Raw genomic sequence first — 60,948 nt, 5'->3', positions numbered from 1 at the left:
GAGAAGAAGAAGAAGAATATGTACAAATGATGACAAAGATGCAATTTAAAATAGTATCTTTGCTACAGTGTTACATCTGCATTGTAAGAGTTGAGTTGTTTTTATGGTTAACTTTGATTCCCTGGGTCTTTTCCTGTGTGTTATAACTTTTCGATATATTTTCATGTGCCTTATATTTGCTTTGTGACTATGTGTCTTATTTTGAAAGAAATATTTACACGTTACCATAGCGACCAGAGAGCATTAAGGGGCAGAGAGGAGGATGCTACTCTCAGTGTTGTTGGCGCATTTCAGGAGGACTAATAAAATAAAGGACTAATAAAGTTACACAATTACAGTGAATTTGCATTTATTATTATATTTACAAGATACCACAGATTTTGTCTTGGTCAGATCATTTTATTTTGTTGTGTTTATCTGCGACAGCTTAAAGGCTGGTCCGTGAAAATGTTGTCTGACATTAAACCGGTCCATGGCGCAAAAAAGGTCGGGGACCGCTGGTCTAAACAACACTGGATCATCTCGAGTTTGGTGCCTTTCTCATGCTTGAATGGTTCATAGATTTATGCTAAGTGGCTTAACAAACAAAAGATTTCTCTGGAAGTGGTCAGTTAAAAGTTGCTTAGGCTGCTGCCCCCGCGACCCGGCCCCGGACAAAGCGGATGAAGATGGATGGATGGATGGATGGTCAGTTAAAGGACTAGAGTGAAAGTGACCAGTATCAAACGCCACTATCCAAAGAAAGCCTGGAGACCTGCTGCTCAAGAACAAAAAAAATGCAATATTAAATTTTTGCAGATGTGAATGTCAAAATATTTTGCTCGGTTATATTTATATCAGCGGTGCATTAGTATCATTGAGTCAGAAGAAACTACAGTGTGTGTCTAGCTCTCAGGGAACTGATGCAGCTGCTACCTTCTGTGCATCCATATAGCATCAGACTGTGGATACAAACACTACATCAGAATCCTCTGCATGCTTTAATGCTGGATTTTGCTTGCGTCAAGTAAAATATAGAGTGTCACCATACTTGGACAGCCTATAGGAATGGCCTGTATCAGATGCATGATGAGATGAAACTTGACATCTTTGAGCATCAAACTAAAGAGTGCTGTTGCTGCAGGGGATTCTTTGGACTTTGAAGAACCTGTTTTGCGTTTTTTTCATGTAAAATGAGCTGAAATGAAATCCTTACAAGACAACTTGATATTCTTTATTTGTAACAAAAATAGAATAGTGCAGTAATTTACTCAGTGAATAGCTCTGGTGTTACATCAGTGAAACGTTTGGGTGGAGTGAATTTAAGCAGCTAATATGAGCCACCACTGTGGCCAATTTGGACACTTCCATCCATCCTTATTCACATAACAGGCAGTTTAGGCACATGTAAGCCTTTTATTGGACGTCCATGTAGACAAAGTCTTTGTGCAGCAGGTGGCGCACTAATCAGCCTGAGTGAGAGTTTCCTTCTTGTCTGTGGTCTTCAAACTTTAATGAGTATCTGACAGACAGAAAGAAAAAGAAAAGTGTTAACCACACACAGCATCCACTGACGCCACCACCTACCTCTTCCTGGCTTATTGTTTAGGTTAACAAGTAACACAAAGAAAAACTGAGCTTTGTAGATTTTCACAGACCGAGTTATTGCAGGGAAACCTGCACGCATGCATGAGGTATATGTTGAAACAACTTGGTGCACCTCAGAATAACTTCAGTCAGACTAGCTGCTGTGTGATTGAACGTCTGCATGCCACCACAAGCCCAGTTGTGAAAGTAACAGCGGAGCTCAATAAGGGCGTTTCGTCATAATTTTTTTTTCTCTATTATTTCTGTTCTTTCCAGTCTGACCTCATACTTCATAGGAAGAGAGTTAGAGGTCAGACCGGTTGTACAACAAGCCTGGTTTTCTACCTGATCTGTTTTTAATGAATATTCCTGTTTGATTTAACAGGAACTGAAAGTAGTCTGAAACTATGGGCTCAAAATGTGGTCAGAAATATTTTGTACTTGTAAAAAAGATTTGTGTGTGGACTTAGCCAAAAAAAAACCCTGCAAGTTACAAGTACGAATTTTGACCTTATTTTTCTTCCTTTCATCTGATTGGTCAATGTCATGTTAATCACAAATTAAACAATCCAATCAGAGAACAGATGGGTTTGCCTGTCGAGGGGCGCTTTTTTTGAACTGCAGGTCTTTGAAGGGAATAAATGCCCTTTTACATGCCAACCCAGCGTTTTCCTTCATCACCACGAAGGAAAACAGTCTGTGGTCGTCCGAGTTCGGTGATTTTTGTGTCACAGGTCTACGTGTTTAATACAGGGACTTCCACAGCCTTTTCAACAGCGCTGCGGGGTGGGGGCGGGCAGTGTTTTGGAAATGACAGTCTTCATTACAAAGCTTTCTCCATTATGAATTAGCATACATGTTTTTATTGAACATTTGAAGAACCAGCAAAAAAACCAGAAACTCTTGTAGAGAACATAAAGTCAGAGATAGAAAAGACAAGGAGCAGGTGCATCTAGTACAGGTAGAGCAGCTGCAAAAACCCACAGAGCCCAGCAGCCAGCGCAACAAATTCTGGATCCTTTGCTTTTAGTTAGCAGTTAGCATTAGCAGCACATCCTGCGTCCGATGTGAAAGGACTTTTATGCTGCGCACTGTGACTCACAGCCATGGTCCCGGGTCAGCCCTGACGTTGTGTTAAACTAATCCTAAAGTAATAATGTATTTCTAACCACTGATATAGCACAACTTTATCCTTTCAACAGCTACTGAAAGTTAGGGGACCTAGCTGCTATCGGATATTTATATAGCGATCCTCCAGCTTCAAACTGTATCACCCTTCAAGGACCTGCAGTTCAAAAAAGCGCCCCTCTGACAGCCAAACCCATCTGTTCTCTGATTGGATTGTTACATTTGTGATTGACATGACATTGACCAATCAGATGAAAGGAAGAAAAATAGGGTCAAAATCCGTACTTGTAACTTGCAGGGTTTTTTTTCTAAGTCCACACACAAATCTTTTTTACAAGTACAAAATATTTATGACCACATTTTGAGCCCATATGAAACCACAACATTGACTCTTTTCTTGTACTAGTTGCCACAACTCCTGTTTCCTGATGATCTTCAGTGCACTCTGTGGGAGTGGGGGTGCAGCCGTATGTGAAGTGGCTGGGACACTGATGGGAGAAACTGCTGCATCCAGAGCATGTGGCCTACTAGCACTACTGTGAGCTGACCACAGTGGTACTGAGTCCGTTTTAAAGGTTCATCTTAAGAATCAGCAACTTGAATGACAGAAATCCAACAAGATACTTTGATCACATACGTTTCATAACATCAAATTACATCATGTGACATAAGAACAGGGAAGAACTGTTTGTTTGATGGCTGCTTGCTTTTAGTTTTGTGCATTTCTTTTTTTTTTACTGTTTTTATTTATTTATTTTCTTACACGAGATTGTTTTTAAGTGCATAAAAACACACTTAACACAAGTATTTGGGTCAGACCTCACTCAGCAGAGCCCAGACATCGGAGTCGGAGTGGACCACCAGGCGCAGTGCAGAGACCGGCTGCAGTGCTGCTTCAATCTTTCCTTCAGCTAATCCATTCACAAATTCACCTGGAAACACACAGCAGTAGGTTGGTTGTGTGTGTGTGTGTGTGTGTGTGTGGGGGGGGGGGGGGGTGTCTATAAAAAGCACAGGTAACAGAGTAACTTCCTTTTCTCATATAATGCAAAAGCTTTTTCAAACATGCGAAATACTTAGTGCTGTGAACACGTTTAATGGTAATAAGAACAAACTAAGAACAGCTGCTCAGAGCTTTGGTGAAGTACTCTCCCAGAACAAGAACACCACAAAGGGACTGGCTAACAGAGGCAGAACAGTCCTGATTATGAAGGATCCCTACAAGGCTGTGACACCATCAAACTACTGGCCAATTACCTGCCGCTTTATAACAGGGAAGCTTCACTCAGGCATCACAGCAGAGGTTCAAAGCACCAGCTGCTGGTACAACAGGTAGAGCAACCTGAGCAGCGGCTAAATGTACAATAATATTTCCCTTTTAGAATAATAAGTAGCTACTTCATCCTCGGCCATACAGCGTTTAATAGGAACCTGTTGGCATGCTTTTCCTTCTTCATTAGTTTCAACCCTCTCCAGGCAGGCGTTGCAGATTTACAACAGTTAAAAACTAACAACCTGATTCCCCCACATACATATTTTATGAGGTTTTTTTACTCAGAAGTACCACTGCAGGACTTGGTTGTGCATTAGCAACTAAAACTTAATTTGAGCCTGAGAGGGTTAACACAGATGGTTGATGAATAATGTGTGATTGCTGCTAAATGTACGATAAATGAGCGTTTTTGAGACGCTGGGAGCCCCTTCCTTTGGTTTATGCACTTACCAACAATGATGAAGCCATTGCCCGACTCCCTGTAATGAGGAATGGCCACTTTGTGTCTTGCCAGCACCTAAAAGAAGAAAACAAGTATCTCAGGTGTAAAAGGCACAACAGTGACATTTGCCTATCATTTGGAGTTCAGCATGATCAGCAGGAGCTGTGGTATTCCAGAGACAGCGGGTAACGTATTCCCCACAGAAGCAAACATGGATGATTATATTTTAAAAACTGTGCCACAGACGAACAACAGACCTCAGAGTCGTGGTCAATCACATGACCACTTCAAGATGACAAAGCAACAAGGTGACATATACCAGGTTTTAAATTGTGTTGATGGGCCAGTAAAACCAGAGTCATGATAAAAAAATATGTACGCGTGTTTTTTCCTGAATAGTTTCGTCACGTTTAACGTCTAAAGACAGCGCAGCGAGCGCTCTCTGCTTATGAGCAAAACATAAAAAACTAAACAAAAAACAGCCCGTTCGTGTTGGTGGAAAAATGCACCATGTCGACCAATCAGAAATGACATGGCAACATGATGTTTGGTTGTTTAGGAAGAGAGAGAGAGAGAGAGTTTTGAGATGTGACGTTTAGCGTGTTTGGAGTGTGTAGTTCATGTGTTGTCTTGTGTAGTTAGTGTGTAGTGTTGTGGATAGTTTTGTGTTGTGTGTCAGAACAATGAGGCGACTGCTGTCTCCAGGTAGAAACAGGAGTGACACACCTGCTGCTGTCAGACCTGCAGGTATCAGGCTGTGATGTTTCCTTTATAGTGGACAGAAATATTTGGAGTGGCACAAATAACTTGTGTGGCATCTTATTGAAGAACAGCTGATTGTTCTGTAAATAGTTTATTTTATTTTTTTAAAAAGGGTAAAAGGTAAATGGCTGCAAATATCTTTGTTGTTTGCAAAACTTGTGCACATGAAATTTAAAGTTATGAAATATGATTCAATAAACATGTTTGTGGTTGTTACAGTAAAAAATATAAAATCCGAGTAGAAAGTTATATTTTTTGTCTGATTGTAGATCAATTGTGTTACTACAGTTTGTCAAAATGAAAACATAACTGTAAATTCAGACACGTGAGGAAGAAAAGTGGTTAAAAATGGCCAATTATACCCTGGAGCCCAGAGGGCTAAACTTTTTTTTTTTTTTAAAGTAACACAATAGTTACTTTTCAAGTAATTAATTACTTTTAGAATCTTCTAACTCACTAACTCAGTTACTTTTTTGAAGAAGTAACTAGTAACTATAATTAATTACTTTTTCAAAGCAACTTGCCCAACACTGGTAATGCTGCCCATGTTTATGGAACAATTACGAACTTGTAAATTTATGTAACGACCACACGTGTTGTCTTTTTGGTTACCTTACTGCTTTGGCATTTTTACAGGTTTTTATGAAGTCCTATCAGGACATGTAGTCAGAGTCAACGAGTAATATAAGGGGAGAAATCATGCGATTATATGTCATCATTTGAAAGTGTAAACTCAGTACAAGCACTAGTACCGTTTCCAAACTGAAGGTGTGCCAAGAAGACGTCACCACAAGAAGACTGAGGACGCGCAGGCAGTCTTCTGCAGAGTTTTAGTCAGTTTTAAGCTGAGGTTTGCGCGACATATTCCCGACAGCTCTCTACCCATACAATCAGAATAGACTGCACACATAGGTGCCATCTGTCTCTGATGTCATAGCACTTCAAAATGAGAGATGGCTCAGGGTCATGTGATTTAGCCCCAACTATAAGGTTTATCCAAAAGTTTTGAATCTAATCTTAAAAGAAGAGAGGATGTCTGTCTCCCAAATCCAAACTGGTAAGACATCATGGTATTAGAGAAATAACTCTCTCTCTGTGCTCCCACTGCAGCATTTTGAATTAACTGGAGGCTTTTCAGGAACTTTTAGAACAACCTAATCCTGGTCTGCAGCAGTCCAGCCCCAAAGCATCGGCATCACTCGGAGACAGGATATACAGTGGGGCAAAAAAGTATTTAGTCAGCCACCGATTGTGCAAGTTCCCCCACTTAAAATGATGACAGAGGTCAGTAATTTGCACCAGAGGTACACTTCAACTGTGAGAGACAGAATGTGAAAAAAAAATCCATGAATCCACATGGTAGGATTTGTAAAGAATTTATTCGTAAATCAGGGTGGAAAATAAGTATTTGGTCACCTCAAACAAGGAAAATCTCTGGCTCTCACAGACCTGTAACGTCTCCTGTAAGAAGCTTTTCTGTCCCCCACTCGTTACCTGTATGAATGGCACCTGTTTGAACTCATCATCTGTATAAAAGACACCTGTCCACAGCCTCAAACAGTCAGACTCCAAACTCCGCCATGGCCAAGACCAAAGAGCTTTCGAAGGACACCAGGAAAAGTATTGTAGACCTGCACCAGACTGGGAAGAGTGAATCTACAATAGGCAAGCAGCTTGGTGTGAAAAAATCAACTGTGGGAGCAATCATCAGAAAATGGAAGACATACAAGACCACTGATAATCTCCCTCGATCTGGGGCTCCACGCAAGATCTCATCCCGTGGGGTCAAAATGATCATGAGAACGGTGAGCAAAGATCCCAGAACCACACGGGGGGACCTGGTGAATGACCTGCAGAGAGCTGGGACCAAAGTAACAAAGGTCACCATCAGTAACACACTACAACGGCAGGGAATCAAATCCCGCAGTGCCAGACGTGTTCCGCTGCTGAAGCCAGTGCATGTCCAGGCCCGTCTGAAGTTTGCCAGAGAGCACATGGATGATACAGCAGAGGATTGGGAGAATGTCATGTGGTCAGATGAAACCAAAGTAGAACTTTTTGGTATAAACTCAACTCGTCGTGTTTGGAGGACGAAGAATACTGAGTTGCATCCCAAGAACACCATACCTACTGTGAAGCATGGGGGTGGAAACATCATGCTATGGGGCTGTTTTTCTGCCAAGGGGACAGGACGACTGATCCGTGTTAAGGACAGAATGAATGGGGCCATGTATCGTGAGATTTTGAGCCAAAACCTCCTTCCATCAGTGAGAACTTTGAAGATGAAACGAGGCTGGGTCTTCCAACATGACAATGATCCAAAACACACCGCCCGGGCAACAAAGGAGTGGCTCCGTAAGAAGCATTTGAAAGTCCTGGAGTGGCCTAGCCAGTCTCCAGACCTCAACCCCATAGAAAATCTGTGGCGGGAGTTGAAAGTCCGTGTTGGTCGGCGACAGCCCCAAAACATCACTGCTCTCGAGAAGATCTGCATGGAGGAATGGGCCAAAATACCAGCTACTGTGTGTGCAAACCTGGTAAAGACCTATAGTAAACGTTTGACCTCTGTTATTGCCAACAAAGGTTATGTTACAAAGTATTGAGTTGTATTTTTGTTATTGACCAAATACTTATTTTCCACCCTGATTTACGAATAAATTCTTTACAAATCCTACCATGTGGATTCATGGATTTTTTTTTCACATTCTGTCTCTCACAGTTGAAGTGTACCTCTGGTGCAAATTACTGACCTCTGTCATCATTTTAGGTGGGGGAACTTGCACAATCGGTGGCTGACTAAATACTTTTTTGCCCCACTGTAACTTTAGAGATGCTCTGTGGATGAAAGCAGCGCTACATATTTGCTTCATTTGGACCCTGAAGGACAAGATTTCTCTCAGTGTTGCTGGAGGCTAAGCTAATGCCATCCTGGTTAGAAACAATGTTACTAAGATTTTTCAGGTCGAGTAACATAATCTCAGTTTTGTCTGAGATCAGAAGTAAGAAATTAGAAGTCAGCCAGCCTTTTATGTCTTTAAGACATGACTTTGAATCAGCAGTCCAACGTTTTTTGCGCCACGTGTCGGTTTAATATCAGACGGTATTTTCACCTTTAAGCTGTCTTTGATAGGACAAAGACAAAAACTGTATTTTGTAAATATAATAATAGCAAACGTGAATTCACTGTGTAATCGTGTAACTTTGTTAGCAGCGCCCTCCTGAAATTCGCAGACAACACAGAGTAACATCCTCCTCTCTGCCCCTTAACGCTCTCTGGTCACTATGGTAACGTGTAAATATTTCTTTCAAAATAAGACACACAGCTACACCACGGGAAAAGACCCCGGGAAACAGAGTTAACCATAAATTTCACACCTGAGCCCAACTCTCCCGGCCCGGTACCAAACGGCTCACAGACCGGTACCGGTGCCCTGGTTGTTGGGGACTGCTGCTTTAAATTGGTGTCATCCAGCTTCATAGCTCAATACATCTGGGTATGACCCGCAAAAATAAAATGTATACATATGCAATAAAATGTACATGTTTTTTTTCTTTGTGACTGGAACATTTTATTTGTGGTGAAATTCATTATTAGTTCAGATAAAACAGGTAAAAAAGGAAGACTTGGCCCTGACTGTCAGCCTGGCAACAGTGCTGAAAGAAGCCTGGGGTTATCTCATTTTACTACATCAGTAGCCAGTAGTAAAATGACCTAGTCTGTGGAAGGGTTTTTGTAGAGCTGCAAACTATCCTTCCGTGCAAAACAAAGTTCTTTTAAATGAGTGCAATGTCATTTCCTCTCCAGTTTTCAAGTTATCTGTCTTACATCAGGGGATCAAACCTCTGATTTCAAGCTTTTTTCAGAGGAGCCACAGTTTTCTGCAACGTATGCAGTGAGGATGTAACACGAGATATTTGACTTCTGAGAATAACATTTACATAGCTGCTCTACATTATTGTGGCATATTCTTCCACTGAAGAAGATAAGAAGGAAGCACCTTTAAAAAAAATTATTACCATGCTTTTTATTGTTTTTTAATGTCTCTGTAAAGAACTTTGAATCACCTTGTTGTTGAATTGTGCTATATAAATAAACTTGCCTTGCCTTACAGCACTTTCCTAAAAAAAAAGAAGAAGAGTGTACTGAAACTGTGCAGTCCATTATTGTAAAATGAACGTTACTGTCCAGACAGATTTGGGTTATTGGTCAGTTTCTATGTCGTGTGTGATCAAAACAGTCAGTCAGTTCATTCATATTTAGCAAAGAGTAACAATGCAGTGTAGGGGTTGTCATTTGGCGCATCCACGTGAATGTTATGAGCAACAATTCAGGTAAAAAGTCTAAGAAATCAGACAGAAACAAACCCAACTTCTTCATGTGTTAGAGGGTAACAAGGCCAAGAGTGAGGCTTTCAAATGAATCATGAATCTGTCAAATTATTTGGATTTCTTGATAATTCTTTGAGTAAAAATTTGCTGCCACTCGTCCTCAGCCTGTGCTGTGAGGACCCAGATAGCGGTTTAGCAGAACTCTGGGAGGGTTATTCATTTAGACAAATTCATCCAGCTGCAGCCAGGTTTTTGAAGGAAAACAAAATAAATCTGTATTTTGATCAATTATTAAATCAGTTATTAACTTAGAAAAGAGTAACATAATACTGGATAGTCCACATTTGATCATTTTACTGTTTGAGTCAAAAGTTCTATTTAGCTGATCTGGGAACAGACACGGACTCTGGGAACTAGTGATGTCATTCTGTTAAAATACATAATGGCAAAAAGAAACTAGCCCTCGCAGTCAATCACGATCACTTATGAGAAGTTTAAAGGCCTCAGCTGCTTATGCTGTGTATCTTAGACAAACTATAGAGACTTGGTGTAATTTCCCCGGGTACACTCTGTGCTATGAGGCCTGATCAGACATCCACAATTACTTTGCTTCCACATCTGCAGCGTTATTGTTTGAAACGGCTGTTTTATGGTTGTGATCAGTTGCACAACTGTGGGATTTGTCTGTGCGTGACTGCGACTGAAAAACTTGTTGTGAGTGGTGATAGTTTCCATCTTATCTATTTTAATTCTTTTTATCACATTATCCCTCTGTTCAGCACTTTGGCCGACACTTGATGTCTTTTAAATGTGCTCTATAAATAAAGATGACTTGACTTGAGTCACTTGGATGAGATGAAACGTTTCTCCCACTGACACTGCTGTGTGCAGATGAGCAGAATCAACTGTCCTGGCCTTTAAGGAACCACATCTAGCACTGGATATTTCATAATAAAAAATAAAAACAGAAATCTTGTTCCAATCCTTTGTTTGTTTGTTGTTATTGTGAACTGAAAAGCTTGTGGACCTGGAACTAAACGATGAGGTTTCCCTCTTATCTTCCACACAGGGATTCCATGTCTGTCTAACTTTACTCAAAGGCCACCGCTGGCCTGACCACTTTTCCCCTTCAGCGTGACACACACACACACACACACACACACACACACACACACACACACACACACACACACACACACACACACACACACACACACACACACACACACACACACACACACACACACACACGGCTAAATAGAGGCAGCAGGCTGATAGCAGATAGCTTGTTGTGGTAGATGTTTCTTGTTGCCTTGCTACTCTTTTCATCAACACCCGAGATGAAAACCAAGACCCACTCAACCGCAACATTAGAACTAAAGAATACACGCCCAGAAAATAAGCACACGCACACACAACTAAGGGAACAACTAAGCTGTAGTGCCTCTTCACCTCACTGTACAATACCTTGTGCAATACTTTTGTAAATAGTCAACAGTGCAATAGACTCAATACTTGAAATGTGCAATTCACTTGTATTTTTATTTTTATTCCTATTTATTCTATTTATCCCCTTCGTATATTTTATTTATATATGTGTGTGTGTGTGTGTGTGTGTGTGTGTGTGTGTGTGTGTGTGTGTGTGTGTGTGTGTGTGTGTGTATATATATATATATAATATTCTGTAACTGTAACTTCTGTCAGTGTTGTGCTTTTGGAAACCGAATTTCCCAGAGGAACCCACCCGAGGGATTAATAAAGTTCTATCTTATCTTATCTTACACACGTTACTCACACTGCTAGGCAGTACTTCCACCGTTGTATTGAAGAATTTATCTCCATTGGTCTCGATATTTCCACTGCGAAACAGGTACCTGCATTGTTAAAGAAAAGAGCACAGGTGGAATATAAATACACCAAACTGGTAACATCTACACACAAAGATGCTCCTGGGCTCAAATACTGCACGCAGCATTATTATCACGTCATATCAGTTTCATTTCTAAATTACATTTTCCTTTAAACTGGCGTTCATGTTCATTTGTGCAATGAAAAAAAAAAACCCCCAACAAACTTCAACCTATCACTTTAAACTTTACTGCTCTAACATACAGAAATGATTCTGAATAATAACTGAAACCTGTGCAAAGATGTTTTAAACTGCTACAGCATCACTTGACAGGAGGAAAATATTTAAAATTGAACAAAGAAACTGTCATTTTTCTAGTTTTCGTCTTGATGCATTTTTGTAGTTGGTTCATATTATGGAGGGAAGTCATTCTTTGGAACCAAGCAAACAGCTGTGTGACTACCAGACAGTCCTGTCAGCACAGGATCACAGTCTGGCACATGTACTGTACAGGAAAAGTCATGAAGCTCATACAGTTAGAATGTTGACTTTCCAGAAAGACGTGCTGCAACCAATCATCGATTTTTGTTCGACCATAACAGCACAGGTTTCACAAAACGAGTGACATACTGACTCTGATGCTCCAGTTTCTCTTTACTTAGTAGCACAAGGAGATTTAAACATTCTTAGGAAATACATCACACATTAAATAATCAGTTCTTATCAAATTTGGTAGAGAATATGAGTGCTAGCGTTTTTTAAAAAGATTCTCAGATTACTATCTGAGTATCTTTTTCCTGTGCAGTATCTTTGATGTACTTAAGACTGCGCTCTTCTGGAGCCACTCGCCCAGTTTGGGCGTCACTGCCCTGAGTACTCCAATTACCACGGGGACTACTAATGCGTTCACCTTCCACATCTTCTCTCGCTCTTCTCTCAATCATTGGGACTTCTTGAGCCACCCATATTCCTTCTTCCTGATATCTGTTAGTTACACATTTTAAATCTCATGTTTTGAAAGCCCGGTTGGTTAGCCATCACCGTTTGTCTGTACATGTTCCACAGAATCTTAGCTCGGTCATTTTCAATCACCCTAGCGGGTGATAGTATACCGATGTTTCGGTATACTATGGCAGCCGCTTGGTTATGGCGTTCCATGTATGCTAGCATCTTGCACCAGCTTGCACCTGGGGTCTTGCCTGGTGTGATAGATCCCAGCCTCTGTGCTGTCAGACACTTCCTCTACCTGGTCCATTATGGTTCTTCTCCTTGCTCCTCTTCTTTCTCTGGTTTCTCACCAAGCACGTGGTTGGTTGTGGCCATCTTCCTGATGTACTCCTGGGTTTCTTGGGGATAAGGGCGGTCCGGCCTTAATTTTGGGTGCATCTCATCCGGTAGCAGCTGGTTCCTTTGTGCTGCTAGACATTCACTGAGTGCAGTTAGCTTCTTTAGCCAGCAGGAGTGAATCATGTCAGGGTGTGCTGCTGTCCAACTCTTTATAGTGGAAACCTTTTCTTGGATTTCTGCCATTGTGATGGTTGGTCCTGTTTAGGGAGGTTGCTGTGGTCTATTCTTAGATCCACTAGTCAATAAGGATTGTTGTTATACGTTGTGTCCTTCTCCTATATGTTCTTCCAGTATTGCTCTGTCTCCAGACTCTATGGGGTTGTTCTCACATTGCTTCCCTACTACTGAGAGTACAGCTTGGATAGTTCAGTGGGGCAGGGCTGGTTTATTCTCCTGGGTCCTATCGGTCTTGTTCAAGCAGTTAGCCAAGGCTTTGAGTCTTTGTTTGACTGTCTCTAAGGCCTCAGGTAGTGGCAGTTTGTTGTACAACAATCTGCCACTACAATCTTCATTAATCCTTTCTGCCATTCTGATAGTTGACTAACCTCCCTCCATGCAGCCTTGATTTCCAGTTTTCCATGGAGGGTACGGCTCCTTGTAGCCGTTGTTCATCTTATTGTCAAGCATCTGAATGATCACCAGTATTGGGGAGTAATGGAATACATGTACCGCCGTTACGTATTTAAAATACAAACTATGAGTAACTGTATTTCGTTACAGTTACCATTTAAAAAGGTGGTATTCAGAATACAGTTACTTTGCTGAAATAAAGGGATTACACGGCGGTCTTTTCCTGTTTCATATGTTCGGCTATGCCCTCTCTATTTTTGGTTTCCACGCCCCAAACAAAACACGCATTAAGAGGCTCTAATGTCTGTGACTCAATCTCGCCGCCCATGTCACCACTGCTTGCAGAAGCATAATGACGTGAAGAAATATGTTAAAGAATTATTCACAAAAATGATTTAATATGAAGGCAGAGTGTTACAGGCATCGGCCTAAAGCATGCAGCCTGATGGGCAGTGTAGTCCGTGCTGCAGGGAGAATGGACTGCCCTACCCGTTATGTGTCTGTGAGCGAAGGAGGGAGAAAAAGGAAAAGTACGAGCTGTCACCGAGCAGAAACGGGAGCTGGAAGCAAGTAAATATAATAATAACCACTGCAGCCAAGAAGAGTGCCTGACGAGCCCAGCTGTAAGTAAGCTATTAAGACTCGACTGTACGCTGTGTTCGTGTTTTCCTCTGAAACAATAAGCTCCATTGGAGCAGCCTTTCAACGCCTCTTTCTAAAACTTGACCCAGACAACAAAGTAAAGCTAGTTTTCGGCTACGAGCCCGACGTATTAGCCAGAGGTCCCTTTACTACGGTTTGGAGCCGCGGACCTGTTTTATATACGCGAGGAATCGTTTTCTATACGAGATCGCTGCAAATATATTCAGATTTAAAAATCTAGTTGGTATTGATATGGAGAGTAACCTTCAGTAAAAGTAATAAATCACACAGCAATAGTACATTCATGTAGTTGTAAAAAGCAAGATAATATATTAAGTAATCCAAAGTATTCAGAATACGTTACTGTCACTGAGTAACGTAACGGAATACGTTACAGAATACATTTTGGGGCATGTAATCTGTAATCTGTAGTGGAATACATTTTAAAAGTAACCTTCCCAACACTGATGATCACTGTTGCTGTGGTGTACATCAGTCAGTTTCAGTAATGGTCACAGTAGGGATTGTTTCTAATGCTGCATTCACATCGTCTAGTAGACTTTCAGAGGGTACTTCATGTTTTCCAGCTTAGCCATGACCTTCACTTTCGGGTCAGCTGCTCTCACATTCAACACCTTCGACGCACCAGTTGCTATTAGGGCTTGGTACCCAATCTCTGAGGGTGGTGATAATGACATTTCCCCCTGACCCAACATCCTAGCTCTGCCTTGCCGCAGCATTTGTGCTGTACCTTGTCATCCTCTAGCTGCTGCTTGTTTCATGCGTGTGTATGAATGAAAGCAGTTTGTAAAGCAGTTTAATGTGCAGACTGGGTCACCATCATTTGTGTTTTTGTCCTCTTCTTTTCTTCTTTTTTTTTTTTTTTAAATAGAAAACATTCATTTGCAAAATTTACGGAATGTATGGAAAATAACTAAACAAACTAACCCAGAAGTGTAGACTGGCTGGGAGAAGTTGAAGAGGATGTAGTCACCCTGGAGGGGAGTTATTGCCCAGAAGAAATCTCGTCCTTCGTAAGCACTTTTCAAACTGTGCGTCTGGTAGTGTTTCAAAGTGCTGCTCACCTCTGCAGGTGGGTTATTGTGAGCCTTGTACAGCGTCTGCTTCCCAAAGTCTTTGTCCTGAAGTGGATAAGAGAAAGAAGAGAAAAATATCTTTGCACATACCACAGCACATCCACAGGCGAGAACACTTAACAGAAGGCCGCTGAAGGCCCCATCCAAAGTTGTGTTTCTTAATGTTTACAGGCCTCCCAAATACTGCACAGACTTTTTTAATGACCTCAGTGAACTGCTGTCTGTGATCTGTGTTGATTTTGACTGTGTAATTATTGCTGGGGATTTTAACATTCATGTGGACAACCCTCAGGACAAAGGGACTAAAGACCTGAGTAACACTCTGGGCAACTTTGGGCTGACTCAGCATGTAACAGAGGCCACACATAATAGAGGACACACTCTTGACCTACTGATCTCCAAAGGCCTGAGCATTTCAAAGGTTACTGTGTCTGATGTGGGCCTGTCTGATCATTACTGTGTTTTCTTTGAAAGTAAAATCTCAGCCCACACAAATATATCAACAACAGTGATCACAAAACGGTGTATAACTGAACACAGTAGTGCAATTTTTAACCAGGTCTTCCCATTAACACCTGACCTGCCCAGAGGGTCAGTCAATGAGCTCGTCAATAGCTTCAATGCTAACATGTTAAATGTAATGGACACTATTGCTCCCATTAAGGTGAAGGTTATCTCTGGAAGGAAAAAGTCTACATGGAGAAACTCCACACTGGTGAAAAATGAAAAAAGAGAGTGTAGGAAAGCTGAGCGCAGATGGAGAAAAACAAACCTCCAGGTTCATTATGACATCTATAAAGAGAAACTTCACAATTATAATTTACAACTGAGGAGTGCAAGGAGGTCCTACTTCTCTGACATCATCACTAAAAACAGCCATAATGCTCGGGTCTTATTTTCTACAGTTGACAGGCTAACAAACCCTCCTGTGTCAGTGGCAGCTGAACTTCATTCGACCATGGCCTGCAATGACTTTGCCAAATTCTTCACTGAAAAAATCCAAAAAATTAGACAAGCAATTGGTACATCAACAGCAGATCCAGGATATGTACTGTGTCCACCAAAAAACTGTTTAAACACCATGAAACAGTTTCAACCTATTAACAGCAAAGACCTGGAGGACATCTTAGGTCAACTGAACTCCTCCTCCTGCTGTTTAGATGTCCTGCCAACAAGTTTTTTCAAAAAGGTCTCAAAGACTTTAGAGTCAGACCTGTTACAGATCGTCAACTTTTCTTTATTATCAGGTGTGTTTCCAGAACCACTAAAAACTGCTGTAATCAAACCTATACTGAAAAAGGACAATCTTGACAAGACACAAATGAACAACTACAGGCCGATCTCAAATCTCCCGTTTTTAAGTAAGACCATTGAAAAAGCAGTTTCTCAACAGCTCAGTTACTTCTTAAAACAGAATAATTGCTACGATGCCTTCCAGTCAGGTTTTAGACAGAACCACAGCACTGAAACCGCTCTGACCAAAGTGTTTAATGACATATGTCTGAATACAGACAGTGGAAAAATGTCAGTCCTAGTTTTACTGGATCTCAGTGCAGCATTTGATACAGTTGACCACAACATATTACTCAAACGACTGGAGAACTGGGCAGGTCTTTCAGGAACTGTACTAAACTGGTTCAAAACATACGTAGAAAACAGGAAATACTTTGTATCAATAGGTAACTTCACATCTGAGCAGACAAGTATCACATGTGGAGTTCCCCAAGGTTCCATCTTGGGACCCCTTCTGTTTAACATCTACATGCTCCCACTGGCACAGATTATAAACAACAACAAAATAAACTATCACAGCTATGCAGATGACACACAAATATATATCACAATGTCACCAGGAGACCGAGGCCCTGTACAGGCTCTTGGTAAATGCATTGAGGAAATCAATGACTGGTTGTGCCACAATTTTCTCCAGCTAAACAAAAACAAAACTGAGGTAATAGTCTTTGGCGCCAAAGAAAAACGATTACAGGTCACCAGAGAACTTCAATCTATACATCTAAAAACCACAAACCAGGCGAGAAATTTGGGTGTAGTGATGGATGCAGACCTAAACTTAGAAAAACACATTAAGACAATAACAAAGTCAGCTTACTATCACCTCAAGAATATATCAAGGATAAAAGATCTGATGTCTCAACAGGACCTGGAAAAACTAGTCCATGCATTCATCTTTAGTAGGCTTGATTACTGTAACAGCATCTTTACAGGTCTACCTAAAAAATCAGTCAGACAACTACAGCTCATTCAGAACTCTGCTGCTCGAGTCCTCACTAAGACCAAAAAAGTGGACCACATCAGTCCAGCTCTGAGGTCCTTACACTGGCTGCCTGTCCGTCAGAGGATAGACTTTAAAGTTCTGATGCTGGCCTATAAAGCTCTGAATGGTTTAGGACCAAAATACATCAATGACCTCCTGACCCAGTATGAACCTTCCAGATCCCTCAGGTCATCTGGATCCAGTCTTTTATCAGTTCCCAGAGTCAGAACCAGACACGGAGAAGCTGCATTCAGCTTTATATATATATATATATATATATATATATATATATATATATATATGTGTGTGTGTGTGTGTGTGTGTGTGTGTGTGTGTGTGTGTGTGTGTGTGTGTGTATATATATATATATATATATGTGTGTGTGTGTGTGTGTGTGTGTGTGTGTGTGTGTGTGTGTGTGTGTGTGTGTGTGTGTATATATATATATATATATATATATATATATATATATATATATATATATATATATATATATGTGTGTGTGTGTGTGTGTGTGTGTGTGTGTATATATATATATATATATATATATATATATATATATATATATATATATGTGTGTGTGTGTGTGTGTGTGTGTGTGTGTGTGTGTGTGTGTGTGTGTGTGTGTGTGTATATATATATATATATATATATATATATATATATATATATATGTGTGTGTGTGTGTGTGTGTGTGTGTGTGTGTGTGTATATATATATATATATATATATATATATATATATATATAAATAAAAAAAACACCCAGCACGCCCCTGCGGGCGGTTTATCCTTCAAGCTCGGGTCCTCTACCAGAGGCCTGGGAGCTTGAGGGTCCTGCGCAGTATCTTAGCTGTTCCCAGGACTGCGCTCTTCTGGACAGAGATCTCCGATGTTTTTCCCGGGATCTGCTGGAGCCACTCGCCTAGCTTGGGAGTCACCGCACCTAGTGCTCCGATTACCACGGGGACCACCGTTACCTTCATATATATATATATATATATATATATATATATATATATATATATATATATATATATATATATATATATATATATATATATATATATATATATATATATATATATATATAAAAGGGGTGCAACGATATTCGTATCGATATTGAACCGTTCGATACAGTGCTTTCGGTTCGGTACGCATATGTATCGAACAATACAACATTTGTAATTTATTTTATCAACTTTCCTTCTGACGATGCTGTCTGTGTTGAGCGCTCAGTGAATCTGCATTCGACTACTCCGCCTAGGCTGCACTGTCGAGCCTAGGCGGAGTAGTCGAATGCAGATTCACTGAGCGCTCAACACAGACAGCATCGTCAGAAGGAAGAGCGCAGGGCAAGCTAGCGAGACAGAAGTTAAGCTCTCCTTGTAACAGGCAAATTGAACCTCATTCAGATCTGGCGTTTGGAATTATTTTGGTTTTCATGTGACGTATGACCCTGAAGGTAAGCGAGTCATGGACTAAAGTAAAACAGTATGTTGGATGTGCCATGCAATGCTCAATTACATTGGTGTGAACTAGTGTGTTAGCGCAGTTAGCTCGTTAACGTGTTGGCCGTCTAGCCCCATGCACGGAGCGATCGGCGGTAGCTCGTTAACGGAGATTTGCCGTGTTGTGGCGTTAAGGTCATTTCAACGAGATTAACCTGAAAGCACTAGTGGGAACACAACGAATATGACTGCACATTTACGCCGACATCATCCTAGTGCAAAGACAAGTGGAAGCAGACAAAAACAACAAGCACGCATGCTACAAACTTTACCCGAGTCATTTAGACAGCCGTTAGCACAGGATTCTCCTTATGCTGCTGAGAATATAGCCCAGAAGAAGCGGATAGTATAGCTTTTATTTTGGAAAGAGACATTTCTCTGTAATAAACTCTCTTTTCCAAAGATGAGTGATTCCTCAATCAGATACAGGGCTTGCAATATCGCTAGCCCGACGTCCCGGAGCTAGCGATTTTTTCAGTCGGCTACCAAAATCTATCTCTTCCCTGCCCGTCGGGCTATTGTAGGAAAAATATATGTCAATGCTTTTGCATTCTTTCGGAAATGTAGCTGGGTAATTATGTCATTGGCATCGGTGAGCCACTGTCAATATGTGACATATTGAAGTCGTGTTTGAATTTGCGCTTGTTTATTTGCTTTCACTTTGCAATCGTGCGAACTGTGTATAGAGAGCGACAGCACTGATCTGTGAGTGATGATAATTTGCGCACCAATTCCTCTGACATCATCTTATTAATCGTTAGCTTACTATGCAAACATGACAAGTGAAATCTCCCGCAGCAAGCTTAAACATGTGAGAGGTTGATCGCGCAGACAATCGCTGAGCTTATGTGAGTGAGCGTGTAAAAGCATTTCAGTTCTGCTGAGCCAAATAAGACAGGTCAGGGTGAAGAAGTGACAGCCAAAGAAAAGCTTACCACAAAACGGAGAAGTTATGACAAATCAGACTATAAGGCAAAAAGAAAGTGCAGCTTTATGGTTTCATGGACAAAAGAATTTCTGTGGCTGCAATATGATGAGCTAAATAACCAGGGCTGCACATAAGTGGTCCGCAGGTGTGCATTCGCTGTCAAAATAAAAAACACGCACAAGGGTTAGGGTTAAATTTAAAAACTGTACTTTTGAGTTAAAATGTATATTTATAATTTTAATAAATGACAAATAAAAAATGCATGAACATTTTTTTTGTATCGAAAAAATATCGAACCGTGACACCAAAGTATCGAACCGAACCGAACCGTGAAAAAACCCTAAACTTCCAACAAGCACCGAGTAGCTACGACGTAATGGGAAACTCACAGAGAAACTCACGGATTCTTCCACTGACCGCAGCACACCTGCACCAGGGTAAACCTCCGCCTACCGCACTCCTGCTTTACAGATGAAAATAGAGCAACAGGACCGCTGAGTCTTTGACTTTATTTATTTTCTGCTGTGTTTTACTTGCATCTATTTGAAAGACTGAGTGTAAACACAAAAAATATTTTATTTTATGTGCTGGAATGTGCAGAAAATAGGTTTAAATGTTAAACTAATTTCTTCCAGTCAGAGAATGTTGCATATAATTAAATCTTTGCTTGATGCATAAAGTTAAAAGATTAAAACTAATAAAACAAGTTTTAAAAAAAGAGACTTTTCCATTTGATTACATTTTGTATGATGGATTATGCAGAAAAAGTAGAACTGGGCTGAAAGATCTATCACTTTATCACCTCTTCAGGTTGTAAATCGTGTTTTTAAAAAGTAACTAAGTAATTAATTACTTTTGAAAATAAGTAATCAGTAAAGTAACGGGATTACTTTTTTGGGGAAGTAATCAGTAATTAGTTACTGATTACTTTTTTCAAGTAACTTGACCAACACTGATTCCAACACCCTGAATCTTTTCTTTTTCAGCCCTTCAGTTTGTTTCTGTGCTTGGTGCCGTTGTCCTGTTGCATTACCCAAATTAGCCCAGGTGTTATCTTTACATCTGGCCTTACATTCAATTGGAATAGACTTTGGTATAGGGAGGAGTTCATGGTCAACTTGGTGGCTTCACAGATGGTATGAGGAATACATGTGGATGCACTGCGTTTTGTTTTCACCAAATATCCCCAATGGCTCTGACAGATAAACCTTCATATCCATCATGAAACACGTTTCCTGGGAGTCAAAGGAACTTTTTTTTTTCTTCTTTAGGTCACGAGCAGTTGTCCAAGCATTTCACTGCATATCGTACTGTGTATGACTGTGTATGTGACAAATAAAATTTGAATTTGAATTTGAACTATTAAATCCGGTTCTTTTGTATTCTTTACGGCCAAGAAAGACACAGCTCAGAAGTGGTCCTTTTACTTTAAAAATGATCTTTATTTTACATATCCTTGATATGGAGACCTGAACACAAAACACACAACCCCAGGTCTGAAGCACAAACGGAGGTATTTATATACTTGCTCTCTACATCACACCACTATAAGTTTCAATCAAAGACTCTGCTTAGTTTCACTTTCCGGCTGCAAAAGCTTGCTCTGCAAAAGCATGCAGTTCCCTGTCAGTGCTTTTTGGCACAGACTGTACTCAGAGTTAGGCCTCTCTTATATTAAAACAATATAATCAGCAAATACGCATTCGGATTATATATTCAAACCCCAACAGAACTCTCACCTTCAGATGCTGCAGTTTCCCGGGCAGAGAAGAGTGGAGACCAACATGCTGAAAGAGGGAAGGCTTGTACCTCTGCTTGAGTAGTGCCTTCTGCTCTGTGCAGTGTTTCTATATACAATATGAGAACATGTGAGTTTGAAACGCACTGTAAAAGCTGCTCTTTACAACAACAACAAAAAAAACAAGCAATAGGAAAAAATGTACTGTTCAATGCTTTCTCAGTACTGGAAATACCATGCTTTGTATAGACAAGAGGTGTCATCTACATAGAGTGTGTAGAGTCTGAGTCCCAGATCTATTTAACCACAGATTTATTTAGAGATTTATGCTCCATTTTAACAAAAATCCTCAACAACAACGTGTTTTTTCTTATTTGTAGGGCTGTAACAAACAGCAAAGTGTGTAAAAAAAAAATAATGAAGTGGTCTGACTCTTTCCCAAAACACAAATGAATCTATACTTTGCATTTCTTGACTCTTGATATAACTGACTTACATCATCTTTCTCGGGGTTGCAAACCTTCACCCACAGAATGTGATCCAGCAGCCAGTCAATAGGTTTGTCTCTGTGAAACATGAGGAAGAACTCGGCGATCATTGGGAGGTCCCGGGTGCGAAACAACTTGCCTGGAGAATCACACATACACACAAATGCATTCGTGTAATATTACCTAAAAAAATCCACACACACACACACAAAAATTACTTCAGTATTTTACACAAAAGCACACCTATAAATCCAAGCTGGGAGAACTCAAGGTAGAGCCATGGCTTTGAAGCTTCGTTTGTGGCGTAGGCCTTCATCTCGTCATAGTAGCCCGACTTAGCAACAACATCATCCTCTAACTGGAAATCAACAGACAACAAATAATAATTTGCTCCTTTATCCTTTTTCTTAGTTATCCTAAACGTAACAGGACTCTGTGCTGCACTTAGGCATTCGACCACACATTTTAGATCTGCTTAGCTTGTTAAAAACAGACGTGTCAGGAAGTAGACACTATTTATAAAAAGTTTAAACATAAGCACAGCTACAGCCCAATCAGACCACTCCTGGTGAAAAGGAGAAAGAGTTTACAACAGGCTATCATTTCAGACTTTTGTATTTCACATTTCTGTGATGTCATCTTTGGGTCTTCTGTAAGCATTTATAGTCTGAGCTCATCTGCAGTGCCCCTACCCAGACAAGCAATGTGAAAGCGAAAGATATATAAGGAAGAATTATAACATACAAAGCTACTCTGGCTGATATCACAAACAAATAAATGGTGCTAAAAATAACTTTCCTGAAACATGATATGCAAAACACAATAGAAATAAGGTGTTTAATAAATAATAACTAAAGTCTGACCCTAACCTGAACATAAAACGTTCCTTTGTCTTGAGCGTAGAGCATGAGGAAGCTGAAGTCCAGATTCTGTTTTGTTCGCCATCTAAAATCAAACAAGAAGCACAAATATAACCCGAGCAGAAATTCACTCACCTTTTTGGTTTTGGTACTCACTGTGTGTTTATACACCACTCTGCATTCAATAAATAACAGTTTATTGTTTAACACACCAAACACATTATAAGTCTCCTACTCTTCATCATTTATTTATTAGGTTATGTAGTGTATATGTTGGTTTTGTGTCCTCTGTGCCACTGCAGCAGCACCTACTCTATTTTCTGCACTATAAGGCGCTCTTAAAAATCCTTTAATATTCTCCAAAATCAACAGTGCGCCCTATAATCTGATGCGTCTTATGTATGAATTCTGGTTGTGCTTACTGACCTTGAACCGATTTTATGTGGTACACGGCGCTCAAAAATCTGTCAAAAAATGTTTTAGTACGACTTTGGTTGCTACGAAGCCGCACAACTTGATGGATTGTTGGAGCATTACGGCTACCATAGGCAGGAGCCTCGCGCAGTAATCTGGGTCCTAAACTCCGTCATTCTCAGGTCCCAAAGTCAAACAAACACTGCAGCATCACTGAGAGTTAAAAACTGTCTAAATTCTTTCATCTTTAATAAAATGATCAGCGTTCCTGCTTTACCAGGTGTAACAATTAAGTTTAACATCCAGGCATCCATGAACACAGAATGTATTAAATTTAACGGAGTTAGAAGTTAGCAGGAAGTTAGCTCGCTAGCTTCCACCTAAACATGATATAGCATGTTCTGACTGACAGATTTGTGAGAAAATTCAAACGTACAGCTCTGCTATCACTTCCAACATAAATGAAACTAAACAGCAGTGACGTTTGTAGCATTACTAAAGTTCGGCTACCTGGTATATAATGTTGTGCTACGTGATCGCTGGCGACACAGCTATGCTAGCATAACATAAACACAGTGAAGCTGGAGGATGAACGCTAACTTTTTTTCCCCACTTGACAAAAATGTTAATGCGAAGGTTCCCGATGGTTATGGACAAATGCAATTGCATGGCAGGATTCTGTAATGTATAATCTGGTGCGCCTTATGGTCCGAAAAATACGGTAAAAAACACTTCAGAATTACCATCACTGACAAAACATTTGTAGCATTTCGAGACTGCATCATGTGATTTTGTATATGCACCGTACTTGACTCTTTCTTTGGAGTCTCCAAAAGTCTCCTTAAGGCTGGTGAAGTCAGGGTAGTAATACTGTGAAGGAGAGATGACCTCCAGCAATCCAGACTGCACCTCCTTGGGAAAACTGCAAAGAATGAGCTAGTTAACTGCAGAGATCAACATCAAGATACAAAGGAAATAATAGACATTCTTTGTTAGTATTTAGAGGTTAATCAAACAGTTATGTGTATGCTAACAAAATATGTAATAACAAGTCTTATGAACTGTAGGGCGTTTCATTCTCACACTTTACCTAGCTGTCCTGAAAAGTTCTTCCTAAATCACAGATCAAACATTGTATTTGACCAACAGGCGTTTAGGTTAATCAGAGAACAAATTCCTGAAAACATATGCTGGGAACCAACTTTCACACTTTCCCGTTGCCGGGAGGAAGAGCAGCAACAACATTAAAAACCTGTTTTGTGACAGCTTTTGTTAGCATGTAGTAGAGGCTAATGTAAAGCATCAGTGCACATAGACTACACTGAAGCATTTGCGTAAACAGAAATGTAATCAGGCGTTTCCAGTTCCATTTTACCAGAACATCTAATTGAGTTCAAAAAAATGAATGAATGTATGAAGATAAGTTTTATACACTCCAGTGATACAGTCATTTAAGATTTGGACATTTCTTGTGTTCTCTTTGCATAAAATTACATGCCAATGTGTAGTTTTGTGCTTACAGATTACCCCTGTTATCTCAGGTTTATTTCTTTTAATCTGTGGTTGAATCTCAAAGAAGAGAAATGGAAATGTAGCTGCCTAACTTTTCCTTTATTTGTAAAGCGATACATAAAACAGACCATTTCCATGTTGAAGTTGCACATAAAGAGAAATACTTCCCCAGTAGACAAATCTCACACATATGACCATCAGCCATAGTTAGTCCATGGCTGACTAAAGAAAAATAGATTGGTGAATGCCCACATGCAATACAATCCTACTGTAATAATAAACATCTTATTTTTATACACTTACAGACAGAAACAGCAGTCTGCTGCTGGTGCTGCAAGCAATAAAGAGCATGAAACTTAAGTCTAACGTGAACACTGATACAACAGAGAAACTGCCCCATGGGAGGCAATCTAGCTCACTTACTTCTTCATGATGGTCTCTGCTACACTGTTCACATAGTCTAAGTTTGTCTGAAAGACAGAGAGAGAGACAGGACTGGGTCAGTAATGGGGAGGGGGGGCATATTTGACTGAATTAATATAAAACCTGAGCTCCTCGAGGCTTTTGCAACAATGAATACACGCTGGTGCTCTTACAGACTGAGACTGTAACTGTGTAAGTCCTTTGAAGGCCAGACATATTATCAGTTTCAGTTTGGGGGTTGATAAAGACTCGTTGTGTTCCTGTTTATAGTTTTTGTTACTCACAAAAAAAAAAAAAACAATAAAAGAAAACCCCAAAGATGAGCAGGTATGAAAATCGTTAGGTGTTCATGTGTCCTTTCTCTCAGATGTCTAGCAAACAGCACATTATAGTCCATATGCAAGAGCACTCTCAGTGAGTCAGACTGACATCAGAAAAAAGTTCTTTAGTGGCACTGTATAACAGCTGTGTGTCACATCTCACCCAATAAGTAAATCAGCATGTGGGAGCAAAGAAGGAAGCAAAGGTCATTCTGGTCCTGAATACTTATTTATGGTATTTATTTATGATTTATTATAATTTATGACATGCAATTGAAATTAATGGTTTGCAGTAGGGAACAATTTACCTTGTTCACCACTAAATTATGGTGTTTGAGTTCAGGAGTGTTATGAGGTCAGGTGCATTAGGATAGGCTAACAAACACTGATGTGCCTTAGGTAAGCCAAGCCAGCTGCTACACTTCATATCAAGGAATTTATTATAGGCAAGCTAAAATTAGCTAGCATAAACTGGAAAGGAAAAAAAACAACTTTAATCCAATGAAGCCCATCTGAGTGAGAGGGGAAAACCACATCCCCACAATGTGAAACTTTTACCACTGTGCTTGAGATTTGGTGGTTGTTTTTTAAAGTTATCAGCTAACTTTATAAATTAACCACCACCACATGAATGCACCGTAGCTAAGTTACATGTAGCTGGCTAACTATACCTTAGCATAATTGCATCGCAGCAGAAATTAAAGTTATATAGCAGGCCAAATTACTTCACTGGCTAACATAACTCTTCTTAGTAACTTGTGTTTAATATGAAACTACACTGTGTCTAGCAGGAAATGATCCAATGATTCAAAGCAAAGATATAAATAACTTACATTTGTTTTGTAAAGTAACAGCAAACTTACGGACAGTTAGCCAGCTAGAGTGTGTGTGTGTGTGTGTGTGTGTGTGTGTGTGTAACCTCAGCAACAAAGACGATGATGAGGAGATCCTGGCACTGTGATGAAGTCAGGCTAAATAGCAGAGAGCTAAGCGTGTTGACCAGGTAACTTTGCTTGTCACGCTTCACAGTGGGAATGCCAAGCACCACGGACACTGAGAGATGACAGGATAGAGAACCAGAGAAAAACTATAGTCACTGTCTGCTTCCATTAGCACAGCAGATGTAAAACTGACTATCCCTTATTTGACTCTTGCATTCACTTTATTTATTTATTTATATACACATATACATATATATATATATATATATATACTGTCAGTGCGCCCCAGGGTGGCTGTGGCTACAATGTAGCTGCCACCACCAGTGTGTGAATGTGTGTGTGAATGGGTGGATGACTGGATATGTAAAGCACTTTGGGGTCCTTAGGGACTAGTAAAGCACTATACAAATACAGGCCATTTGCCATTAGGGTTGCCAACCGTCCCTTAAAATACGGAATCGTCCCGTATTTCGAAACAAAAGTACACGTCCCGTATTGAGCTAATAAGGGACGCACTTTGTCCCGTAATACAGTGAGAATCAAAAGTAGTCTATAAATGTTAATGGAATTAACGCTTTGTTTGAAAACATAATTCCCAGCCCCTCTCCTGCTTTGTGACCAATGAGCTGACAGCACACTTATGACAATTCGAGTATGACAATTCAGATTACCGCTCATCTCATTGGTCGAGGAAAGGTCGCTTACGGAGAAAATACCGGAAGACAACAGATGACCACAACAAGAAGCATGGCCAACAGGGAAACAAACCCCGACACTGCGGTGCAAGTCTCGGATGACAGTACACCTAAAGCTGAGCAGACACTGTGCGATTTTTTCAGTCGCGTTATTCAGCTCCTGCTCAAACTGCACGATTGACTCGCAGGGGTTAGAAGTTGGTAGGTCACGATGCAGGTCTCACACTATACCGCCCGATGCTCTGATGCGACCTGAGTGCTCACACTGTGCCAACATAACATGAAGGTTATAACAGAAAATCTGTCGCTCGCTCTCTCTGTCTTTCACTCACACAGACACACCACCACCATCAACTTTGCTAAATTGCTAATGAAAAACATGATCAGGCAGCTGTGATTGAGCAGCATGTAAATCCAACTATTTTCACGGTTGTTGTGGTCGTGATAATTTTGTGAGGCCACATCGAAAAGGCTCGGATGAGCTTTCCAAAGTTCTACAAGTTGTGCCTCCATCACTTGTGTCCAGATCACACGCTGCACAGCCGTGCTGCTCCGTCTTTTTCACCGACGTTTACGTGTTTGCGCGTGAGCAGTGTGAGCGGCTCACGAGCGATTGATGATCGGGAGCTGGTCGTGAGGTGTTAATCACTTCTCGTTACCCCACGTATACTACACGACGCACGATGAAGGCCAAAATCGGTCCGATCACTCAAAAATCGGCTCAAAATGGGCCTAAAACCGCACAGTGTGAGCCCAGCGTTAGAGCAGCAATGTTTGTTCCCCTCAGAGAAAGGGAAGAATGGGAAAAGGAAAACACCTGGCTGGAAAACGTTAATATGGGCATGTGCAGTGAATATCAGCGCTATGTGGCCAGAAGTGTGATAATATAATTTATTTTGTGTAATAAACAACTGCAAGGATGGATGATTACAACAAATAGATGACTAATACATAAAAGTAATACATAGATGAATAATGATGATGAGTTATGATGCGTAATCATGGGAACAAGCGGGTTTACAAACAGGAGCAGCTGATTAGCATTAGAAAAGCTGAAATAATACCTCAGCTGAAGCCAATTGTACTAAATGCACTAAATGTGCACTGTTACAAGAATATTTTTCTTTCTATTGTTTTCTATTATTTTAAGTTAAGCAGGACAGAGTGCTTTTAAAGAAAGATTTACTTATATTCTCAAAAGTTAAGCATGACAGGCTTCTGTTTAAGAAAGAGACCTGTTTTACTGTGTTAATGTTGTCATTTTGAGCTAAAAATAAATGGCTAAATGATCATTTGTTTCACATGTGTTCATATCACAAAGAATAGAATACACATCTACTTAAATCAACTTCAAGTCAAAGGGTTAAAAAAATAATTTCACACACAAAAAAAGAGCTAGAAAATTCACCACACTGGGAAGGGTGAAGACAACTGGGTCGCCCGGCCCTGGCCACGAGGTGTCCCTTATTTATTTTTCAGGGAGTTGGCAACCCTATTTGCCATACACACACACACACACACACACACACACACACACACACACACACACACACACACACACACACACAAACAATCCTACCAAGATTCATTGAATAGTAGGGCTGTGCATTTTTATTAAATGTGAGGGCTTCATACCTCCACGACGTCCCTGTCCCAGCACTACATTAGGTACAAGGCTGCCCGGATGGAGTCTGAGGTGGGGCATGAAAATGTAAATATTGGGCTGAATGAATGTTTGCAAGCCTGTAGGTTGCTTTTCTGTTTCTGTAAACACAAAGAAAAAGGGATAGAGGCATGTGGTGTTATAGTTAGCACAGTTAGCACACAACATGCTAATAGGCCAGGTAAAAATATATGATTAGCTTTCATATGTATTTTGTTTCCTATACATACAGGAAACTAAATAAATAGGAATTATGGCAGACAGACAAAATTTGAGACCTGTGCTCCTGTGTCAACCATCAACTGCAACTTCTGTAGATAAACTGCCCGTGGTACATTACACAGAGAGAAACCTGGGTGATCTCCTTATGTTTTACAAGTCAAATGACTTAGGTCCACATTTCTTTTGATTGTGTGGAAATGCTTAAACAAAGTACAGTTTCAGCTAGAGGTCTCTGTTGTGACTTTTTTTTTTTCTTCATTAAGCCAAAAAACACCAATTTCATTAACCAGATTCAGAGAAATCCTAGAAATACTGTGTATTCACCATTGCATGAACACTGACATTTTAACCCTGGAGAAACCATGGGGTCAAATTTGACCCCATGGTTTCCTAGTAAACCAATGGGGTCAGAGCCGACCCCATTGGTTCTCCAGGGTTAAGAAACATTTACAAAGTTTTAATAGGGTTGAGGTCAGGGCTGTGGCAAGGCCATTCTGAAAGAATAATGTTAGCCTGCTTCCATTCTAAAAGCAGCTTTGCTGTGTGTTTGTCCTGTTTGAACATTTAATTGTGTCCAAGTTTCAATCAACTAGCTCTTCATCTGATGTTACGTTAAAGAATTTAGAGCTAGTCCTCCTTCATTGTTCCGTCCACTTTGTGCAATGTTCCACTACCACTGGTGTCAAAAAAGCCCCAGAGCATGGAACCGTCACCACCATGCTTCACATTTGGCTTTACTGTTTAGGTTTGAAAGCCTCACCTTTACTCCTCCAAACATACCTTTGTCATTACAGCCAGATAGCGCAAGCTGCAAATTCCAGTCAAGCTCGAAGGGATCAGTTTTAGAGCAGAGGCCTTTTTTCTTGGCACGCCCTCCGTCCACAGCAATATAAAACTAACTTCAGTTCGGCAGGCTTGAGCCTCGTTGGCCTTTGAGTTGTTCTGAACCAATTTCCTCTCATCTGAGAGTGACACTTTGGGTCTTCTTCCAACTGAATAATCTGTACCAACTTACAGTTGTTTGAATTCATGACCTTGGAACCTCCAGTTGCTTAAAAATGTCTCCAACAGATCTTCCAAACTACAATTTTTCCCCTTAGATCTTCGCTGAGTTACTTGGCCTATTATTCAGTCCAATAAATGCCATCAAACAGTGCAGTCGAACGAACTGCCAGTTTGAGTCAATCGTGATCACTAATAAGAAATGAACAGGCCTTGGCAAGTTCAAAGATGCTGTAGAACTTTAGCACCACGATTGTCTTTTTTATTGTTTTTTATCATTCTTATTACAAAGTTAAGAAATCTGTGTTTAAAGTTGAGTCCAGTGTTGCCTTACACATAAAAGAATGATTCCCAGTGAGTGGAGAATAGCATTGGTCAGTACATGCTATCCAGCATGGACTGTGTTCAGTGTTTTCAGCTTTAGGTCTGTTGATGCTGTGTACTGTATCCATGTAGTTATCTTTTTTGTTTCTAATATCTTGCTCTTATGACGCATTTCCAAAGACATTTGCCTTTATTCAAAGTCATAAAAACAAATAGTGCTGGGTTCTCTGCTACCCACCTTTAAAGCCTGTCCTGTTGTGGACAGAGTAAAGATAGGTGTCGTTGCCAGTTTTGGAAAGGTTCCTTAGCTGTTCCAGGATGCTGCTGAGATCCTGACTGACCTGCCCCCCCAGCTCCTCGGCCACCAGCAGACGCTTGTACAGGATCTGCAGGTCAGGCATCACTGTTGAACCTGGATGCATACAGCAAAGTTTAAAGAGTTAAGACACACTAGTTGTCAGCAAACTGACTGCTTATCGGCTTAATTTCTAACTTAAAGTCACATCATTCCATAATAACCGCCCACCTTAAGCAGATATGTCCCTTCAGATGGTGGAAAGCCTAACTTGAGTCAACTTTCCTTATTTTATCTGAATGACCACAGAAAACAAATAAATATGCAAATCTTCAAAGAAGTTGGAATCAGTAAGCTTTTGTCATCTTTGCTTGGGAGCTGGCATTTCAGCATCTCCCCATATTTTTGTTTTCACAATGACATTCATGTTTCTAACAGACGCTTCTCTCTCTGTTTATACACCAGGCAGCTCTATTTATAGTGCAGACACGTCTGCAGCACTTGAAGAGATTCTTGTTTTCAATCACTCCAATCTCTTTGTTCAACTGCTTTCAACTCTCCGACATCAACGTTCACTCACGGAACATTTTCATGTAATCAGTTCACACTTTGTGCTTTTATCTGCCACTTTTATAAATGACAGTTGATTACTTTTGAAAGGACATGTTACACGTTCAACAATCAATTTTTTTTATATGCATGAATGACTTTGAGTTTTCCTAAGCTGTAGAGGCTCTTAGGGTCACATTAGTATTAGGGATGGGTACTGGGTTCTGACATAAATGGTAGTAACCAGACCGAAAAGCAGCGCACATTTCGGCAGAGATGGGCGGTAATGCGTTACTTGTAACGACGTAATGGGAAACTCACAGAGAAACTCGCGGATTCTTCAACTGACCGCGGCACACCTGCACCAGGGTAAACCTCCGCCTACCGCACTCCTGCTTTACAGGTGAAAATAGAGCAACAGGACCGCTAGTCTTTGACTTTATTTATGTTCTGCTGTGTTTTACTTGCATCTATTTGAAAGACTGAGTGTAAACACACAAAATATTTTATTTTATGTGCTGGAATGTGTAGAAAATAGGTTTAAATGTTAAACTAATTTCTTCCAGTCAGAGAATGTTGCATATAATTAAATTTTTGCTTGATGCATAAAGTTAAAAGATTAAAACTAATAAAACAAGTTTTAAAAAGAGACTTTTCCATTTGATTACATTTTGTATGATGGATTATGCAGAAAAAGTAGAATTGGGCTTAAAGATCTATCACTTTATCACCTATTCAGGTTGTAAATCGTGTTTTTAAAAAGTAACTAAGTAACTAAGTAATTAATTACTTTTGAAAATAAGTAATCAGTAAAGTAACGGGATTACTTTTTTGGGGAAGTAATCAGTAATTAGTTACTGATTACTTTTTTCAAGTAACTTGACCAACACTGCATTTCGGTGCTTAATTTCGGTGCTTTTTTTTCCTGAGCTGTGATACACTTTGGATTCTAGCCAATCATTTTACGTTTCCGAGGATAGTAGGAGGGCCCAGGTACGTACGTTCTTTTAGAGCCGAGCTACAGATTAAAAATGTCCAAGGCGAAGCGGTCCAAAGTCTGGCTGTACTTCACAGCAAAAGATGAAAACTCAGCAGCCTGCAACAAGTGTTTTAAGGTGATACTGTAATACTGTCAAAGGAGGTAACACCTCGAATCTGATGAAACATCAGCTTTTTTAAAGCTGAGAAATGCACCGTACCTACTGCGGGTGTGGTCCTTGTTATCGGAGTTAGCAACATCCCCCAAAAACCCGAAGAGGAGAGTCCTGGCCCCTAGCCCTGCCAGTGTAGCAGAAATGATGATGATGCAGCAGCAGCCGTTCTTCTCTGCGTGAGTAGCTTCATGTTCGTGTGTAATTTATGTTGAGTAGGCCAACCACGTTATTACATTAATGCATGTACGGTGAACTATAGCTGCAGAAAAGGCTAACATTGTTATCTTTTTACAAAAAAACAGCTAAACATGAGAGGTTTTTGGACAAAGTTTGTGTTCTCCATTCTTTAAGCACCAGCACCGTTTCAAAAGTACCGGTGTGGCACCGGTATCGGATAAAACCTAAACGATACCCATCCCTTTTTTTTGTAGCGTGTAGCGTGCCCACCCCCAAGGTCCTATATGTATGTGTTATGAGAGTGTGAGTAATGTGAATATCTAAGTTGTGGAATACAATTGAGGGTGGGTGAGGAGGAGTCTCATATAAGACTTTGTTTAGGCATTGTTGTAATGCAGGCTTGTAGGAACAAAGCACATCAGGTGCTCAAATTGATTAGAAGAGCACTCTGTATGTGCCTTTCCATTTAGCTTTTCTACAGCTAGCCGTATAGGTCTGCTTTTCTGTGGGCGGGTTTTGTCAACACAATACCTTCACAACAATGTAAAATGCAGCTACCCAACTTCACAGGTGTGGCTCTGGCATTAAGATGAAAGCTCTGGTATGAGAGCTCACCAGTATTGCAGCAGACTTAATGGTGTCTACAGTTATTGGAGTATTTATGATAGAACATTTACCTGCACAGCTTGAATATGTCAAAAAAAAAATCCTCAAATAACTCAAAATATACCAAATAAAGTTCTAGTATTAACTTCCGGTTTTAAACTACTATCCCACTATTAATAAAACTTTGTCAAGGTAAGGAGGAAAAAGGACAAGCCTAATGACAATGGCTCATTTCCATCAAGCGTCCCAATAAGCCACGACAGCAGCTGAGAGGAGCCCAGCTGTGAAGATACCTGTGCTTTCGCTGTTATGTTAAGATGTCTGTTGTCTGAGCTGCAGTGCCTTATTAATCATGCAAATATTATATGTTCAATAAAACTTTTGGTTTCATTAAAACTGTGTTTCAGCTTGCTAGGCCTTTACTCCCTTCTTTAAGTTGCTTGAAGACGTTTCACCTCTCATCCAAGAAGCTTCTTCAGTTCTAAGGTCAAATGGTGGAGAGTCCCAGATATAAACCTAGTGGGAGTTTCCCCCCACAGAGGGACAAAAGGACCCCTGATGATCCTCTAATCGCCTGAGCCAAGGTGTGAAACTGGGTGTGGGTCCCAATCAGCCAGAGTTTCGGGTGTGTTCATTGTGAAACCTGGCCCCACCTTATCATGTGAATTCCTGAGGTCAGATGGCCCAGGATGTGAGTGGGCGTTAAGGCGTCTGGGGAGGGATCTCAAAACTGGATTATAGATGGCAGAGAGTTGGTGTCGTAAACCCCCGCCTCTGTTCAAAGATGGTCGCTCACAGTGGACATAGATGCTTCTTTCACTCCTCTTTCAAACCATCTGTCCTCTCTGTCCAAAATGTGAACATTGGCATCCTCGAAAGAGTGACCTTTATCCTTAAGATGCAGATGGACTGCTGAGTCTTGTCCTGTGGAGGTGGCTCTTCTGTGTTGTGCCATGCGCTTGTGAAGTGGCTGTTTGGTCTCTCCAATGTAGAGGTCTGGGCATTCCTCACTGCACTGTACTTTAAGAACGCCCATTTAGGATAGCCGCATGTTTTGAGTGCTTCCTTTACATGTGTGTGTTCCTTCTTTTTCCCTTCAGGCTTAGAGGGAACATGTTCTGCCCGGTGGTGTAGGGTCCTGATTACTCCAAGTTTGTGTTCCAGAGGGTGATGGGAGTCAAAGAGGAGGTACTGGTCCGTGTGTGTGGGCTTCCGGTAAATTTCGATGTTGAGTTTGCCGTTCTCTTCAATGTGCACGGCGCAGTCCAGAAAAGGCAAACAGTTGTCCTTTGTGTCTTCCCTGGTGAACTTGATGTTTTTATCCACAGCGTTAATGTGCGCAGTGAAGGATTCCACTTCTTGTGTCTTGATTTTGACCCAGGTGTCGTCCACATATCTGTACCAGTGGCTGGGTACTCTTCCTTTGAAAGAGACAAGAGCCTTCCTTTCCACTTCCTCCATGTAAAGGTTGGCTACAATAGGTGATACAGGGGAGCCCATGGCACAGCCATGTTTTTGTCTGTAAAAGCCTTCGTTGTACTTGAAATATGTAGTGGTGAGGCAGAGGTCTAACAGTGTGCAGATCTGATCGGGTGTGAAGTTGGTCCTGTCCTCCAAGGAGCTGTCTTCTTGTAGAAAGAAGCCATCTAAGTCCACTGTGAGTGACCATCTTTGAACAGAGGCGGGGGTTTACGACACCAACTCTCTGCCATCTATAATCCAGTTTTGAGATCCCTTCCCAGACGCCTTAACGCCCACTCACATCCTGGGCCTTCTGACCTCAGGAATTTCCATGATAAGGTGGGGCCAGGTTTCACAATGAACTCACCCGAAACTCTGGCTGATTGGGACCCACACCCAGTTTCACACCTTGGCTCAGGCGATTAGAGGATCATCAGGGGGTCCTTTTGTCCCTCTGTGGGGGGACACTCCCACTAGGTTAACTGAACAAACAAACACATCCACACATGTGCAATAACACTAAGTGCAATAATCTTTTCTGGCATCGTTGTATTTTTACTCAGTTGTATATAGCATTCGTATTCTATTTTTATCTTATTGTATATTTTTATTCTATTTTATTCTACTGTATATAGTATATTATTTTATTCTATTCTGTACAGCTGTGTACTGTATTTATTCTTATTGTATTCTAATTTTTGCGTCATAACTTTTGCACTGTCCACTTCCTGCTGTGACAAAACAAATTTCCCACGTGTGGAACTAATAAAGGTTATCTTATCTTATCTTTATATCTGGGACTCTCCACCATTTGACCTTAGAACTTGAAGAAGCTTCTCGGATGAGAGGTGAAACGTCTTCAAGCAACTTAAAGAAGTCCAGACGCTTTTCTTTGCAAGCTCCTTTGACTACGATGACCTGGATGACTGAGAACCTTCACAGACATTTTACTCCCTTCTGTTTACCAGTAAAATAAGTATTTGTACCTAAAAGATAAACAAAGTCATTCGCAATAAAAATACAAGAGCTCGGAATGAGAAGAACAGAGTGAAAAAGCAACAGCAGAAAGCGTTTGTTCCTTGAATACCTCGCTGTTAGTAATGGAGCAGGTCGGCAGGCCGAGATGGTGGGTGTGTTGGCTTACTACTAAAAGTCACACGGTGATGTTATGACGTTAGGGAAAGACTTTATAACCGGTATAACTTTCATTTTTTTTCTTAGGAAACAACATTTCCCACAGCCTCTTCAATAAGACGTTTGTACTCCATGTGAAACAGAGTGTTGTATACAGAGAGACCGTCGCCCGACGATCGAGAAGGTTATGCTAATAATTTGTAAAAATAAATAAATAATTTAAAAACATAAAAATGTAAAAGTTGCTCATGCTACGCTGTGACGCGAACTTTAACCCTGCGGTATTTTCTGTTTCCATGAGAATAAACAGCAGATGAGTATAAAGTTTCCGTTTCAGTCAGCATGTGAAAAGTAAAAGCAGGTACACTCACCTTCATCACTGGGAATCGATTTAATCCAAGTAACCGACACAAAACACCCGAACGCCAAGAGACATGCTAACTTATAGGGGTAAAACCTCATCTCATTCCTCACTCACAGTCCCACCGTCTTTGTGTGCCTACTTGCCGCCGATGGGACAACAGGTGGATGTGAGCGGACCAGGTAAATGCAGGTAAGTTAGAAGAAACGCTTAGTGTCTGGTCACAACTGTGATTCTAGCCTACGTCAAAGCCAAGCATCTACGCGTGTCCGCTTTCATGCTTTTCCGCATGTTGAAAACGTTGTTACACGGTCGCATGATGACAGTTCCTGACAAAACGCTGTGAAATTCTCCGAGAGCACAATCTGACGTGTTGTAGGCACGCACGGCCAACAGCGACACCTGTTGGCCGTGTCATGGCGTTCACAGCCTCGGGCGAACCGGTCTATGACAGGAACCCACAGAACAATAAAATAAATAGTAGCAATCGAAAGTCTTACTATCTCTTTATGTAATATTTCAGGTTTAGCATGAGAAATAAACCTTAGCCCAAGTTTTAGTAGGCAGCACATTTTTAGTGTCACGTGTTTCGTAGTTCGCAGTATGGTTAAGGAAACGTGTGCTTCAAGGTAGCCTGTGTAAGTCCTTCTAAGTGACGGTACGGAATGTTGCCACTGACAATCTATGCTTACGTTGAGAGTATAATAGTACGAAACGTGCCATGTTTATATAGGCTACGGTGGGAGCCTCCGCTCGTGTGGGGATGTAGCTCAGTGGTAGAGCGCATGCTTTGCATGTATGAGGCCCCGGGTTCAATCCCCGGCATCTCCAACGTTTTTTTTGTTTTTTTGTTTTTTAATAAATTCATAAATTGACTGTTGGATTCTGTGTCCGAGTCAAATTTTCTCATTTTAAAAAAGTAGCAATTAGTAATATATATCTCGTTTCATGGTTAAGCTACTAGTTTGCCAAATGCACTAGTTACTCTGTGTTTGAAAGCACTGTTAGTATGATGTTCAAAACAAAAGCAGGAAGATCTCAAAGTAAAATTAAGTTAATTATTTATTTTAAAGTATATATTTTAATCGATGTCTGAGACAAAATACAAAGTGCAGGAAGTGACTGTTTCAGTTAGATGACATATCCCCGTTTCCCATATTTTAAAGACGATTTTAGGTTGTAAAGAACAATTATATTTTTGTCATTGTGTTCTGGCTGCTCAATCCAATTCCTTTGAGACTTCTTTCCTACCATCCATTTATTCTAAGTGGGGGGGATCACCGATTAACCAAACTCATGCATGTCTTTGGACTGCTGGAGGAAGACGGAGAGAATCCATGCACCACTCGGCACAGAGAGGGCATGGAGAATGGAGCAAAACCCAGAATCTTCTTGCTCTGAGTCAGCAGTATGGACAACCACACCACTGCCCACTTTACATATCATGAGATCCACCTGTGTAAGAAATTCAGAACCAAATGATTTGTCAGAAAAAGGTTCCCGTAGTTTTCATCACCATCATCACCTTTACTGGAACAGAGAGAACACTCAGGGCAACAGAAAATGCATCCGTAGCCAAATGCATTCAAAACTGGCAATACAGCATGTGCTATTGTACTATTCCAGCTGACAGCAGTGTCATTGTTGAACCAAGTAAGGATTTTATCCTGTTATGAATTTAAGAAAGATTTACATGAAATATCAAGTTAACTTTGTTGTGAGTTTCATAAAGTCTGATGATCTCAGTTCTGACATCTACATTAGTAATCACTCTTCACACTGCCTTCTTTGTGGTCATGACCTCTCCTCCACCCACAGCTCTGTTTGGGGTTTGCCATCATCAGATCACCAGGTCAGCTCCATCAGGACCAGGCTGGCCATTGTTAGCGCCATACAGTGCAGCCTGACCTCAGGCCAATGGCATATTCCATCATAAGGTAATCAGCTGCGGACACCCTGACTTCATGTCTGTTAAAATCATGGATACTGAAACAATATATTGTCTTTTAACAACTTGAGCTTCAAAATAACCACATGGCCTTCAGAACATCAGTCCCACTGCAACACAGATGTGCTCAGAGCGATCCCATGTGTGCAGCGCTTCAGAAAGGCTCATTCAGACAAGTTAACAGAGACACCATGCACACCAAAAAGGGCCATTTCTGTCACTACGGGTAACAGCAAGATGAACCACACACAGCCCCATTCACATATTTACCAAGATCCCCCCACCCATCATCCATCACCCATTACCCCAGAGTGACCTTTGACACCTCCCAGCAGCTGCATTTATCGGGAAATAGGCTGTTGTCATGGTGACTGAGGAGCAGTTTTATTTTCATTTACCCCTTAAACAGTGAACAAAAACACACAAGGAATAAAAAGTTTAAAATCTGACTTTCTTTGTAAATTATCCACATGTTTATCCCTGTATGGAAATATATATGGTAATGTTTCTGACTGCAAAAGTGTTTTAAGCTGGAGTACCATATGCTGTAACTAACCAGGACTAGAACAGTTGTTGTACTGTAATCTTAGCTTTTTAGACGTGGATATCACAGACAGTTCACTCTCATATACTGTAGCAGCTAAAGGAGACCATATTTTACAAAATCAGCTTCATGATGTACTCAGTAACCCTTGAAACAAGCAACTGAAGCCATGAGCCCACCAGGAAAGTAACTGCGATCATAGAATAAAGGAGCTTAGCGTTGTTTTCCCCTGTAGGTCTATACAAGCAAAATTATTTTGGCTGCCACAGTAGCTAACCCCCTGCTGGTAATTAAAAAGAACGCAGGTTCAAGGCAACTTTTCAAAGCCAGAAGCTGTCCACAATTAAAAACAGAGACAGGATCCATTAGGAATGTGAGTTATTGTCCTCTCCTGACGGTGTTGACTTCAGTTTAAATATCTTCTTGTTCTGCTGTGTTACTATCCTATAAACAACTGCATTCCTCAGCATGGTCTTACATGCATTTGCATGTAAGAAAAGCATGTCTTACATGCAACTGCATTCTTATTTGCAGTTTACACAAAATTTGCATCACACCAATCGTATCGTATTGCAATAAAAGAAGCAGCGAAGGACATTTTGTTCAACAAAGAAAGGGAAAAATTATTAGTAAAACATTTTACTATCTTTCTCATAATGAGAGGTAAAGGTCTTTGACAGAGGATTCACTGTTGGGGTGGAACGTTCAGTCACAAAACTGGTTGACTGGCCAGTGTTTGAACAGGAATACTGTCTGAGTTGAGATTGCTCAATGTGCTCATTGATGGCTGCGATCCTTGAGCATTAGTGAGGTGTGTGAGGATGCGAGCAGAAGTTGAACCCATGGAAGTGCAGAAGAGTGATGAGTTAGATGAGGGAGTGACTTGGTTCTCTTGGTTCATGAGTCATGTTCTACTTGTACACCAGGAGGACGATTCACTCAGTCTTTGCTGTAGTTTTTATAATTAAATACCCAGAAAAATGACACACACACACAAACACACACATATAACCCAGGACCCATGAAGACCAACAGGTTCTGGTGAAGACAGAGATGGAAATTGTTGTTAAGTTGTTACAGTAATTCATCAGCAGCTGTCTTTTTAAATTACTTAATGTTTCCCACTGAAAACACTGCTTGACTTTGCTGTGACGTGAGCACAGAAAGCAACAGAAAGCATAAAGCAAGTATAACAGTTTACATGAGACGGTTCAAAAGGAGCCTGAAATGAGCATTTGACTAATGCTAGTTAGGCCTGAACATTTGGCCCCTACAGCGAGGGCATCTGTAGACTCGTTTAGTGGTTTTGACCAGGGATAGGCCACTAATGATGTTCATGAACATCATGAATGACATGCACCATCACTGCTGGCTATGCATCCTGTGTGTCAGCACACCCGTGACAAATGTACTTCAGTCTAAGAAATTGAAGTCAAAGAGCAGAGAACGGTCAGTCCTGAGCATCAGTCCGTCACTGGATCTGCCTGTTCTGCTACAGACACACATAACAGGAATCAGGTTTCCTGAAAACACACTGCATTCGTCCTACACGTGTTTCTAGTTGCAGCTTTTTTCTCTCAGCAGAGAAAGACCAGATTAGATTGAGCTTCATGATCCCAGCAGGATGGTGCAGGGTTCACATGAAGGGGACTCACCAATGGAAGAAATAACATTAGCATTGACAAGAATATGGAGAACATGGCTTAGTGCAGTTCATGCTTTTTTCATTGACATGAACAGTAGGATATCAGTTGCATTTAAAGAAAGAGGCCAACATGAGACCACCCCTCCCACCAGTTCAGTGGATTAAACACAAAGAAGAAACACAAGGAAAAAGCTGCAGCAGAACGAGAGGGAGCCACAAATCTGTCTTGGTTTTGTTTTAATCCTCATGTTAAGAGGATTGTGTGTAAAAATGTCATCATGAGAGAAGATACACATAAACATGCAGATGTTGCACACATGCAAAGGCACACACACGTGTCTAAACCCATCTTTACTGTGCATCACTAATCCTGCACGAGTCAAATGTTGCATTCTGCACTCACAGAGTATTGTGCCACAACTAATTGTTTTCAAATCAGATTTTCTTTGTTCATAAATTGTGTACTGAGGGCAAATAACTGACTGATAGGAGGAAAAACAAGTTGGGAAAAACCAAGGCACAATCTCGGGATAGAGGAAGGAAGATATTTCTGCAAAGATGAAACTCTTCATTTGTCATGCTGCTGTGGCAGTGGGTGGGGTAGGGGGTGGGGGTTAGGAGTCAGGCTTTGAGGAAACGAGCAGGAGAGTAGAAAGGACCCATCTGTTCCCATTGTGGCAAATGAAGAGAGAGCAGGGAGAAGCAGAAGGCAGAGCAGCAGGAAGGTAAGTGTTAAAAGCACTTTTCTCATCTTTAACTTGCTGTGATTCAGCTTTCAGACTAAATTTGGAGTTAGTGTAACTTAATGTAATGAATGAATGTGCCGTGGTCAGTGGTGTGAGATGTTAGGTTTCATTGTCAGATGGTGACAATATTACATGTGCAGGGACTAATACACAGCCTGAATTACTGTACAGCTGTGCCAATACCGCTGCTCGAATTCCTCCAAACTCTGCTTTTCATTTAAAGCCTGACTTAACTAGTCAAACGCTGTGAAATGCAAAAATAAGTCAGCTTTGGGGTTAAGACAAAAATGTATGCACTTACATTTTAGAGCATGAACTTTACCTGATCAGCTGCTTTGATGCAACGTGATTTGCCACCAAAGCAGTTCCTCTAATGTTCATTCCAGCTTGTTTAATTCAGAATGTTCTTTCTGACAGTCGGCTCCTTCGACCTTCGCCCTCTACTCTTGTGGCTGCTTTAATCTCATTACTTTAAAGCTGCCTTGTCCTCCATTCATCCTCCCTCCTCCTTCTCTGCCCCAGTGCTCTAACTGAAATGGTACACCCTCTAACTTAATTAATGGAGGCATCTTCTGATTGACATGGGCACACACATATCTAGCAGTGTCCTATGGGGCAGGGCACAATGCCCTCCTCTCTGTATTTTATGGAAATTCTCGTCCATCTCGTGATTGAATCTGGTAGGTTTCTCCACCCTGTGGGAATATACAACGTTTCCCATCAGCTTCTTTGACTCACTGCTTTAACGCGTCCGTGCTATTGTGACATGGAGTGTCACAGTGTGCTTCCTGTTCTTTTGTGACAGTTTTTGCACTTTACTTTCTAGCAGTAGCAAAAGTAGCCACAGGACGTGCATCACCACACAGGGAAGGTTGGGAAGGGCCTGGTTGCATGAAGAGATTTGATTGGGTAATCTAGTGTCACCGATAAAAATGAATGGATGGGCTGCTGTCAGTGCTTGTAGGGCCAGTGCACAGCAGACCTTCAATCCAGTCTGTGGCCTGTGTAACTATATCGACCAAAAAATGATATTGACACATCAGCACACCGGGCATGCCAGATTACCAGTAACTCTTTAGTGGATCTGTTAGACTGGAGTGCAAATTGCACAGCATCCAGAGACGTGCCATGAATAACCTTCATGATGATTGAGCGCCATGGGCAGCAGTCATGCAGGCAGGTAGCAGCTGTCCTCTTTGGGACTATGATGATGGTGGTGGATGTGAAGCACACTGGGACAGGCATTATTCTCTTATATTTTATTACATTGCAGGTGCAAATGTAATGTACTCATCTTTGTATCCTTCTGAGACCCAGAAAAAGGTTTTAGTTGGTCTCATTAATGCAGCCTTGTTGCATCACCAGCCAGAGGACATTCTTTCTTTCTCACCCGAGACATAAAGATGACTCGTGACTTTGACTGACTGCCAGATGCTGAGTTATACACCGGGTCCTGGCTATAACTAGGACCCAAGATAATCCGAGTCATGTCACATATACAGATATGCTGAATGATGCTTTCAATTTTAAGAGACGAGCACCTCCCTCTGGTTTGTAGTTGATCTGTTTTCTCATTAAAAAGTCTTTCTACCCAATTTCAAAAGAGTTGAACTCTAATGAAAAAACCTCCAAGGCCTAGCTTACACATTGCTTCTTATACATAATGGAAGATGAGTGCAGAACATACCAGTGTGTCCTCTGACCTTTCACCATCCCGGGACAGCTATTCGTCTGACTCCCTGCCTACAAACTGAGTGAAATCCTTTAAAATCTCATTCACAAATCAGAGTTAGTAATTCCTCTGTCCACTACAAAGGACACTGAATAAAAGTTCTCTTTCAAAAGTGTTAACATTACTGCACATTTCTGAAATTCTACTAAATTGAAGATAACAATCTAATATTTGTCATGAACCGAGGTTCCGCGCACAAGCTGGACCCAGAAGCAGAACCAAAAGGGTCGAGGCGGCGGGTGCTGATCGTGATCCAAATCTCAGACGGGCAGGCGGACAGGCAGGTGGCTCACAACACGCCGAGTTGTGATCTGAGTACACAGGGCAGAGTAGTGTTAGTTCAGACGGATAAGTTTTCATAAGGGCTTTCCCGCAGGTGTGCGTTACCGTTGAGCGACGGCTACGGACTGGCGTGGAGCAGCAGGTAGGGCAGGATTAAATAGTCCACCTGGTGATCGCCTGGGATGGGATGCAGGTGTGGGGTTAGCAGCCACGCCCACGGGCGTGGGCATCCCATCAGCACCCCGGACGCCGGGCTGTGGACCATGACAATATTGAAGAAACAATTTGAGGGTTCATTAAAATATTCAATTAAATTCAATTTTATTTACATAGCGCCAAATCACAACAATAGTCACCTCAAGGTGCTTTATATTGTAGGTAGACCCCTATCCGGTTGTTCAGTGATGACGTGACGAATCTTACTTCCGGGTCTAAAGTAGTCTGCGTTTAATATGGCTTTTGTGTTGTTAACATGTTTAATGTTTTGTATTTTCTTCTATTTGATCTCAAAAAGCTCCTAAAACAGTCAGTGATCACTGTTGACCTCCCTCGGCTTTTATTACCGCTAATCATTTATTTAAGCTCAGTTTTTAAAACCTTAGGATGTAACTACAGCCCAGCCCATGCAGCAGTATATGAATGACTAACCTCGTATTGTGGATGGATTATCTCAGTTGTTCTCCTGGCTGAAGTTTGGTCCTTTTACAGCATCCTGCCATGCGATTACATTTGTTCCTGACCGAGAACACTCACGTTAACTTTTATCGAGTGGAAAAAAAGTTAGCTTGTTTATATTATGCTAACATAGCTGTGTCGCTAGCGGTCACGTAGCACATCATTATATACCAGCTAGCCCAACTTCAGTAACCCTACAAACGTCACTGCTGTTTAGTTTTCTGTCTTCATTTATGCTGGAAGTGATAACAGAGCTGTACGTTTTAATTTGTTTCCAAAACCCCGCAGTCAGGACATGCTATATTGTATTTAGATAGAAGCTAGCGAGCTAACTCCGTGCTAACTTCTAACTCCGTTAAATGTCATAAATTCCGTTTTCATGGATGCCTGGATGTTAAACTCAATTGTTACACCTGGTAGAGCAGAACGCTGATCATTTTATTAAAGATGAAAGACTTTAGACAGTTTTTCAACTCTCAGTAATGCCACAGTGATCGTTTGATATACGGACCTGCAGCGGAGTTTAGACCCAGACACGGCTAGTGACGTCAGACTGAACAACCGGATATCATATCACTTAATCTGAAATGTGGGACCTCCAGTGCCTTTTCATTTGGAAAAGAACTCTGTTATTACTCTACTAGCCCAATCCCCCAAAATGTGGCATCAATAAAAGCCCAGCGTGTCCCCTCGACACCACAGTAGGACTCAGATTGCATAGATTCTGGTTGATGTAGAGGTTCATGTCCTTCACAGAGGACACAAATGAATTGCGGCCTTTTAAGAGAATATAGTGTTTTTTCTATTTTAATAACTGCAAAGAATGCAAACTTCTGTGACTGCTGTGAGGCGACAGAACTAACCACTGCACCCGACCTTGTGTCCGTGTCAAGCCACCCTCTGTACCACTGTGCAAAATGTTAAAATATTTTTGTTTACTTTGGATAACTTAAGGAAAACTCTTTAAATGTCGGGCTTTAGGGTTTTTTGCTGCCCTGTCTGTATCGTTGTCTTTAATGTTTTAAAATGCCTTTGCTTCATTTCCAGTGGATTTCCACACACTGAAAATACTGCTTTCCACTGAATATTCAGTTCCAAAAACATGTAATCAAGATGAAGATGTATATGACTTTCCTCTGCTTGAGCTGTGGATGGATGCAAACAACTTGTGCTGCTAGTGTGACTCTGTCACCATCCTCTGCACCAGTGACACCCACTCAAGATGAGAGCTCCAAACTTGTGGTAATAGAAACCATGCAACTATTGATGGGAAATTAATAACATCTTTACCAACTCTCTCATATATTACATTGGTAGTGAGCTTTATATATAATATAGATACAGGACTGCAGGATAGAAATGGAAGAAGAACACCCTGTTAAAGAGATCATTTACCCCCTTTGTTAGGATTGGCTGATGAAGTATGGTTACCTCCCACCCTCAGACCCTTCCACCGGTCAGCTGCAGGCTTGGACAGGTGTCACCAGTGCTGTGAGGGCCATGCAAAGGTTCGCAGGCCTAAAAGACAGCGGAGTTGTAGGTGAGGAATACAGATGGTGTCTTAAAAAGATGTTTATGCTGCTTCTCAAATCTAGTGTTCTCTGTGTGATTGGATAGAGTCTGTTCTCTGGTGTCCAGATGAGGAGACAATGGCGGTGATGAACACGCCACGCTGCTCACTACCGGACCAGGAGGAATCATCCAACCAAGAGAAAATAAATATGAGGAGGCGGAGAAGATGGGCTGTCTCCATGTGGACGCGCAGGAACATCAACTGGAGGTGGGATAAAACTTGCGAGGAGACTGTGATCAGTTCGATGTAGTAGTTCACAATGGCTTCCTATTGTCAGTAAGCTGTGCTTGGTGAAGTATCTGCCACTCGGTGAGGTCTTTGCGTCTATCTTACCTCGTCAGGTTGCAATCATATCCCTCCTCTTCTCATCTGTCTCGGGAAACAATTCGCTCACTTATCTTCTACGCTTTAAGAGTGTGGGCCGAGCCAACGCCACTGGAGTTCCATGAGGTTTGTCAGATGCCACTTTTGACTAGAACTAGCCAAAGTCACACAGTCGATGAGTTTCATTCATTCTGTTTCCAGGTGGGCAGTCCGGATGCAGCTGACCTGCGGGTAGACTTCTTCCATGGTTACCATGGTGATGACTACCCCTTTGATGGGGCAGGTGGAGCAGTAGGCCACGCTTTCTTCCCCTCAGACCCAGCCCGGGCAGGAGTAGTTCATTTGGATGCGGAGGAAGAGTGGGCATTCAGACAGCCAGGTAGAACAACACTTCAAAAACATAAAAGTCTAACCTTTTATGAGTCTTTTAATAATAATAATAATAATAATAATAATAATAATAATAATGGATACTTTATTGATCCCCATGGGGAAATTACTTGTTTTTCTCTGCATTTGACCCATTCACTCAGTGAAGCAGTCTTTTGTCTTGTGTCTTCACATGGTGTAGATTAATGCAGCTTGGTGACCAAGCTTGACAGTGCTAGGCGGTAACTCAGTTATGGTCCTTTCTTGCTCCAAAGTTGCCAAATGGCAGTGGACAAAACAATAACACTGAGTCCAAAACCAGTGAGCTTTGGACCACAATGCTACCTCCATACACTCTATGGCCATACTATCCGGTTGTTCAGTGATGACGCGACGAATCCTACTTCCGGGCCTAAAGTAGTCTGCGTTTAATATGGCTTTTGTGTTGTTAACATGTTTAATGTTTTGTATTTTCTTCTATTTGATCTCAAAAAGCTCCTAAAACAGTCAGTGATCACTGTTGACCTCCCTCGGCTTTTATTACCGCTAATCATTTATTTAAGCTCGGTTTTTAAAACCTTAGGATGTAACTACAGCCCAGCCCATGCAGCAGTATATGAATGACTAACCTCGTATTATGGATGGATTATCTCAGTTGTTCTCCTGGCTGAAGTTTGGTCCTTTTACAGCATCCTGCCATGCGATTACATTTGTTCCTGACCACCGAGAACACTCACGCTAACTTTTATTGAGTGGAAAAAAAGTTAGCTTGTTTATATTATGCTAACATAGCTGTGTCGCTAGCGGTCACGTAGCACATCATTATATACCAGCTAGCCCAACTTCAGTAACCCTACAAACGTCACTGCTGTTTAGTTTTCTGTCTTCATTTATGTTGGAAGTGATAGCAGAGCTGTACGTTTTAATTTGTTTCCAAAACCCCGCAGTCAGGACATGTTATATTGTATTTAGATAGAAGCTAGCGAGCTAACTCCGTGCTAACTTCTAACTCCGTTAAATGTCATAAATTCCGTTTTCATGGATGCCTGGATGTTAAACTCAGTTGTTACACCTGGTAGAGCAGAACGCTGATCATTTTATTAAAGATGAAAGACTTTAGACAGTTTTTCAACTCTCAGTAATGCCACAGTGATCGTTTGATATACGGACCTGCATCGGAGTTTAGGTCCAGACTCGGCTAGTGACGTCAGACTGAACAACCGGATACCAGTAAACCATGACTTGTTTCTCTTCTTCTTCTAATCAGGTCATCATTTTGTTTTCTGTTCCTCCTCTTCTGTTTCCTTCCCAGTCTCTGAGGGTACCGACCTGTTCACAGTGCTGGTTCATGAGTTTGGCCACGCACTGGGCCTTCCTCATTCCTCATCCCGTCACTCAGTCATGAGGCCATACTACCTGGGTCCTGTCGGAGACCCTCTCCACTACCGCCTGGGACCCCAAGACCTGGAGCACATCACTCAGCTCTATGGTGAAGCTTCTCACACCATGATTTAATCATTAATATTGATTATAGTTGATGTGTGAGGATGTGTAAACTAGACTGAATGTAAAATTTCAGTATTAGCACACATAGGATAATATAAAGTTTGATGTAAAAGGATAAACACTGAAGTGCAGTTTAAAGGATGGATGAGGACAGCTGTGAAATAGCTCCCTGGTCTGACCTCTGGTGTGTTTATTGAGGAAGGACAGAATTAGTTTCTTCACAGCTTTAGCCTCCACATTCAGCGAAGACTCTCATGAAAGCCTCATACTGTAAAATATAAAAACGAGGAAATGTCTGACTGCGCTGTTGCTCAGAAACCATTCTTAACTTTTTTCAGTTCATTTTGCTTTTGCATAATGTCATGAATGCTTGACAGGCAAACCGCTGTGTCTGTGGATATTCAAGCTTCTGCCCACATGTTCCAAAAAATACATCCTTCCACTCAGTGTCGTTCCAGGTTCATTAACTATATTTGCATCTCGGGTTTAACAATTTGTCATTGTGAAAATTTACTAACCACAATCCATTTTTTAATGTTTGGTACTTAAACTAATGAACATGTAAAATATATTATTCATTGGCACAACATTTTATACTAAGGTCTGTGGCTCCTAGAAGTTAAACTTGAATATCTTTGCCACAGATATGATATGGAATTGTTTCTGTGGTTTTAAGTGAAATGCAAAACTATCGTCTGACAAGTAGTTTATAAATGAATAATTTCACAATATGAAGCACGCTGGAGAGGAAACAAGCCTTTCTGTAAAATACTTGGTTACCAAATACTGTGGCAATAGTTTGGGACATTGAACTGTGTTGTACTAACCTTCTAAAATGAAGCTAAATGAGTAATCATCACAGTAGGCTGGGCTTAACCAAGCATGTGTGACACACTGGAAGTGACAGTAGCTCTGGCTGTGTCCCACCAACCTGCAGTTGTCAAGGGCGAGAATGCGGTGGACTCAAGAGCAGACTCAATTTGCTTAGAACTGTGTATAATTTAATTGTCCTTAGCACAAAGCCACACCCGTTGTCCAGGCCGATATGCCGGAGCGACAGAGCGGCGACGATCCGCATAATCCCGTTGCCGGTCGACAGTTGCAAGGAGAGCCCGTCGGACCCTCCGCCACACCCGCCGGCAGCGTCGAAGGTGATGCTGGACCGAAGGAACAGCCAAATTCGTCTCATCCTCTGGGAACAATGGTGGCTGATACCCCAGCGAGGCCTCAAAGGGCGACAAACCCGTTGCCGAAGATGTGAGAGAATTATGGGCATACTCCACCCAAGGCAACTGAGACGACCAGGCAGCCGGGTGCAGTGACGAGACGCAGCGAAGAGCGGATTCCAACTCCTGGTTCAAACGCTCAGTCTGGCCATTGGTCTGCGGATGGAAACCAGAACTCAAGTTGGCCTTGGCACCCAGGGCCGTACAGAAGGCCCTCCACACTCGGGAGACAAACTGAGGCCCCCTGTCAGACACAATCTCCGAGGGTATGCCATGAAGACGGAACACATGGTCTGTAAGGATCTGGGTGGTCTCTGCAGCCGTCGGCAGCTTGTCCAGGGCCACGAAGTGAGCCGCCTTGGAAAACCGATCAACTATGGACAGAACCACCGTCTTCCCCGAAGAGGCTGGGAGGCCGGTAACAAAATCCAAGGCGATATGAGACCAAGGCCTATGCGGGGTACTCAGCGGTCGGAGTAAGCCAGACGGGGGCCGATTAGAGGTCTTGTTACGGGCACAAACGGAACAGGCAGCCACATAAGCCTTCACATCCTTGTCCATAGAACGCCACCAGAAATACCTCTTCAACAGAGCCATGGTCCTACTCACTCCCGGATGGCAAGTAAACTGGGCTGTATGGATCCAATGGATAACAGCCGACCGGGCGGCAGAGGGCACAAAACGCCGACCGGGCGGGCCAGTTCCCGGATCAATGTCGTCCCGTAGTCCTTGGCGTATAGCCTCCTCCACATCCCAGGTGAGGGAGCCAATCCTGCAGGCGAAGGGAGAATGAGCTCCGGGTCCCGGGAGTCCGAGTCCGAGGAGTACTGGCCAGACAGAGCATCGGGTTTAAGATTCCTGGAACCCGGGCGATAGGAAATATCAAAGTTAAATCGGGCAAAGAAAAGGGACCACCGAGCCTGGCGGGAGTTCAGTCTCTTAGCCGTTCTGAGATAAGTCAGATTCTTGTGATCTGTCCAGATGATAAATGGATGTTCCGTCCCCTCCAGCCAGTGGCGCCACTCCTCCAAAGCCAACTTAATGGCCAGTTCGTTCTGTCAAGGGCGAGAATGCGGTGGACTCAAGAGCAGACTCAATTTGCTTAGAACTGTGTATAATTTATTGAAAAGAACAAAACTTGAACGGAACTGGGTTTAACAGAAACCATACGCAGAAACTAAAGGAAATCCGTGGGCGGAGAAACCGGCGTAGAGCACGGGGAAACTTCTAACGGGAACTTCTGTAAACACAGGAGAGAGATGTTACTGAATGGGAAAAAACGAGTAAGGGACAGAGGTACGGAGTGCCAGTGGATAGTCTTGGGCTTACTTGGAGACCCTAGTTATTAGGCGGGGAAAAGGCTGCCATGGGTGTATTCCAGAGAGGGTCAAGAGTGGAGAGTCCGGTCCAGATTCCGAGGAGGTGGAGAATACAGACTGAAGGGCAGGCTGAGGAGAAGTGGAGTATATAATCCTCGGGTTCCGAGCAGACGGGAGAACAGGATGGAGACCAAAACAGCACTACTGGTGAGTGCGATGGGTGGAGAATCACAGATGGTAGCAGGACGAACTGGCGAGGAGTGGCAGGCCGTGCTGGCTTAAAAACCCTCTAGGTGGAGCCCCGGAGATTGACAACAGGTGATGAGCTGGCCAACTCCACTCCCAGGGACAAATGACAGGAACCTGGACCACGCCCAACCAGACACTCCCACAGCATATGACAGCAGTGGTTCTTAGACTGTCAGGTGGGCCCCTTTAGTGGTGCATGGAGCCAACCGCAGAAGGAGCATTGAAGAACCAGTCAGTATAACCCAAAATGGATCACCGTGAACTCAGCAGGGAAGTGTTTGCAGAGGTCAGGAATGACGTTTTCCTATGGACCCATATAGTGCTGCAAGACTTTTTATATCTATCACTGGCTGCTGCCCTTTAGATAGAAGCAGATTTGAGGCATTTCTGCATTGGCTAAATTTTTCCATTGAGAATCTACGTTTATATTCCAGTTAAATGGGGTTTAAGTCTGGAGACTGTGCTGGCCATCACCATCTTGTGATGTCTTTGGTAGTCAAAACATGACATCACTGTTTTGTACATTTTAGCACAATTTAATCCCCACATTTGTGAAAGAAAAGAAAAACACTTTTTTGAAAAGTCTGTAACAAAACCATCAAATCTGATAAAGGTTATTTAAATGCTGCAAAAGAAGAATGGATTGGAATAATAAAAATACGTATCCTAGCCTTAATTACTGGTTTATTAATAATGAATGATGCTCATAGTGAGTAAAAAGTGAACTGAGTGCATTTTTTGGACAGAGATTCACTTTTAATGTGTTTGTATAATATAATACAGATACATGAAAAACACTCCCAAAACAGAATAAATTGTTACAAATAAAAATCTTTACTGCAGACACTAATTTTACTAATTTAATAATAATAATTTTGTGTTGTAAGATTTATGGGTTTGTCTTATCCTGAAATCTTACTGATGGCTCTCTTCCTGCAGCTCGAAGTTTCTCTTCACAGCTTCTCTTCTCCACAGGGGTGGAGGGGGAATTTAGGTTTTTTTTTAAAGCTTTTCCATTTAAATTGTTGTGATTTTTGATTTAGGCCAAATGAACAAGCTGCTGTCTACGGAGGCTCCTCGTATCACCACAGAGTTGCACCACAGAGGCCATCATCATCGTCGTCGTCAGCATCATCATAGGCATGGGTATGACTTACTGAGAGATTTTTCTGTTAATAACAATCATATTAATATTATCATTATTAATAATAATACATTTAAGAATAAATAAAATCATAAGACTATAAAAAAAAATAAAAAGCAGAGGATTCATGTGACAGGATGAGTAATTAAACCCATTTAAAGGAGTGTGTTTTGAGACGGGATGTGAAGATGGAGAGAGTCAGAGTTCTGAATGTCTGGCGAGATGGAATTCCAGAGGCGAGGAGCAGAGCAGCAGAAGGTCTAGATCCCATAAAAGCCAAACGGGGGAAGGGACGTTCACACGGACAGAAGGAGACAAAAACTCTTTGTCATAAATATGCTAGATGGCTACAAGAATTCTTACTGTGTGCCTCTTTTCTTCCATATTTTTGCAAAATCATCTAATATCAGTATTAAGATTTTAAATTTAATTTCAGCCACCAAAGATATTTACATAAACAAGCTAGATAAACAATAGATAGATTTTGTAAACAGGAAAATGTTTACAGTGCTAAGTTAGCAGCTAATGCTAGCAAGTTCCGCCTGAAACAGCTACAACAGACAGACATTCGTTACCATCTGAGGACAGCGGCGAGTCTAGGATCAGAGCTTTGGGGGTGCTGAGCACCCAGAGAGCTGCCCAGCCAGCCAAGATAAATCATAAGATTCTTAAATTCATCAAGTCACTCTGTGCCTGGGTCCTCGTCTCAAAACATGACGTCACTGTTTTGTACATTTTAGCACAATTTAATCCCACATTTGTGAAAGAAAAGAAAAACACTTTTTTGCAAAGTCTGTAACAAAACCATCAAATCTGATAAAGGTTATTTAAATGCTGCAAAAGAAGAATGGATTGGAATAATAAAAATACGTATCCTAGCCTTAATTACTGGTTTATTAATAATGAATGATGCTCATAGTGAGTAAAAAGTGAACTGAGTGCATTTTTTGGACAGAGATTCACTTTTAATGTGTTTGTATAATATAATACAGATACATGAAAAACACTCCCAAAACAGAATAAATTGTTACAAATAAAAATCTTTACTGCAGACACTAATTTTACTAATTTAATAATAATAATTTTGTGTTGTAAGATTTATGACTTTCATGCTTTCATAGTGGTCCTTAGGAGAGCTTGACATTTTTATCAGGTGGTCCACACTGTAAAAAGTGTGAGAAACACTGATAAGTGTCTGTGTGCTTTTGGAAAACATTTAAAGCTGCTGTACAGAATCTTTGAAACAAGCTTAAAACATTTGTAGAAACAGAGCATCTGCTTCTCTTTACAGCTCCTCACTCCACCAGGGCTGTTTGGCACTTTCTGATAGTGAGCAAATGTGATGCACGTACATGCGGCAGTCATACAGACAACTGGACGGTCCAAAGGTTGGCCTCCCTATTACTGGCTGAGGTTTTAGTAGAGTTGTGGCTGAACCACATAAAAATATATCATTAATTTTAATCTCCCCGATCAATGATAATGTTATGTTGGAATGTTGTTAAAAAGGGTCAAAATGTTTCAAACCAGTTTGTTTAGCAGATTCTGTACAGCAGCTTTAATATCGGGAGAACACAACTTCCAGACTGTGAGTAAAATCAGGTTTTTTCCTCTTTGTCAGTTTAACAGTTGCTGTTGTGCCTGTCACTGCTCCCTGTCTGTTTGCTTACCTGGTTCTTCCTGACCTTGTTCTTTCTCCTCACGTTCCCTCTTTCCTCTCTCCCTCTTTGGACTGACAATCATACACAAATATATTGTATTCAATTAGATGATAAATTACATTAATATGAAAAAAATACTATTAAGATCACTAACAAAAAGTCCTCTCTCAGTGTACTTTCAACCAAAAGGCAAATAACCAAACCACATGAACATCTAATAAAAGATAAATATTGAAACACTGATCCAACATTATTCTTGATTGACGGATCATTTGATTTTACACTTTTACCTGAATGTGGCTCCTTTTAAAAAAAATAATAAAAAAACTTCCTTATATCCATTATGAACCTGGCTGTCTGTCTGTACAAAAAACGGTAAATGGCCTGTATTTGTATAGCACTTTACTGGATGTGTAAAGCGCTATACTAAAGCGCTTTACACATCCAGTCATTCACCCAGTCACACACACATTCACACACTGGTGATGGCAGCTACATTGTAGCCACAGCCACCCTGGGGCGCACTGACATGTCAGTTGATTCATGGGGCGATTTTAGCCCATTTTTGGGCTAAATTCGCCCCTGTCTCAGGACAAAGAGTATGGCTGTGCTGTCTACTACTGTTAACCAAATGAAACCCCGACATTCCTTTAACAAGTATCCCTGTGTGCTTCTGCCCTTCAGCCCCTCCATAGATCACTGTAACACCAGTTTTGATGCTGTGGCAAAGATTCGAGGAGAAACTTTCTTCTTCAAAGGTCTGAAAACAGATTTTTATAAATGTAGTTTATTTAGTTTAACTATGGAAGATGTATCTATAGTAACAGGATACCACAATTCATTATTTTCATTGGGTCATCGCTTCAGGTCCGATGATGTGGAGGGTCAATGGCGGAGGCTTGGTGTCGGGGCGCGGTTCTTCAGTGAGGAGGTTGTGGAGGGGTCTACCCCCTGACCTGCTTCATCTTCAAGCTGTGCTGGAGAGGCGCTCGGATCATGCGATCATCTTTATCAGTGGTGCAGTACAGTAACCTACTTGTGAGAGGGGTAAAACGGTGTAAAGGCCACAACAGTCAGTGCAGATTACGCACCATAACTGGCTATTAAAATCGTTACTGAAACTGTTTAAAAAATCTAAGAAGATTCCTTATTTCTTTATTTCTGTAACAATTGATTGACGTGAGTTTTTTTTTAGCTCATATCTCTTCTAGCCTTTACATTTTGCACACTGAAGTACACTGAATGTGTTCTTCAAAATTGTCTTTTTCATAGAATTTGCCTATAGCCATTCCTGAATTACTTTTCAAGCAAGCAGTGATACGTTTGAGAGATAGTGATGTCTTCAGAAAGCAGAACTTGTTGAGATTTATGAGATTATTACTTACTTCCTGCTACTTTCAGAAGACCTACATGCACCTGTCCTATAGCTTCTTTGAACATCTCCTACAGTTTGGCTGTAGATTACATTCTCTATAACCAAAATACTTTTAGCATAGTTAAGGACTAAATTCTCCAGCATCAAAACTGATGTGTCCAATTATTAAACTTTATCTGGCCTTGGATGTGGCTTCAGGTTTTTAAACCTTTCCTTCTTATTTCTTTGGCAACAGACATCCACTGAACATGCATGCAATGATAAAGTGAGAGTGTAAATACAAAATAATACATCAAAGCAGTCACAGTGGACAAGCTTAAACCTTTTTGAAACAATCGATGGTGTTTCACTGCGAATCATCGAACTGGCTTACTAACCTTTTCATGTGACGTCTCGCTGCAGGTCACCAGTTCTGGCTCTTCAAGGACCTGTCTCTGCAAGAAGGTTACCCTCAGCCCCTGTCTGCTCTCAGGACGGGCGTCAGCTTAGATTTAGCAGACACTGATAACGACGATGATGACGAGCAGGCAGCAGGAGCATTAGAGAGATGGGGCCTGGTCTGGGACCCGGAGGAGGGGGCTGTGTGGGGAAAAATTGGAGATGCCAAACAAGAGAATCAAGGAGACACCTGGACACAACTGCTCAAAGAGGGTGTGAATGGAATCACTACAGACACTAATGGTGAGGATCTGATTCATGTGTGAGATCTTTCTATTAAAGGATCAAATAAACGGACAAAGTTGACTTAATTTAACTAGAACCAGACTAAATTCAGTGAAGTTTCTTTTATTTCTCTCCAGGCTCTGTCTATCTCTTTAAAGGAGAGTCCTACTGGAAGTTCATGTTTCCAGGTTCATCACTGCATGATGGATACCCACGATCCTCTGCTGCAGACTGGCTGGGCTGCACTGACTCATCCTCACCTGGGATGCAGGACCTCTCCTTTTCACTGTCATCACCTGGAGGAAGAGAGGAGCTCAGGGAGAGTTGGAGATATCGGGGAGAGGAGGAAGAACTGATAAAAAGAAAGCGGGTCAGAGACGGAACTAAACACAAAGAGGTGCTGGACAGAGGTTCACACATCTGGACAAAATGCACATGCCGAAACGGAGCCCTGGGGGGCAGGACAACATTTTTGATAGCTGCCTTGCTGCAGGTTACATGGGCACTGTTAGCTGTTTAAAGGTGCACAATGAAAGAAAAAACTGAGGTTTTATTAGACTAAACAGAGTGTGTGTACAACCTTTCCACAAGCACTCGCATCCTCGCCCTGTACTCCTGTCTGAGTGTGAGATTAGAAATGTGCTGCTGGTTTCAGGTAGCAGCGGTGCTAATTACGAGTGCTATTTTAATTAGGAGGCATATTTATTTACCTGTCCACCAGTCATCCGGTCATATTGTGAGTTATGACCAGAAAACTGGTTCCATCTGTGAAGGACTGAAGTTGCCAAAATCAATTATTAACAAAAACAACAATAATAAATAATAATAATAATCACGCAGACATTAACTGACTGATAATTTGACATGCTTGTATTTACAGATATCAGTGTTTTAAATGTATGTATGGATCTCTGTATTACTTTTACATTCGTACTTTACAGCAATACTAATCTATCCCAGGCATCACAGACACCACACTAGAAAATGAAAGTGGTTTGGGGAAGTTAAAATTAAAGAGATCATTTTTAATATCATTTTGATAATATTTTAATTTCAGTTTGACCAGTTTCACCCCAAACCCACCGTAGCTTTTAAACTAAGTTTCTCTTTATACAGACAAAAAGTGGAGTAGTGGCTTTATTAAGTGGTTTTATTATTTCACCTTCCTGGTTAATTTCTCTTATTGCCGTCCCATAGGTGACAGTCTGCAAGCACACACTGTTTAAAAATAAGGATAAAAATCTATGAAGAAGGAGAATAAATGACATTATTATTATTTTTTATCAAAGCCTAAGTTTACTGCAGTTGAACACAACCTCCAACAGGGCAGTCAGTGATGGAGGTAGCCTTTAGCATGCAGCAGATTTGAGCAGTGTAAATGTACACCAACCAATTTGCACTTTTAATAACTCAAAGGGCAGCTGACCCTGACTCAGGTGACATCACTTAAGGACAGCTATCAAACTTAAAAACATTATCCTGCCACATGTTTCAGGTTCAAGGGTCTTTATTCGTCACATGCATAGTTATAACACACAATCAAATGTAACCTGACACGCTCCTTGACTTGAGCAAAAGGGGGGGGACATTATATAATATAACATATACATGAGGTGGATGTGCAGTAGTAGCATGTATGCAGCAAGCAGGTAAAGTCTGTACATTAAGTGAATTAAATAAGAACGGACAATCGCTTCTGAACACATAACAACACACGAGAGAAATAGTTTGAGCTCTATTTTCTGACCATTTATTTTTACCCATTTTCCATTCATCTTAACAGCATTTACATAAACTATGCATTTTAATGGTGCACGTGTGATGTACTCTCTTAGAAAAAGCATTTCTTACTGCGTCTTCCCTCCTCTGTCTTTTGTTGTTAGAGGTTGTTGTTCTGGCCTGCTGCTGGTATTTCACATGCTTTTTACTTAGTTCGATGTGCTTATGAGCCCTTCTGTTATTTAAAGACTGCCTGCTTGTTCTGAACTCTGATTTTGATCATGATATTCCTGTAAATAGGGTTTGAAATGAAGTAACTGAAATATGTCAACTTTTGTCAAAGCATTCTGCAGCTGCTGCTTCAACTCCATAATCCACAACAAATGGGGAATATAGTAGAAAAAAATGATCAGTAACTCTAAATGTGTTTTATATTTGAGATTCCTGAAAGGAGCCACGCTTTGCTTTGTTGACAGTGCAAACCCTTGCACCTTTCTCACTGAGCTTCATGACGTTGTCACCTGAAATGGTTTCACCCCACAGGTTTGCCTTGTCAGGGTTCATCTCTGGAATTTCTTGCCTTCTTCATGGGATTTGGGATCATCAGTGCAGAAGTCAGGTTGGTACACAGCTGGCGGCCCTATTTAACAACTGTTAGAATTCATATTATGGCAAGAACCAATCAGGTTTCTTGTGAATGCTTCCAGTGACAATAGCCATCTGCAGCCACAAGATGGCAGGTATGTAAAGGATAGATACAAACAGACAAGGAGCTTTATGATGCTGAAATGAAAGGTGAGACATCATTTTTACTGTAGTACATTTTAGTTTATGACTATTTTTAGATTTGATTAGGCAGTCAGTCCTTGCCTTCCTTGTCTTAACAGAGCGCTGCTGTATCGTAGGACTGGTTAGAGTCTGATGTTGTACCTGGTATCTGCAGGACCCACTCTTCCAGTTTGTGGGTTACAGCTCCTTTACCACTGGGACTGCTGTTTCCCATGGTACTTCTCTATTTTCTCATGAACATTTTTCCTGATGTTGGTGCCGTAATGCTTGAATGGGTTGGAAGATTATGGCATCGAGTTAAAAGGGGTTTCAGGTTACATCGTAAGCTACTACATAGAGGTCTAAATCAAGCATTCCAGTGTCTATGGATGTCTATGGATGGGGCATTTGAGAACATAAAATACCTTTCCAAAGAAACACACCCCTGCTGGGATAATAAGATGGACAAAGGAGGAGATAGAAGCCACCAACATCAAGACCAGGAAGCTCCTGACCATGGATGGAGGGTTTCACCCTAAGTCCAGCACCCTGAGGCTGTACGCTAAGCAGAAATCCTTCCAGTGGCTGGACAAAGCTGGACTGAAAGACAGCACAGTGGCACTAATCATGGCAGCACAGGAACAAGCTCTGAGCACAAGATCCATAGAGGCTGGGGTCAGACCCCACACTGTAAAATCTAATTAGTTCCCAGAACTCAAAAAAATTGGGGAAACTCGTTGACTCAAAAAAATTGAGTAAAGCTTAGCTAAAAATGACTAAATTAGGACAACTTATTTATTTTGAGTACTCTGTACAAGCTCATTTGTTCCCAGAACTCAAGAAAATTGGATCAAGTTTACGTAAGTTGACCAAGTTAGGGCAACTTACTCATTTTGAGTACACTGTAAAGCCTTGTTAGTTCCCAGAACTCAAAAAAATTAAGGAAACTCGTTGCCTCAAAAAAGTAAAGCTTACTTAAGATGACTGTTAGGACGACTTATACAGTGCAAGTCTGCAGTATTAAGAATAACTTGATATTTCTGACTGTACAATACTAATTGTTTACTTACTGACAAACATTTCAAGTTCAACTAAATGAAATATGATCAGAACCTGCCTCCCCCCCCTACTCTGGACCCACACCAATTCACATACCGGACACTGAGGAGGCCATAGCCATCGCACTCCACACAGCACCGAGCCACCTGGTACAACAGGGGAACTATGTCAGAATGCTCTTCATCGACTTCAGCTCTGCCTTTAACACAATAATACCAGACATTTTGATCACCAAGTCAGCAAACCTGGGGCTCCCGCCACCCACCTGCTCTTGGATAAAGGACTTCTTGGTCAACAGACCCCAGCGGGTGAAACTGGGTCCTCACCTCTCTTCCCCTCACACTCTCAGCACCAGCTCCCCCCAGGGCTGTGTACTAAGCCCACTACTCTACTCCCTCTACACATCTGACTGCAGTCCCGCCCACCCAGAGAACATCATTGTCAAATTTGCTGATGACACAACGGTGGTGGGGCTGATCACAGGGGGAAATGAGGCGGCTGACAGAGATGAGGTCCTGAGACTGGGAGAATGGTGTGCATCAAACAACCTGGCACTTAACATCACCAAGACCAAGGAACTCATCCTGCACTTCAGGTGGAACAGAACTACCCCTGCCCACCTGCACATCAACAGAGAATGTATAGAGCGAGTGGAGTCCTTCAAAATTCCTTGGCGTCCACATCTCTGCAGACCTCTCCTGGTCAGCTAACACCACGGCCCTAGTCAAAACAACCCAGCAGTGGCTACACTTCCTAAGGGTGCTCAGGAAGGAGCAACTAAACACCCTGCTGCTGGTGACCTTCTACAGATCCACCATCAAGAGCCTGCTGACCTGTGCAGTGACAGAGTGGCACGCCAGCTGCAGAGGGTGGTAAACACAGCACAAAAAATCATCGGCTGCCCATGTGTGGGCGATCGTGGCTCAAGAGTTGGGAGTTCGCCTTGTAATCGGAAGGTTGCCGGTTTGAGCCCCGGCTCCGACAGTCTCGGTCGTTGTGTCCTTGGGCAAGACACTTCACCCGTTGCCTACTGGTGGTGGTCAGAGGTCCCGGGGGCACCAGTGTCCAGCGGCCTCGCCTCTGTCAGTGTGCCCCAGGGTGGCTGTGGCTACAATGTAGCTGCCATCACCAGTGTGTGAATGTGTGTGTGAATGGGTGGATGACTGGATGTGTAAAGCGCTATATAAATACAGGCCATTTACCATTTGTCTGCTGTCTACAACTCCCGTTGTCTTAGTAGGTCCAGAAAGATTTTAAAGGACACTACCCACCCCGGCTGCCATCTTTTCAACCTCATGCCCTCTGGCAGGCGCTATAGATCCATAAGGGCCAGAACAAACAGACTCAGGGACAGCTTCTTCCCCAAAGCCATCACCGTACTCACCTCAAACTTGTACAAAAAGCAATCTGCACTGAAATATCATCAACTCTCTGCCGGTCTGTCTCTGTCAGTACTGTACTGTGTATTTATATTTATAGTAAGTGTATATTTAAATTATTGTATAGTCTTTATAATGTGCTATAAGCACGTGTGCACTTTTATAGAGCCGTTTCTAATTTCGTTATACTATGTATAATGACAAAGGCTTTCAACTTTCAACTTAATCGGAGCACTAGGTGCGGTGACTCCCAAGCTAGGCGAGTGGCTCCAGCAGATCCCAGGAACAACATCAGAGATCTCTGTCCAGAAGAGCGCAGTGCTAGGAACAGCTAAGATACTGCAGGACCCTCAAACTCCCAGGCCTCTGGTAGAGGACCCAAATCACCTGCAGGTGTGAGAGGGGAAAAACTTTCTTTTTTGTTCTTTTTATAGATTTTCAGTTGGATTCAGGTCAGGCGATTGGCTGGGCCATTCGCGCAACTTTATTTTTTATTCCTCTGAAACCATTTAAGAGTTTTCTTGGCTGGTCTTGGGTCATAATCTTCCTGAAACGTCTTTGTTTCATCTTCATCATGAAGATGGCAGCAGATTTTATTCCCTTCAATTATATGAAGTGTGCCTTTGCCATGTGCTTCAAGATGCTGTTGAAGACTCTACAGAGTCTTGGGTGGTGAGCATACATACACAGGGAAATCTAATTTGTCCACAGAACTGGGGGGGAAATTATGCAAAAAGTAAAGTTTAAAAAATGAACTTAAAATAACTAAGTTAGCACAACATTGTGAGTAAACAGTACTGAGAATAACTTGATTCTTCTGAGTGAGCAAAACTAAATGTTTGCCGTCTTGACGCATGCTCAATCATCCAAGTAACTCTCCAGAAGTTGATTCTGTTCATACACACACACACACACACACACACACACACACACACACACACACACACACACACACACACACACACACACACACACACACACACACA

General features: G+C 41.5%; 2 protein-coding genes and 1 non-coding gene across 5 annotated transcripts; 2 read left to right on the top strand and 1 right to left on the bottom strand.

The window, feature by feature from the left end:
- Positions 1-1,191: 1,191 nt before the first annotated feature.
- Positions 1,192-36,450, bottom strand: LOC113030020 (alpha-1,3-mannosyl-glycoprotein 4-beta-N-acetylglucosaminyltransferase B). Of its 2 annotated transcripts, none has more exons than XM_026181054.1 (15): positions 36,067-36,450; positions 30,558-30,731; positions 28,744-28,872; positions 26,392-26,525; positions 25,153-25,199; positions 24,026-24,139; positions 22,813-22,888; positions 22,187-22,301; positions 21,952-22,082; positions 21,457-21,564; positions 14,857-15,050; positions 11,296-11,374; positions 4,418-4,484; positions 3,514-3,626; positions 1,192-1,501 (listed from the first exon to the last, which is right to left on the bottom strand). In XM_026181054.1, exons 1-15 carry the CDS (start codon positions 36,155-36,157, stop codon positions 1,484-1,486), a joined length of 1,590 nt encoding a protein of 529 aa, XP_026036839.1. In that variant the 5' UTR covers positions 36,158-36,450; the 3' UTR covers positions 1,192-1,483. The 2 variants fall into 2 exon arrangements, with proteins under 2 accessions (XP_026036839.1, XP_026036848.1); XM_026181063.1 differs by lacking the exon at positions 36,067-36,450 and adding an exon at positions 35,649-35,728.
- A 365-nt stretch (positions 36,451-36,815) lies between these two features.
- On the top strand, positions 36,816-36,887 carry trnaa-ugc (transfer RNA alanine (anticodon UGC)). Its single transcript has one exon. It is a non-coding gene; the product is annotated as a tRNA-Ala (tRNA).
- A 3,666-nt stretch (positions 36,888-40,553) lies between these two features.
- On the top strand, positions 40,554-56,320 carry mmp17b (matrix metallopeptidase 17b). Of its 2 annotated transcripts, XM_026180956.1 has the most exons (12): positions 40,554-40,918; positions 44,676-44,870; positions 45,036-45,168; positions 45,267-45,408; positions 45,543-45,651; positions 45,727-45,904; positions 47,207-47,383; positions 51,238-51,340; positions 53,684-53,757; positions 53,867-54,016; positions 54,777-55,055; positions 55,175-56,320. In XM_026180956.1, the coding sequence occupies exons 2-12, from the start codon at positions 44,742-44,744 to the stop codon at positions 55,555-55,557; spliced, it is 1,857 nt and encodes a 618-aa protein (XP_026036741.1). In that variant the 5' UTR covers positions 40,554-40,918; positions 44,676-44,741; the 3' UTR covers positions 55,558-56,320. The 2 variants fall into 2 exon arrangements, with proteins under 2 accessions (XP_026036741.1, XP_026036749.1); XM_026180964.1 differs by lacking the exon at positions 40,554-40,918 and having other exon boundaries at positions 44,808-44,870; positions 45,073-45,168.
- Positions 56,321-60,948: the final 4,628 nt, after the last annotated feature.

The sequence above is a fragment of the Astatotilapia calliptera genome, chromosome 2 (genome assembly GCF_900246225.1).
Source record: "Astatotilapia calliptera chromosome 2, fAstCal1.2, whole genome shotgun sequence".
NCBI lineage: Eukaryota > Metazoa > Chordata > Actinopteri > Cichliformes > Cichlidae > Astatotilapia > Astatotilapia calliptera.
The sequence above is the reverse complement of the archived record's forward strand: the minus strand, read 5'-3'. Positions and strand labels throughout refer to the sequence as shown.

Bases quoted from the DNA above. Each gene is read 5' to 3' on its own strand.
- LOC113030020 (XM_026181054.1), bottom strand. From the start codon at position 36,157: ATGAGGTTTTACCCCTATAAGTTAGCATGTCTCTTGGCGTTCGGGTGT. The intron at 30,732-36,066 runs GTGAGTGTACCT...GTATGCATCCAG, and splicing joins ATCGATTCCCAGTGATGAAG to GTTCAACAGTGATGCCTGAC. The intron at 22,083-22,186 runs GTGTGCTTTTGT...GTGATTCTCCAG, and splicing joins CTCCCAGCTTGGATTTATAG to GCAAGTTGTTTCGCACCCGG.
- mmp17b (XM_026180956.1), top strand. From the start codon at position 44,742: ATGAAGATGTATATGACTTTCCTCTGCTTGAGCTGTGGATGGATGCAA. The intron at 47,384-51,237 runs GTGAAGCTTCTC...TTTTTGATTTAG, and splicing joins GCACATCACTCAGCTCTATG to GCCAAATGAACAAGCTGCTG. The intron at 55,056-55,174 runs GTGAGGATCTGA...ATTTCTCTCCAG, and splicing joins AATCACTACAGACACTAATG to GCTCTGTCTATCTCTTTAAA.